Below are 64,206 nucleotides of genomic sequence, written 5' to 3'. Positions count from 1 at the left end.
ATATAGCATATTCAGTTATTGTAAGACTAAGCATCTCATCTTTTATTAAGGTTTGGCAAGATTACCCAGCATGAGGGATAGGTCATAAAAGCCAGAAAAAGTTATAGATAACATCTGTTCACACTATTAGGACTCCCACAAAATCAAACTACAAGGCTGTCACATATATGCCAAGGGCCTAAGTCAGTTCCATGTAAGCTCCTTGGTTGTCAGTTCAGTCTCTGTGAACTCCTGTAAGCTCAGCTTAGTTGATCCCGTGGGTTTTCTTGTGATGTCCTTGACTCCTCTGCTCCTATAATTCTTCCTCCCTCTTTTAAGCAGGATTCCCCAAACATGGCCTAATATTTGTCTGTGAGTCTCTGCATCTGGTTCCATCATTTGCTGGATGAATCCTCTCTGATGACAATTGGCCTAGGCAACAATCTATGAGTATAGCAAAATACCAACAGGCATCATTAAATTGACTTTTTTCCCCAAAAAATATTTGGTTCTATCCTGGGTCTCTGAGCCATCCAGCCTCTGGATCTATGTGTTCCAGGTAGTGTCAGGGATGGGCTCACTCTTGTGACATGGGTCTCAAGCTGGAATAGTAATGGGTTGGCCACTCCCACAGTATCTCTACCTCCCTTATCCTAGCAAATCCTGTAGCTAGGACAGACTGTAGGTCTAAAATTATGAAGCTGTGTTGGTGTCACATTCCTTCCACTGGAAAATTTGCTTGGTCACAGGAGATGTTCAGTTCAGGCTATGTATCATCTCTTGATAGGCATCTTAGTTTGGGTCATGCTTGTAGATTCCTGGGAGTTTCCCCTGTACCAGGTTTATACCTGACCATTAAATGTCCCCCTTCCAGTCATCTTTCAGTACACTCCCCTCCACGCACCTCACCTGATGCCTCACATTTTCATCCCCACCTGACCCCAGTCTACCCACAAAATCTCTTCTATATCCCCTTCCCAGGGTGATCCTAGCATCTTCCCTTTGAGCCCTCTTTGTTACCTAGTCTCTCTGGATCTGTGGATTATAGCATTGTTATTATTTACTTTGTAGTTAATATCCACTTATGAGCGAGTACATACCATATTTGTCAGAAAGTGTTTTAGGTTACCTCACAAGATGATTGTGTCTACTTCCAGCTATTAGCCCATAAATTTCATGATGTCATTTTTTTTAACAGCTGAGTAACACTCTACTTTGTAAATGTGCCACTATCTTTATCCATTCTTTAGTTGAGGGACATCTAGGTTATTTTCAGGTTCTGGCTATTAAGAACAAAACTGCTATGAATATAGTTGAACAGCAAGTGGCCTTTGGTGTGATCATCCTTATGCCCAACAGTGGTACCTGAGTCTTGAGGTATTTTTTTTTCAATTTTCTGAGAAAATGCCATTTTGATTTCTGAAGTGGCTGTACAAATTTGCACTCCTAAAATCAATAAAAGTGTATTTAGAAGTGTCACAATCCCTGATTGCAAGGTTTACTATAAAGCTAGTGATAAAACCATCATAGTATTGGTGTAAAAATAGACAGGGTTGGTCAGTGAAATTGAATCAAAGCCCCAGATGTAAATACACACACCTTGGACACCTGATTTTCTACACAAAAGACTGAATTATGCAATTGAGAAAAGAAAGCATCTTCAACAGATGGTGCTAGTATAACTGGATATTGCCATGTAGGAGAATGCAAATAGATCCATATTTTTCACTCTGCACAAAACTCAGTTCAAAGTGGATTAAAGACCTCAATATAAATCCAGATACACTAGACATGATAGGAGAGAAAGTGGGGAATAGATTTGAATACATTTAAATAGGAAATAACTTTTTGAATAAAACTAAAAGTGCAGAAATTAAAAAATGGGACCTCAGGGAATTGATAAGTTTCTGTAAGGCAAAGAATACCATCAACAGGACAAAATGACATTCTACAGAATGGGAAAAGATCTTCACCAACCTCACATCTGACAGAGAGCTGATTTCCAAATTACTTAATAAACTAGACATCATAAAACAAAATTATCCAATTAAAAATGGGGTATAGATCTAAACAGGGAATTCCCAACAGAAGAATCTCAAATGGTTGAGAAAAACTGAAAGATATGTTCAACGTCTTTATTCATCATAGAAATGCAAATCAAAACAACTCTGAGATTCCACCTTACACCTGTTAGAATGGCTAAGATCAAAAGCACAAGTGACAGATAACACTGGAGAGGATGTGAAGCAAGGAGAACACTAATTTTTAGGCAGTAGGATTTTTTGAGAAAATAGCATGCACATGACAGTTTTTCATTTCTCAAGGCTATGTATGTTGCACCTAAGACTTGATGGGGAAAGAATTTCCTTCTACCTGTGAAATGGTTATTTTTACTATAATATACACAGCTTTCTAAATGTTATTGTGTCAATAGAAGAAACTGCAAGTGATGAAATAAGTATTACCTAAAACCTTGGTTAGTGGTATTAAAAATATTTAACATTTTCTCTAACCATTTGCTAATTATTAGGCACTATGAACAATTTATATTTTCAAACTTTTTCAAAAACATGGAAAGGAGCCAGCATAACCTAAAACATTCCAAGGTATAAAAATTACATTCGCAATAGACAATAGAAGCAAACTCTTAATTCGCATTTAATATATTTGTCATAGTGTCATCTGAATATCCTCAATTTTTATTTTATAATTTAATTTAATTTTACATATCAGCCATGGATTCCCTTGTTATCCCCCCTCCCGAACCCCCACCCCTGCCTTCCCCCCAGCTGACACCCCATTCCCATCTCCTCCAGGGCAAAGCCTCCCCCGCGGACTGGTAGATTCAGTCCAGGCAGGTCCAGTCTGCTCCTCCCAGGCTGAACCAAGTGACCCTGTATAAGCCCCAGGTTTCAAACAGCCAACTCATGCACTGAGTACAGGACCCAGTCCCACTGCTTAGATGCCTCCCAAACAGATCAAGCTAATCAACTGTCTCAATTATCCAGAGGGCCTGATCCAGTTGGGGGCTCCTCAGCTATTGGTTCATAGTTCATGTGTTTCCATCAGTTTGACTATTTGTCCCTGTGCTTTATCTAACCTTGGTCTCAACATTCTTGCTCATACAAACCCTCCTCTTTCTTGCCAATTGGACTCCTGGAGCTCCACATGTGGCCTGCCGGTGGATCTCTGCATCCGGTTCCCTCAGTCATTGGATGAGGTTTCTAGCACGACAATTAGGGTATTTGGCCATCCTATCACCAGAGTAGGTCAGTTCGGGCTTTATCTCGAAAATTGCCTGTAGTCTATTATGGGGGTATCTTTGTGGATTTCTGTGGGCCTGTATAGAACTTTGCTTCTTCCTATTCTCATGTGGTCTTCATTTATCATGGTCTTTTATTCCTTGTTCTCCCTCTCTGTTCTTGATACAGCTGGGATATCCTGCTCCCCTAAGCTCTCTTTCCCTTGAAACTTGCCCTTCATTGCTCCCACTCATGTCCATGTTGTTTATGTAGATCTCATCCATTTCTCTGTCATTGGGCGATCCCTGTGTCTTTCTTGGGGTCATGTTTTCTAGGTAGCCTCCCTGAAGGTGTGAATGGCAGTCTAGTCATCTTTGTTTTACATCTAGTATCCTCCTATGAGTGAGTACACACCATGTTTGTCTTTCTGAGTCTGGGTTACCTCACTCAGGATGATTTTTTCTACATCCATCCATTCGTCTGCAAATCTCATGGTGTCATTGTTTTTTTCTGCTGAGTAGTATTCCATTGTGTATATATACCACATTTTATTTATCCATTCTTCAGTTGAAGGGCATCTAGGTTGTTTCCATGTTCTGGCTATTACTATCAAAGCTGATATGAACATAGCTGAACAAGTGCTCTTATGGTGTGGTTGAGCATTTCTTGGGTATATGCCCAAGAGTGGTATAGCTGGATCTTGGGGGAGATTGATTCCCAATTTTCTAAGAAAGCGCCATATTGATTTCCAAAGTGGTTGTACAAGCTTGCATTCCCACCAGCAGTGGAGGAGAGTTCCCCTAGCTCCACATCCTCTCCAGCATAAGCTGTCTTCAGTGTTTTTGATCTTAGCCATTCTGACAGGTGTAAGGTGGTATCTCAGAGTCGTTTTGGTTTGCATTTGCCTGATAATTAGGGATGTTGAGAAATTCCTTAAATGTCATTCAGCCATTTGAGTTTCCTCTGTTGAGAATTCTCTGTTTAGTTCTATAGCCCATTTCTTAATTGGACTGTTGGGCATTTTGATGTCTAATTTCTTGAGTTCTTTATATATTCTGGATATCAGTTCTCTGTCAGATGTGGGGTTGGTGAAGACCTTTTCCCATTCTGTATGCTGTCGCTTTGCCTTGTTGACCGTATTCTTTGCTCTACAAAAGCTTCTCAGTTTCAAAAGGTCCCATTGATTGATTGTTTCTCTCAGAGTCTGTGCTACTGGTGTTCTATTTAGGAAGTAGTCTCCAATGCCAATGCGTTCAAGACTACTTCCTACTTTCTCTTCTAGCAGGTTCAGAGTAGCTGGATTTATGTTGAGGTCCTTGATCCACTTGGACATAAGTTTTGTGCATGGTGACAGATATGGATCTATTTGCAGCCTTCTACATGTTGATATCTAGTTATGCCAGCACCATTTGTTGAAGATGCTTTCTTTTTTCCATTGTACAGTTTTGGCTTCTTCGTCAAAAATTGTATGTTCATAGGTGTGTGGATTAATGTCAGGGTCTTCAACTCCATTCCATTGGTCCACATGTTGATTTTTATGCCAGTACCAAGCTATTTTTATTACTGTAGTGTGGTGGTATTTTACTTGTACTGAAATGTGATTTTAATTGTATGTTAATAAAGTTACCTGGGGGTCAGAGCTATTAGAGCCATAGCAAGAGCGTGGCGGTGGTGGCGCATGCCTTTAATCCCAGCACTTGGTAGACAGAGCTAGGTAGATCTCTGTTTGTTCAAGGATACAGCCATCATTGGAGACACATGCCTTTAATCTCAATACCAAGCATAGAAGACCTGGAAGTCTCTACAGAGGCAGTCATGTGTTTGGGTTTACAACCAATGAGAAGGCAGAACAGCTAGACTATATAAAGACATACACACAGGAAGTAGGTCCCTTTTAGAGAGCTCTCTTGGCTGAAGAGGATCGCTGAAGCAGGAAGGGTGAGGCTCTTAGCTCTGACCTCTTGGCTTTCTTCTCTGAAATGGCTCTGTGTTTCTTATTTAATAAGATGGTTGGTTACATCTACATTTTGCCCCCAATGTGACAAGAATCCATTAAAAACCGCTTAACTTGGCTTGGCGGCAGGTCCGGTTTCCTGCCAGGGCGGCCGGCTCCCTAGCCCGGGCCCAGATCAGCTTGGCCTCAGGCCAGACTAACCTTGAGCTACTTGCTTAAAGCCAGTGCTACAAACAAATCAGGCCTGACCTGCCGAACAGGGCCCCTGCCTGTAAAGCCAATGCATGTGGTTAGAGCTTAAGGAAGTCAGAGCCAAGCCTTGACTGGGCTCAAGCGGGAACACGTGGCTGGATTCAAGCTCTTAGGCAGAACTTGTGGCTGCTCTCTCTCTCTCTCTCTCTCTCTCTCTCTCTCTCTCTCTCTCTCTCTCTCTCTCTCTCTCGATTCAAACCTCAGATACTAGGTGGTTGTTTTGAAATTACCTTGGATATCTACTGTTCTATGCAGACTTGGTAAGTCACTTAACATATGAGATATTTTAAAGGAAACTATTTAAAAGAGAAATTTTTTCCACATTAAAAAAAATGGGTTTTCTGTGTACATTGGAAGAAAATTGGGCTTTGTTTGCAATTTTAGGCAGTCTGACAATGGAACAGCTATATGAGAAGATTAATGTTGATAGAATTATGCAGTTTATTACTATGCTTATCCTCATTTTACTATTTAAAAAGATAGTCAATATAAGTGCCAGGGTGACAGCTTTAGAAAAACTTGTTAAACCTGTAAAAATTCAGGCAGAAGAAATTAACAGTGAAGTTACTTCAAGATTGGATCATAAGGTTACAGAAAGAAAGCCTGTTTTCACACAGTCACCCTTAATTTGTCCAGTAACCATACAGCAGTTGCCTGATCAAATGACTACACAAAATATTTGAGCTCCAATTGAAATGTTAGATTTATGAAGGTTTAAAGAGGCAATAGTATCTTATGGCATGCATTCCCCATATGTAAAGCAAATGTTAAACTCTTGGTCAACATATAATAGGATTGTACCACAGGACTGGCAGGAGCTGGCACAAGCAGTTCTTGAACCCAGTCAAAGGCTTCAGTGGCTAACTTGGTTCAAGGATGAGGCTAAAAACATAGAAAAACAGTGGAGGGATAAAGGAATACAAGTCTGCCAGGATCAGCTTATTGGAGAAGGTCAATATGCTTCAGCACAAACACAATGTTTATATGATATCCAAACCCTAATTTTATGTCAAACGGCAGCCTTGAATGCATGGGACAGAGTTGAGGGACCAGGAAAAAAAACTGAGTCATTTACAAAGGTTATACAAGGCCCAAAAGAATCTTTCACAGATTTTTTACAAAGACTGGCTTCAGCAGTAAAGAGAATGGTCCCGGATTCAGAAGCTAGTCAGATAGTAATTGAATCTTTGGCCTTTGAGAATGCAAATGCAGCATGCAAAAGAATAATCAGGCCATTAAAGGCAAGATCTGCACCTTTGGAAGATTGGATTAGAGACATGGTTAATGTTGAAGCTCATGAGCATGATGATATGTGGGTAGGAGAGGCAATTTCAAAAGGTTTGAGGAATGTTAGATGTTTTGGATGTGGAAAGCAAGGACATTTGAAAAGGGACTGTAAACAGGTCATTCCTAGAAACAATGTTTCTTCAAGGAACAATGGCAGCAGAATGCCCCTTCCTTCTGGAGTATGCAGAAGGTGTGGTAAGGAAAACACTGGACCAACGAATGTAGATCAACAAGGGACAGACAGGGTAATCCTTTGCCTCAGTCTTCGGGAAACTCCCAGAGGGGCCTCATGCAGGCCCCAATAGCAAATCCAGTTCAAACCTTTCCTTCAGTCGTAGAGAAAACCCCTACTCAGAGCAATTAAATAACCAAATGCCTATTGGAATATATCATGCTGGTCTGGATGATGAAACAGAGAGAATAGAAAATTAAGGGAAAACATAAAGAAATTTTTTTGGCAAACTTCTATTAATGAACAAAGACCAAAATTATCGATAAAAATAAATGATGTTTTGTTGTCTGGTCTGGTAGACACAGGTGCGGACGTTACCATAATTGCACCAGAATTTTGGCATCCAACTTGGCCTCTTCAGGAGGTAAACGTTCAACTATTAGGAATTGGGATATTATCTCAGGTGAAACAGAGTGCAAGATGGCTCGAATGTATAGGTCCAGAAGGACAGAGAGCAAAATTGAAACCATATGTAGCTAACATAGCTATGAACCTGTGGGGTCCAGACTTGTTGCAACAATGGAATACTCAGATTAACATCCCTCCAACCTCAGAAACAAATCATAATCTGGAACATATTTCTGAGAGAAATATTAGAAAGCATTATTCTGAGTGGTCACCAGCCATCCATATTATACATGAACAGGGCACAACAACTGATGATCTTCCAAAGACATCAACAGCTCTACCTTTAAAATGGTTAACAGACAAGCCTGTATGGGTCCAGCAATGGTCTTTAACAACAGAGAAACTACAGGCTTTAGAGGAGCTGGTAGAAGAACAGTTAAATGCTCAGCATATTGAAGAATCAACCCGTCCTTGGAATTCTCCTGTATTTGTTATTAAAAAGAAATCTGGTAAATGGAGAAGGGTAACAGACCTTAGAGCAATTAACAAAGTAATTCAGCCAATGAGCTCTCTACAATCTGGCATTCCTTTGCCTACTCTGTTACCAAAAGGATGGCCTCTCATAGTTATTGATTTAAAAGACTGTTTCTTTTCAATACCCTTATAAGAAAAAGACAGAGAACGATTTGCTTTCACAGTGCCTACTTATAATAATTATCAACCGGTTAAAAGATTTCAATGGACTCCTATTCCTTGTTCTCCCTCTCTGTTGTTGATCCAGCTGGGATCTCCCGCTCCCCCAAGCTCTCTTTCCCTCGACCCTCGCCTTTCATTACCCCCACTCATGTCCAGGCTGTTCATGTAGATCTCATTCCATTTCTCTGTCATTGGGCGATCCCTGTGTCTTTCTTGGGGTCCTGTTTTCCGGGTAGCCTCCCTGGTGATGTGAGTAGCAGACAATTCATCCTTGTTTCATGTCTAGTATCCTGCTATGAGTGAGTACATACCATGTTTGTCTTTCTGAGTCTGGGTTACCTCACTCAGGATGATTTTTTCTAGATCCATCCATTTGTCTGCAAACCTCATGATGCCATTGTTTTTCTCTGCTGAGTAGTATTCCATTGTGTATATGTACCACATTTTGTTTATCCACTCTTCAGTTGAAGGGCATCTGGGTTGTTTCCATGTTCTGGCTATTACAAACAATGCTGATATGAACATAGCTGAACAAGTGCTCTTATGGTGTGGTTGAGCATTTCTTGGGTATATGCCCAAGAGTGGTATAGCTGGATCTTGGGGGAGATTGATTCCCAATTTTCTAAGAAAGCGCCATATTGATTTCCAAAGTGGTTGTACAAGCTTGCATTCCCACCAGCAGTGGAGGAGAGTTCCCCTAGCTCCACATCCTCTCCAGCATAAGCTGTCTTCAGTGTTTTTGATCTTAGCCATTCTGACAGGTGTAAGGTGGTATCTCAGAGTCGTTTTGGTTTGCATTTGCCTGATAATTAGGGATGTTGAGAAATTCCTTAAATGTCATTCAGCCATTTGAGTTTCCTCTGTTGAGAATTCTCTGTTTAGTTCTATAGCCCATTTCTTAATTGGACTGTTGGGCATTTTGATGTCTAATTTCTTGAATTCTTTATATATTCTGGATATCAGTTCTCTGTCAGATGTGGGGTTGGTGAAGACCTTTTCCCATTCTGTATGCTGTCGCTTTGCCTTGTTGACCGTATTCTTTGCTCTACAAAAGCTTCTCAGTTTCAAGAGGTCCCATTGATTGATTGTTTCTCTCAGTGTCTGTGCTATTAGTCTTATATTTAGGAAATGATCTCCTAGGCTAATGCATGCAAGACTACTTCCTGCTTTCTCTTCTATCAGGTTCAGAGTAGCTGGATTTATGTTGAGGTCCTTGATCCACTTGGACTTAAGTTTTGTGCACGGTGATAGATATGGATCTATTTGCAGCCTTCTACATGTTGATATCCAGTTTTGCCAGCACCATTTGTTGAAGATGCTTTCTTTTTTCCATTGTGCACTTTTGGCTTCTTTGTCAAAAATTATATGTTCATAGGTGTGCGGATTAATGTCAGGGTCTTCAATTCGATTCCATTGGTCCACATGTCGGTTTCTATGCCAGTACCAAGCTGTTTTTATTACTGTAGCTCTATAGTAGAGCTTGAAGTCAGGGATCGTGATGCCTCCAGAAGTTGTGTTATTGTACAGGATTCCTTTGGCTATCCTGGGTTTTTTGTTTTTCCATATGAAGTTGAGTATTATTCTTTCCAGGTCTGTGAAGAATTGTGTTGGTATTTTGATGGGGATTGCATTGAATCTGTAGATTGCTTTTGGTAAGATTGCCATTTTTACTATGTTAGTCCTGCCTATCCATGAGCATGGGAGATCTTTCCATTTTCTGACATCTTCTTCAATTTCTTTTTTCAGGGACTTAAAGTTCTTGTCATATAGGTCCTTCACTTGCTTGGTTAGTGTTACCCCAAGGTATTTTATGCCATTTGTGGCTATAGTAAAGGGAGATGTATCTCTGATTTCCTTCTCCACTTCTTTGTCCATTGTATATAGGAGGGCTACTGATTTTTTTGAGTTGATCTTGTATACTGCTATGTTGCTGAAGGTGTTTATAAGCTGTATCAGTTCCTTGGTGGAATCTTTGGGGTCGCTCAAGTATACTATCATGTCATCTGCAAATAGGGAAAGCTTGACTTCTTCCTTTCCAATTTGTATCCCCTTAATCTCCTTATGTTGTCTTATTGCTCTGGCTAGAACTTCAAGTACTATATTGAATAAGTATGGGGAGAGCGGACAGCCTTGCCTCATTCCTGATTTTAGTGGAATTGCTTTGACTTTCTCTCCATTTAATTTGATGTTGGCTGTTGGCTTGCTGTAAATTGCCTTTATTATGTTTAGGTATGTTCCCTGTATTCCTGATCGCTCTAATACCTTTATCATGAAGGGGTGTTGGATTTTGTCAAATGCCTTTTCTGCATCTAGTGAGATGATCATATGGTTTTTTTCTTTGTGTTTGTTTATATGGTGTATTATATTGACGGACTTTCGTATGTTGAACCACCCTTGCATCCCTGGAATGAATCCTACTTGATCATGGTGGATAATTGTTTTGATGTGTTCTTGGAGTCTGTTTGCCAGTATTTTATTGAGTATTTTTGCATCAATGTTCATGAGGGAGATCGGTCTGTAGTTCTCTTTCTTTGTTGTATCCTTGTTTGGTTTAGGAATTAGGGTAATTGTAGCCTCATAGAAGGAGTTTGGTAATGTTCCTTCTGTTTCTATTGTGTGGAACAATTTAGAGAGTATTGGTATTAACTCTTCTTTGAAGATCTGGTAGAATTCTGCGCTGAAACCATCTGGTCCTGGGCTTTTTTTGGTTGGGAGACTTTTAATGACTGTTTCTATTTCGTTAGGGGTTATTGGACTATTTAAATAGTTTATCTGGTCTTGATTTAACTTAGGTATGTGGTACCTATCCAGAAAGTTATCCATTTCTTTTAGGTTTTCCAGTTTTGTCGAATAGAGGTTTTTGAAGTATGACCTGATGATTCTCTGGATTTCCTCAATGTCTGTTGTTATGTCCCCCTTTTCATTTCTGATTTTGTTGATTTGGATGCTCTCTCTCTGTCTTTTGGTTAGTTTGGATAAGGGCTTGTCTATCTTGTTGATTTTCTCAAAGAACCAACTCTTTGTTTCATTAATTTTTTGTATTGTTCTCTTTGTTTCTATTTTATTGATTTCAGCTCTCACTTTGATAATTTCCTGGCGTCTATTTTTCCTGGGAGACTGTGCTTCTTCTTGTTCTAGAGCTTTCAGGTATGCTGTTAAGTCTCTAGTGTGAGATTTCTCCAACTTATTTATGTGGGCATTTAGTGCTATGAATTTCCCTCTTAGTACTGCTTTCATAGTGTCCCATAAATTTGGATATGTGGTGTCTTCATTTTCATTGATCTCTAGGAAGTCTTTAATTTCTTTCTTTATTTCTTCCTTAACCCATTGGTGATTCAGTTGGGTATTATTCAGTTTCCATGAGATTGCAGGTTTTCTGTAGTTTTTGTTGTTTTTGAAATCCAACTTTAGACCATGGTGGTCTGATAGAACACAGGAGGTTATTCCAATTCTTTTGTATCTGTTTAGATTTGTTTTGTGGCCAAGTATGTGGTCAATTTTAGAGAAGGTTCCATGGGGTGCTGAGAAGAAGGTATATTCTTTTTTGTTAGGATGGAATGTTCTGTAGATATCGATTAAGTCCATTTGAGTCATGACATCAGTTAATTCCTTTATTTCTCTGTTAAGTTTCAATTTGGGAGATCTGTCCAGTGGTGAAAGTGGGGTGTTGAGGTCTCCCACTATTAATGTGTGGGGTTTTATATGTGATTTAAGCTTTAGTAATGTTTCTTTTACATATGTGGGTGCCCTTGTGTTTGGGGCATAAATATTCAGAATTGAGACTTCATCTTGGTGGATCTTTCCTGTGATGAGTATGTAATGCCCTTCTTGATCTCTTTTGATTGATTTTAGTTTGAAGTCTATTTTGCTGGATATCAGGATGGCTACACCCGCTTGTTTCTTAAGACCGTTTGATTGGAAAGTCTTTTCCCAGCCTTTTATTTTTAGGTAGTGTCTATCTTCGAATTTGAGATGTGTTTCTTGTATGCAGCAGAAAGATGGGTCCTGCTTTCGTATCCATTCTGTAAGCCTATGTCTTTTTATAGGTGAATTAAGTCCATTGATATTGAGGGAAATTAATGACCAGTGATTGTTCATTCCTGTTAATTTTTGGTGGTGATGTGTGGGTACTTCTATACGTTGGGGTTTACTGCTGTGGCTTTATCTGTTGCCTGTGTTTTCGAGGGTTTATCTGACTTCCTTAGGTTGGAATTTTCCTTCTAGTGCTTTCTGTAGGGCTGGGTTTGTGGACAAGTATTGTTTAAATCTGGCTTTGTCATGGAATGTCTTGTTCACTCCATCTATGGTGATTGAAAGTTTTGCTGGGTATATTAGTCTAGGCTGACATCCATGGTCTCTTAGTGTCTGCATTACATCTGTCCAGGTTCTTCTGGCTTTCAAAGTCTCCATTGAGAAATCGGGTGTTATTCTGATGGGTTTGCCTTTATATGTCACTTGGCCTTTTTCCTTTGCTGCTCTTAATATTCTTTCTTTATTCTGTACGTTTAGTTGTTTAACTATTATGTGGCGAGGGGACTTTTTTTGGGGGTCTAGTCTGTTTGGTGTTCTATAAGCTTCTTGTATCTTCATAGGCATTTCCTTCTTTAAGTTGGGAAAGTTTTCTTCTATGATCTTGTTGAATATATTTTCTGTGCCCTTGAGTTGGTATTCTTCTCCTTCTTCGACCCCTATTATTCTTAGGTTTGGTCTTTTCATGGTGTCCCAAATTTCTTGGACATTTTGGTTCATGACTTTGTTGGCTTTAGTGTTTTCTTTGACTGATGAATGTATTTCTTCTACTGTATCTTCAACGCTAGAGATCCTCTCTTCCATCTCTTGCATTCTGTTGATTATACTTGCATCTGAAGTTCCCAATCGTTTTCTCAGATTTTCTATTTCCAGCATTCCCTCCGTTTGTGTCTTCTTCATTTTTTCTATTTCCCTTTTCAGGTCTTGGACTGTTTCCTTCATTTGTTTCATTGATTTTTCTTGATTCTCTCAGTATTTTATTGTTTTCTTCCAGGACTTTATTGATTTCTTCTAATTTGTTTGCCCTTTCCTCTAGTTGTTTACAGCGTTCTTCACATTTTTTTGTCTTTTCCTCTACACAAGCCTCTAGCTTCTTCATGATGTCATTCATAAGGCTGTTTTCTTCTGCTTCTTCCAATTTCTGATGTTCAGGTCTAGGTGTTGGAGGAGGGCTAGGGCCTGGTGATGCTGTATTGCTATTCATTTTGTTGTATATGTTTCTGCCTTGACGTCTGCCCATCTCCTTGTGGTTCGTTCTTGGCCTTATCAGCACACTTGGTTCAGCCAGACCAGTGTTCCAAAAGGGAAGTCCGGAGCAAGATGGGAGCTGGGGGCTGGCCTCTAAGTCTCAGGAAGAGGCTTGGGGCTCAGGCGGATGGGCGTGGGGGCAGGGCGTGGAGACTGCAGGGCCTGCCAGGGGTCTTGGAGAAGGGGATCCTTCCCGGTGGGGCTAGCAGGGAACCTACCCGGTGGCCAGAACCTGGGGCCAAGTTGGGTAGGTCTTCCCTGGAGTGGCTGGTGCCCAGGGATGGGGTCTGGGGCAAGGAAGGGTACTCACCAGTTTTCCAAAAGGGAAGTCCGGAGCAAGATGGGAGCTGGGGGCCGGCCTCTAAGTCTCAGGAAGAGGCTTGGGGCTCAGGCAGATGGGCGTGGGGGCAGGGCGTGGAGACTGCAGGGTCTGCCAGGGGTCTTGGAGAAGGGGATCCTTCCCGGTGGGGCTAGCAGGGAACCTGCCCGGTGGCCAGACCCTGGGGCCAAGTTGGGCAGGTCTTCCCTGGAGTGGCTGGTGCCCAGGGATGGGGTCTGGGGCAAGGAAGGGTACTCACCAGTTTTCCAAAAGGGAAGTCCGGAGCAAGATGGGAGCTGGGGGCAGGCCTCTAAGTCTCAGGAAGAGGCTTGGGGCTCAGGCGGATGGGCGTGGGGGCAGGGCGTGGAGACTGCAGGGTCTGCCAGGGGTCTTGGAGAAGGGGATCCTTCCTGGTGGGGCTAGCAGGGAACCTGCCTGGTGGCCAGAACCTGGGGCCAAGTTGGGCAGGTCTTCCCTGGAGTGGCTGGTGCCCAGGGATGGGGTCTGGGGCCAGGCAACACATTCTTACATCCAAATTTTGAAGTCAAGGTATCTTTAAAATATACATTTTGGCATAACTCAACAGTTTTTACAATCAAATATTTTTCTGCAGTTAAAAGTCCCAAAGACAACACAATCCAGATTCTCTGTGTAATATCCATTTTTACGTGGCTTATTTTTTATACTACCTTTACTGTCTCTTTAAAGACTTTATTTTTTAAAACTATGTATTTGTTTCTATAACTCTATATATCATCTTTTTTGTCTCTTTCAAGCCTAGGTATCTTTTACACACATTGTAAACTATTACATCTGAATCTGTCTTATTGGGAATCTATTGCCTTAAACTGCAACAGCTGTGGCTGCTGGCTCCACCCACCTCAGCTTCCTATCATGGCTACGTTTACCACCAGCTCTGGGAGCTATTGTGGGTCTATGATTTTATCCAAGCAGCGTGTAGTCCAGAAACCTCTTTTTTTTTTGTTTTGTACCTGCAAAGGCTAAATCCACCATGCAGCTTATTGTGTCACTTGCAGAGGCCTCATTCCTGCCATATGGCAGGTCCAGCGTACAAGCTAGGAACCCACCAGTAGCTCAAACCAGCAGCTGCTGCTCATTTGAGAGAGACAATTAGGAAGCTGTTTTTAGCTCCGTTTTAGAATCTTTTTTCTGTTTTTAGGTGGAAACTCTTGCCCCACGTTGGGCGCCATTTGTAGCTTGAGTTTTCCTGCCTGGCCCACAGTCAGAACAAATCTCTCTCACCTGCCAGTCCCACAGCCTCTCAAACCCGACCAAGTAAACACAGAGACTTATATTGGTTTCAAACTGTATGGCCGTGGCAGGCTTCTTGCTAACTGTTCTTACAGCTTAAATTAATCCATTTCCATAAATCTATACCTTGCCACATGGCTCGTGGCTTACCAGCATCTTCACATGCTGTTTCTCATCGTGGCGGCTGGCAGTGTCTCCCTCACTCAGCCTTCCACTTCCCAGCTTTATTCTCCTCCTTGTCCTGCCTACACTTCCTGCCTAGCCAATGGCCAATCAGTGTTTTATTTATTGACTAATTAGCAACACATTTGCCATACAGAACATCCCACAGCAAACATCCCCAAAATTAGTCTTGGGGAAAGTTTTTTGTTGTTGTCTTTTAGGAGAATGAAGGTTAAGGAATCTGAAGAACCCTGGACAAATGGACAACTGAAGAAAAGGGACAAATCATCTATCCCAGGAAACAGAGTGAAACGGCGTATGGGTATATATTATCTAAAAAATTTTATGTCTTCCTAAATGTTTGTTTCTGCTTTTCTGTAAAGATTTAACACTATTGGTCTTCTAATAGTTCCAGTTCAATTAAAATTTAAAGCTGACTTTGGAGTTGGAGAATGGCTCTCTCCTTCTTTAAACTCAAGCATGTTGTTAAAAGGAAAATGCGAACTCACTGTATCATGCCAGAATAAAAGAGCCATCATCTGCTATGGGACAGGAGAAAAGCCAAATTAATTAAGGGACTATTCTATTACTAATCTCAACTCTTTGATTCTATTATGATTCTTTAAACTTTTCTTAAAGTATAAATTTTATATCAAAATTTACAAGATTAATATATAGATATGTAGATATATATATACATTTTAAACTTTGTTAAGCTGTGAATGATCATATAGAGTACTAATTCTAGAAAAAAGGCTTCAATTAGCTGCATATATATGTCTTTGTGTTCGAGTCTCTTATCAGTTTTCTACAGGAAATCACGGCCAGGCCTAACCTCAACTGAAGTCTCCAGGAAGAAGATGGGGCCCCACAACAACAACCATTCCACGTGGACAATAATAATATCACTCAGCTAACAAACATCATCTACAGATCAGCTTTGAACTACAAGGTGCTCAGAGCAATTTTGAGATGACTAGCTGAAATGATCCAGTTTCAAATACTACTTGAATAAGAACTTGAGATAAACCCTGAACTTTGACATTACACACAGACTGGATAATGAAGGATATAGTTACCTTTCCTAGAATTTGACAATTAACCTAAAATTTTTCTTTCAGGATAAAGATACCTTCGCCCATACCCAGCAGGAAGCAATTTTAAGAATATGACACCCACATTCCCAAAGAGGTGGTGTGGGGCGGGTGGTTTTTTGGTCTTTTTAATGGGTTTTGTATCTGGGATAATTTTCATTGTTTAGAGAGTTTGGTTACAAGTTGTTGTTACGGATTAGGAAAAAGGCTAAGCAAAGGAGATTAGATTTAAGGTTCTTGTTTAAAAAAAAGAGAGGAAGAAAGAAAAGAAAAAGACAATTACTAGTTTTAAATACTTTACATTGGATTGAATTGTTTTATATTGTATACAAATTATATATATTGAAATTGATATTGTTAGAAAATGCTATATGTATATTTCTAATTGTACTTATACTGTTCATTTAACAATGCAATTTTCTGATCCTTGAATGTTATTACCTACTATTAGGATATAAAGAAATGAAAGTTAGTAGTTAGACATTACAATAGAACTTGTAGTCATTAAATATGTTTTAAAAATTGAGCAGATATATTTTAGACAGCTCATCTTCAAACCCTTCAGAGATATACAGAATATGGTATTTAAAATGTTTTAATAACTTAGAAAATTTTCTTTTTTGAGACATGTCGGCTCCTGGTAGTACCAATCTACTTCAGAGAAATTATGGGCATTGAAGAAACTGCATATGGAGTTAACTTTCGTTGTGGCAAAAGTTAGCCACTGGACAACAAAGTATTCTCGAATCAACAGGACAAAATGGACAGACAGGACATGAAACAAAGGACTACTGATTCTTTCCAAAACAAGTGTGGTTATAGCTTTATCAAAAGGCATCTTCTGAGGCCAGGACAATATGGCACCATCCCTGAAGTGGCCTTTGCAGTTCAGAAAAGGTACAGTGCCCTTTTCTTCGAAGGCAGCTGAACAGGCTGTGGGCCGATGGCTTCTGATGTGCAATGGAACAGCAGCTGAAACAGTTATTCTTGAAGAGTAACTAAGCTCACACCTCTCAATAGTAGACTGACATTTGATAGAGGGATGTGGAGAAGAACTGGATGCTGAGATGAAGCCATATATACACAGCCAAGAAGAATGGACAGCTGAATTAAAAAACCATGAACAATTTCCAGAATTTAAAATCCTGAATCATGACATGACACTAGTGGATGATACATGGACTGCTCTGACCCAATGTGAGGTTGAACTGTTGACCTTGTGTACATCCTACTTCACAAATGAGTCTGTCAGATACACTAAGCCTATAGGCCGAAGATGATGCCCCAGCACTGCGGAGAAACCTCAGGTGACTGTCCAGGCAGCTGGCTGTTTCTGTCAACTCACAAATTTTTTGGAAGTTGCTTGCATGCACTTTCTGTTTTTATTTTTGTTGGCTAATATTATTTCCTTCTTGGGTCTCTGAGGGAGTTGAAGATTAGTTAGTTATAGTTGAAGGTTAGTTAGTTATAGTTGAAGATTAATTAGGATATAAAGTGAATTAGATACACTTTGGACTTACCAAAATAGGATAGATAATGAAATTATTTTCTCTGAATTTGTCAAATACAAATGGACTAGACACTGTTTAGACATTTATTGCTTGTATGTATTTATATAGTTATTGTACTTTTGTATATAGTTTTTCTTTTGTTAGTTATAACCTTTTCCTTTTTTTTCTTTTTATTAAAATAGAAAAGGGGAAATGTGGTATTTTACATGTACTGAAATGTGATTTTAATTGTATGTTAATAAATAAAGTTGCCTGGGGGTTAGAGCTATTAGAGCCATAGCAAGAGCATGGCGGTGGTGGTGCACACCTTTAAACCCAGCACTTGGTAGACAGAGCTAGGTAGATCTTTGTGTGTTCAAGGATACAGCCAACATTGGAGACACATGCCTTTAATCTCAATACCAAGCATAGAAGACCTGGAAGACTCTACAGAGGCAGTCATGTGTTTGGGTTTACAACCAATGAGAAGGCAGAACAGCTAGACTATATAAAGACATACACACAGGAAGTAGGTCCCTTTCAGAGAGCTCTCTTGGCTGAAGAGGATCACTGAAGCAGGTAGGGTGAGGCTCTTAGCTCTGACCTCTTGGCTTTCTTCTCTGAATTGGTTCTGTGTTTCTTATTTAATAAGATGGTTGGTTACATCTACACTGTAGCTCTATAGTAGAGCTTGAGGTCAGGGATCATGATGCCTCCAGAGGTTGTTTCATTGTACAGAATTCCTTTGGGTATCCTGGGCTTTTGTTTTTCCATATGAAGTTGAGTATTATTCTTTCCAGTTCTGTGAAGAATTGTGTTGGTATTTTGATGGGGATTGCATTGAATCTGTAGATTGCTTTTGGTAAGATTGCCATTTTTACTATGCTAATCCTGCCTATCCATGAGCATGGGAGATCTTTCCATTTTCTGACATCTTCTTCAATTTCTTTTTTCAGGGACTTAAAGTTCTTGTCATATAGTCCTTCACTTGCTTGGTAAGTGTTACCCCAAGGTATTTTATATCATTAGTGGTTATTTTAAAGGATGATGTATCTCTGATTTCCTTCTCAGCATGTTTGTCAATTGTACATAGGGGGGCTACTGATCTTTTTGAGTTGATTTTGTGTCCTGCTACGTTGCTGAAGGTGTTTATAAGTTGTATCAGTTCCTTTGTTGAATATTTGGGGTCTTTCAAGTATACTATCATGCCATCTGCAAATAGGGAAATCTCGATTTCTTCCTTTCCAATTTGTATCCCCTTAATCTCCTTATGTTGTCTTATTGCTCTGGCTAGAATTTCAAGTACTATATTGAATAAGTATGGGGAGAGCGGACAGCCTTGCCTCATTCCTGATTTTAGTGGAATCGCTTTGAGTTTCTCTCCATTTAATTTGATGTTGGCTGTTGGCTTGATGTAAATTGCCTTTATTATGTTTAGTTATGTGCCCTGTATTCCTGATCTCTCCAAGACCTTTATCATGAAGGGGTGTTGGATTTTGTCAAATGCCTTTTCTGCATCTAGTGAGATGATACTGTGGTTTTTTTCTTTGAGTTTGTTTATATGGTGTATTACATTGACAGACTTTTGTATGTTGAAACACACTTTGTATCCCTGGGATGAAGCCTACTTGATCATGGTGGATAATTGTTTTGATGTGTTCTTGGAGTCTGTTTGCCAGTATTTTATCGAGTATTTTTGCATCAATGTTCATGAGGGAGATCGGTCTGTAGTTCTCTTTCTTTTGTTGTGTCCTTGTTTGGTTTAGGAATCAGGGTAATTGTAGCCCTCACAGAAAGAGTTTGGTAATGTTCCTTCTGTTTCTATTGTGTGGAACAATTTAGAGAGTATTGGTATTAACTCTTCTTTGAAGATCTGGTAGAATTCTGCGCTGAAACCATCTGGTCCTGGGCTTTTTTTTGGTTGGGGAGACTTTCAATGACCGATTCTATTTCCTTAGGGGTTATTTGACTATTTAAATAGTTTATCTGGTCTTGATTTAATTTAGGTATGTGTTACCTATCCAGAAAATTATCCATTTCTTTTAGATTTTCCAGTTTTGTGGAGTAGAGGTTTTTGAAGTATGACCTGATGATTCTCTGGATTTCCTCAATGTCTGTTTTATGTCTCACTTTTCATTTCTGATTTGGTTTGATTTGGATGCTCTCTCTCTCTCTGTCTTTTGGTTAGTTTGGATAACAGCTTGTCTATCTTGTTGATTTTCTCAAAGAATCAACTCTTTGTTTCCTTAATGTTTTGTATTGTTCTCTTTATTTCTTATTTTATTGATTTCAACTCTTGCTTTGATAATTTCCTGGCATCTATTCTTCCTGGGAGACTTTGCTTCTTCTTATTCTAGAGCTTTCAGGTGTGCTCTTAAGTCACTAGTGTGAGATTTCTCCAACTTCTTTATGTGGGCATTTAGTGTTATTAATTTTCCTCTTAGCACTGCTTTCATAGTGTTCCATAAGTTTGGGTATGTGGTGTCTTCATTTTAGTTGATCTCTAGGAAGTCTTTAATTTCTTTATTTCTTCCTTAATCCATTGGTGATTCAGTTGAGCATTACTCAGTTTCTATGAGATTATAGGCTTTCTGTAGTTTTTGTTGTTGAAGTCTAACTTTAAACCACGGTGGTCTGATAGAATGCAGGAGGTTATTCCAATTGTTTGGTATCTGTTGAGATTTGCTTTTGTGGCCAAGTATGTGGTCGATTTTAGAGAAGGTTCCATGGGGTGCTGAGAAGAAGGTATATTGTTTTTTGTTAGGATGGAATGTTCTGTAGATATCAATTAAGTCCATTTGAATCATAACATCAGTTAAATCCTTTATTTCTCTGTTTAGTTTTGATTTGAGAGATCTGTCCAGTGGTGAAAGTGGGGTGGTTAAGGTCTCCCACTATTAATGTGTGGGATTTTATATGTGGTTTAAGCTTTAGCAGTGTTTCTTTTACATATGTGTGTGCCCTTGTGTTTGGGGCATAAATGTTCAGAATTGAAACTTCATCTTGGTGGATCTTTCCTGTAATGAGTATGTAATGCCCTTCTTGATCTATTTTGATTGATTTTAGTTTGAAGTCTATTTCGCTGGATATTAGGATGGCTACACCTGCTTGTTTTTTTTAAGACCGTTTGATTAGAAAGTCTTTTCCCAGCCTTTTATTCTTAGGTATTGTCTATCTTTGAATTTGAGGTATGTTTCTTGTATGCAGCAGAAAGATGGGTCCTGCTTTCCTATCCATTCTGTAAGCCTGTGTCTTTTTATAGGTAAATTAAATCCATTGATATTAAGGGATATTAATGACCAGTGATTGTTCATTCCTGTTATTTTTTGGTGGTAGTGTGTGTTTACTTCTCTTCTTTGGGATTTACTGCTGTGGCTTTATCTATTGCCTGTGTTTTCAAGGGTGTATCTGACTTCCTTAGGTTGGAATTTTCCTTCTAGTGCTTTCTGTAGTGCTGGGTTTGTGGATAGGTATTGTTTAAATCTGGTTTTGTCATGGAATGTCTTGTTCACTCCATCTATGATGTTTGAAAATTTTGCTGCATATATTAGTCTAGGCTGGCATCCATGGTGTCTTAGTTTCTGCATTATATCTGTCCTGGTCCTTCTGGTTTGCAAAGTCTCCATTGAGAAATCAGGTGTTACTATGATGGGTTTGCTTTTATAAGTCACTTGGTCTTTTTCCTTTGCTGTTCTTAATATTCTTTCTTTATTCTATATGTTTAGTTGTTTAATTATTATGTGGCGAGGGGACTTTTTTGGGGGTCTAGTCTGTTTGGTGTTCTATAGGCTTCTTGTATCTTCATAGGCATTTCCTTCTTTAAGTTGGGAAAGTTTTTGTCTATGATCTTGTTGAATATATTTTCTGTGCCTTTGAGTTGGTATTCTTCTCCTTCTTCTATCCCTATTATATGTAGGTTTGGTCTTTTCATGGTGTCCCAAATTTCTTGGACATTTTGGTTCATGACTTTGTTGGCTTTAGTGTTTTCTTTGACTGATGAATCTATTTCTTCTACTGTATCTTCAATGCCAGAGATCCTCTCTTCTATCTCTTGCATTCTGTTGGTTATACTTGCATCTGAAGTTCCTGATCATTTACTCAGATTTTCTATTTCCAGCATTCCCTCTGTTTATGTCTTCTTAATTTTTTCTACTTCTTTTTTCAGGTCTTGGACTGTTTCCTTCATCTGTTTCATTGCTTTTTCATGATTTTTCTTTCAGGGCTTTATTGTTTTCTTCCAGGACTTTATTGTTTTCTTCTGCTTTATTTGTCCTTTTCGCTAGTTTTTATAGCACACTTCCCATTTTTTGTTTGTCTTTTTCCTCAATTTCATTTGTGATTCCTTTTATATAAGCCTCTACCTTCTCCATGGTGTTATTCATAAGGCTGGTTTCTTCTGCTTCTTCCATTTTTTGATGTTCAGGTCTAGATGTTGGAGGAGGGCTAGGTTCTGATGATGCTGTATTGCTCTTCATTTTGTTGTATGTACTTCTGCCTGGACATCTGCCCATCTCCTTGTGGATTCGTTCTTTGTCTTACCAGTGCACTTGGTCCAAACAGAGCTGACAGATTCAGGAAGTCTCTCTCCTTTGTCCAGATGGGCAATCTGGGGCCAGATGGGAGCTAGGGGCTGGTCTCTAAGCCTCAGGAAGTGGCTTGGGTCTCAGACAGATGGGCATGGGGGCAGGGCCTTTAGATTGCAGGGTCTGCCGGGGGTCTTGGAGAAGGGGAACCTTCCCTGTGGGGGTGGAGTGGATCCTGCCCAATGGCCAGAACCTGGGGCCAAGTTGTGCAGGTCTTCCCTGGAGTGGCTGGTGCCCAGGGATGGGATCTAGGCTGAGCCCAGGCACTCACCTCCTGTCCAGATGTGAGGTCCAGGGGCAGGATGGGAGCTGGGGGTGGTCTCTAAGTCTCAAGATGTGACTGGGGTCTAGGGCAGATGGGCTCTTGTTCAGATGGGAGATCTGGGTCATGATGGGAGCTGGGGGCTGGTCTCTAAGTCTCAGGAAGTGGCTGGCATCTCCGAATATCCTCAATTTTTATTGCTATTGTTCTATACAGCATTCTATCAAAATGGGATATGTACTTACAATATTCACTGTGTTCTCTAATCATAAATATTTGGAATTTCAATGAAAACTTTCTGTGTCTAAATTCTATACCCATCTCCATATTTCTCACATTCAATTCTTATGTACACAGGTCTGGAGATTAAATGAACTCTGGGTTTACAATGTTCTCTCTCCTTATTCAAAAGTCAAACCCTGTCTCAAAAAACAAACAAGCAAACAAAAAAAGACAGAAATGTGACAACTTTTGTGAGGCAGTGAAATCTTTCTGTGTTGGCATACTGGCCATTCAGACACAAAATGATCAAATTATCAACAGGCTTAATATTCTTCTAATATTCACAATATATGTAATATTCATACCCCATCATGTTAATATATTGTACTAATGCATCAAAAACGGTCTAGCCAAATACACCTTTCTTGTTGCCATGTATGACAATTTAAGTGTATTTGCACTATAGAATTTAATTGTGATTTTGAATGGTTATAAACTTTATGCATGCTTAAGCAATGAAATTTTTATATTTGTCTGACATATTCAAGACATTTTCAGTAACTATCAAGAAAACAGTAATAGACTGTGAAATAATATTTAGGTTTCCACAGAAAAATAAATACATTGAAGTACATAATCAATAGAAACACATATTTATTATTCTCAGTTCTGTAGTCTGTGCAATGCACTTCCATAAAACCAGCATTTCCACGTACATTAATGTCTTTCTATCAGGCACAAGCTAGTACCCAAATATTCATGTTCTCATGTGGCTTTGTGGACACATACTCTCCACTCACTTCATTTCTTGCTTCAGTAGTGTCAAGGACAGCAGAATGGGCATGAACCAATTACCACACACAGTCTATATGTTAAAAATATTAATGAATTTTTCTGTTTCAATATATGAAAATTTTAGGGTACAGTATCTGCCTTATTTTCTAAATTCTGTAATATTTGACTGAATGCTTTCACCAAAATTTTATTTACTTTAAATTATGGTATATTTTTATTTATAATTTCATTTTATCATGAGATTAAACTTTTTTAGTTCCAATAAAGATCTCTTTAAAACTACATAGTAATGGGAGAAATTAGCCAATTCAGTGAATTTTAAGGCATGCATATACTTCTCATGTTGTAAATTTAATTCTCTTGGCAGTGGGTACAATCAAAATGGTATAATGGAAAAAAGAAACCATTTTCAATAAATGGTACCAGTGTAACTGAATGTCAACATGTAGAAGATTGCAAATAGATCCATATTTATCACCACGCACAAAACTCAAGTCCAAGTGGATCAAAGACCTCAACTAACTCCACATACACTTAACCTGATAGAAGAGAAAGTAGGAGATAGCCTTGAACACATTGGCACAGGAGACCTTTTCCTAAATATAATACCAATAGCACAGACACTGCAAGCAACAATTAATAAATAGACCTCCTGAAACTGAGAAGCTTCTGTAAGGAATAAGACACTGTAAATAAGAAAAACAACATCCTACAGAATGGGAAAAGAGCTTCACCAACCCCACATCTGACAGAGGGCTGATCTCCAAAATATACAAAGAATTCAAGAAACTAGACATCAAAATATCAAACAATCCAATTAAAAAATTGGCTACAGAGCTCAATAGAGAATTCTCAACAGAAGAATCCCAAATGGTAGAAAGACATTTAAGGAATTTCTCAACATCTTTAGTCATCAGGGAAATGCAAATCAAAATGACACTGAGATACTATCTTGCACCTGTCAGGATGGCTAAGATAAAAAACACTGATGACAGCTTATGTTGGAGAGGATGTGGAACAAGGGGAACACTCCACTGTTGGTGGGAGTGCAGACTTGTACAGCCACTTTTGAAATCAGTATGGTGCTTTCTCAGAAAATTGGTTGATGTGATGGTATGTGCCTGGTATTATTGTAGCTTGTTATGCATTATTTGATTGATGCTTTTGTCTGAGAAGAGCAGAGGTGGTGGTGGATCTGGGAGAGAAGGGAGGTGGTGGGGAGATACTGTGGTCGGGAAATACAGCTGGGTTATAATATATGAGAGAAGAATAAAAACAAAAATTAATGAAAAGAAAGTTCAGCTACCTTTTACTTTTCTTGGGTCATGTGACACAGTTACATAACCTCAGGTCGAGATCATCAGGATGATAGAAATAAAATAGACAAGGAGGCAGCTTTGGAAGAAGGAAATCTAGGTGCTACTTGTGATGTCATTTCACTATGTTTTATCTTTTCATGTTATCTCCATTTCAGCACGCTAACACTAGTAACTAAGCTTTTAAATAACTAAACTATTAGAAAGGAATAACATCAGCCTATACACAATCTTAGTCTTCACTACACATGCTGATTTCAGTGTGATGACAAAAATAAACTTTGTTTTATTTTAATAATTCATATGACTCATGAATTTCCTTAAAAATATTTTATGTACAAAATAGTGTTTGGTTATCTCAGTCCATATGTTTCCAATGAATCTTAGTTGCAACAAATGCAGTAATATGAAGAAAAAACCCATGTGAGTAGACATGTCCTCAAATATGTCCAAATTGTTTTCCAGTTTTGTTGCTATGAGAAATTAGCTGACAGAACCAAATTAAGCATATGTGTGTCTACTTATTTTAATAGCTGGAAGATATAGTCTGTCTTTGTTAGAAAGTCATGTGACAGGATCATGAAGCAAATGGTCACATCACTTTTCAGGGCAGAAAATAGAAAGATATGATTGCTGCTACATAGCTCATGTACTCCTTTACATTCAGTCTACGAATGCAACCAATGGCATGTTCTCACCTACTGTGGCAGGTCTCTGGAGGATTTACAGCTGGTAAGGAAAATAATCAAAGTGAGGGAGGAATAACACCCAGATAAGCCCTGCTTTGATATTGGTGCTGGGCCAAAACTTCTGGAGTCTGACCTGAGCTTTTATCTTTTTCCCATACTTAAGCATATCACAATATTGGAAAAAAAAGTTTTTAGATAACAATGAACACAGTACCATGAGTACAACAAAGTGTCAGATATGCTTACAGTGAAGCTCTTTACAAACTACATATGGCTCCATCTCTTAAATGGTTTCTTGTATTTTATGTCCTAGAAGTAATCTTCATGATTTTAAGTGGAAAAAGTCTGGAATAAACCAATATAATATTCTGAGTGGTATGGACAGAACCTGGCACAAAAGTTAACAAAGGAGTACCAGGTTGTAAACCTCGTATTTCCCCAGCATGCAAGAAAAGATGAATGTCTTCTCCATTTGGAGAGATCAGTTGTGTGTTTGACTTTCCCTGGCTTCATTAGTACTTATCTGTGTGTACTAAGACTTTAATCCCCTCTACAATTTGTGTCATTCAACACAAAATAATTCACCAAAATTAGATATCCTTCATAGATATTTTCAGAGTTTTTTTCATATTTATGCCAACTCCCACCAAGCTGACAATCAAGATTAACCATCAAAGTGACTTTGGTTTCTAACAAACTTCTCTTTGTTTAAATATGTGGATTTTGAAATGCATTGTCCAATGTTGTGCTCTCTAGTCCTCAGGAGATGACACGTCTCCAGTATCTGAAGTACACACTGCAATGAGGCATTCTAAGGTCCTCGAGATTTTGCAGCCTTGTACATAACAGTCTTCTGTCCAGTTTGTTAGCACTACCTCCAACTGAGGTCTGAAGCCACACTTGTTCCAATATCTTCTGATAATCCATGCGTTTTCTGTAGTAATTACTTCCCTAGGGGCAGGATACTTTCCCCCTGGGTATTGAGAATTAGTTTAAAGATTGTCTGGATTTCTGAAACATTTTCCTTCAGCAAATCATTGTACTGTGAATTACCTGTTTTCCAGTTTTACAAAGCTAGGTTCAACATTATTATTAACACTTCAGTGTGTTAAAGAAGAAACTATTTTTTGTTCATTCACATACATAAGATAACATTACACTTTAAACAAAAAACAGGGGGTAATAGAATAATAACAAGTTTAATAGCAGTTCAGTGTTTTCTGAAAAGACATGATTTTCCAAAATGATGGCCATACTTTCACAGTTACACTTTTTTTTATAGAAAGTGAGAAGTTTATGAGAATTTACATGAAATCACACCAAAGCCAGCACAAAGCAAGTGGTTAGATTCTGGAGGTCTGTGTACAACTAACCAAAAGATGATAAAATAAATATGATGACGTGAGGAAAAAAAGGAGTCTGTGCTTTAACAGAAAGCAATAGACATGTGAAGAGTCAGGAAATAAGGTATTTGAAGTAGTTATCCAAATATATTTGTCTTGTTGCAATACATTTAAAACATTCAACTTTCTAAGAATAACTAAAGCCTAACTGACTGCTGAATAAGCCTTGGATGTATGTTGCATATACATATTCTCTACTAATGCTCTATGTTCTATTAATTTGATCTTTATTATGTAACAAAATCTTTTTTAATCATATTCATTTTGTCCATCAGTATGTATCAATTGTGTGTAGATTCATGCTGAGATTAGATTTCAATATCTCATGAGTCTCTCAGCAATACTATAGGTAATATTTATAGAAGTAGGCCCTCATTAAATTTGTAACTTATTTATTTCGCTAGAGTAGGTAGTCATTGAACTTAGGGAAACCTTTTGTCTATATGTTCCCAGTATTGGAGTAACTTATATGTGCCAACATACTTGTCTAGAAGATCTTGAACCTAAACTCTCAAGCTTGTAAGGTAAGCAATGCATAAATTGAGCCATCTTCTTAGGTCCCAACAGTATCCATTATTGTTTAAGCCTTTAGCTGTTAAGAACTGAGGTTATACCAATATTTTGTGTGGGACAGTTCTAGCATGAACAGATATGCTGTGATATTGGAAAGTTATAACAAGTCTTATAAATAGCTTTTTATAAGCTTCAGAACAAGGTGACTGCCATCTAAGCATGAACCTAGGGTGAAACTGTTTTAAAAAATGGCATTTTTAGGTGGTGGTAGCACACACCAACACTCAAGAGGCATAGCAGGCAGATCTCTGTGAGACCAAGGCAAGCCTGGACTACAGAGCATGTTTTAAGACAGCCAGGGTTATACACAGAGAATCCCCATCTAAAAAATTAAAATGAAATAAAATACAAATAACAAATTATAAGTGTAAAAGCCTACAAATTGGCATTAATCTTTTTTGGGCCTTTAGGATATTATTGCAGATAGTTTTATACATTGCTAAATTCTATTGGGCCAATCTTAGTGATCTTCCAAATTAGGCTTTAGAATTTGTGTTTGTTCTTCTTATGGAGTCATACTTTCATTTTCCATGAACTATTATTATCTAATTTTGTATTTAATGAATTCTATATCAAATCTTTGATCATTTAGTATTTACACTTTTAAAAACTTTTTTTTATCATCATCAATATTTCCTCATCTGTTCAATAAAACTTACTCATCAGCTTTGAGTTTTTATTTTAATATATGGAAAAGCAGATGTTTACCTGAAGATTATGTTCCCTTTAGTGGACCATGTTTTCTTCTTCTCCCAAATATGAAAGGGACATGGCATTCTCAAATTAGAAGGTCCTGTTTATTTTTGAGTCAAAATTTTGTTGCCACTGCTTGTTTATAACATAAGTAAAATTTTGATAATGTTGTGATCTCTATTGGTTATCACCAACTGGATCATTCCAATTTCTTTTTCCTTGAATCCATTTGTAATTTTTCTTGCTTTATTCAAACTTATACATTTGCTGTGCTGTGCAAACCCACAATCTATAAATAGGAAAAAAAGAAACTAGACCCCAGTCTCCTTCCCTATACAAGAAAATGACTAAAAATTGATCAATATTGGCTTTTTATGAAGGCTGGAAGAGGGAGAGTCAGTATTTTTGAAGGCTGTGACCTCAAGAGCTTCAAACACAGACCAGTGAAAAGCCACATATCCAACAGCTTATCAGCAGCACAAATTAAACTTAGAGAGTTAAAAAAGAGTTGCAGGAGAGTAAATGTCATCAAAATATATTGTATAAACTATTAAATAATTAATAAAAATGTACCCAAAGTAGGACAGACAGGTTTTAGTAGTCTCATAATCGTGGAAATTTGACATAATCTGAATGTAATTTGATTGACTTCTTGGTACCCTAATAGTGCTTTGAATCTAGGTGGGAGAGAGGGGGGGACAAAAGTATTTATATCATGAATTGGATAAAGAAGAGAATATGTCAGAAAAAATGGGATTCCATAATCCAACTGTCAAAATAAGTACACTGAATAACTTAACTTGCTATAAAGTACACCACATACAGACAGTTCCAAACTGAAGCTCAGCCATTCATGATGCCAGTACTTTTAGTGACCCTCAAATCCAATCTATAGTAATTCTTGGAAATATAAATAAATGGAATACATGAAATAAGTTTCATATTCTTTCTTCTGTTATTTAAATTACACATTCTAGCCAATAACTGAATGCAGAAGGATAAAATGTTTGATCATTCACAGAAATTCTGATAACACAAGACCTCAGAAGAGTTGGCATATGTGAAATCTAATTTGGTAAAGCCACACACCAAGAAATGCTAGAAGTATAGTGACCTGACCAGAAAGTAGATAACACAACACACCTTCTGAGGGACTACATTTGTGGAAACCTGTGATTGCACAACATTGGTATGGTACATTGGATAAATTCTTAAAGATTAAAAAATATTTATATTTTATGTTGCTTTTGTTTTTTGTATTTTTTTTGTATGTTACCTTTAAATATTCCATGCCACAAAAATTCCTGATTTTCTACAAGGCTTGTTAAGAACAAGAAATGCCTACGATTATCACATATCTACTACACCAGGTGAACTGTGATGGCACAGGATGTTGGCAGAAGGAATCAGAAAAAAATTAAGGATATTTTGTTCTCCCTAAAATGTCACATTGCTGCCATAAACATGCCACACTCAAACACTTTTATGACAAACAACAATCACAGGAACATTTTTTCAGTGCTTTAATACAAATGACTTTTACATAATTGGTAAATACTCTCATTATAAAAATGCAGTATTATCTTAAGAAATGTTCCTATGAAGCAAGGAAGAAATATGAAAGTCCTCTCTTCACAGGAATTGGGCATTCCATCATGATGCTAGAAATATGAGCAGACCATTGAAAGAAAACTTTACTCAGTCTGTAAGATATGAACGCATAGCACTGCTCTGGATTGTGCTTCTTAGGGATGTCACTCGACACAACGCAGTGGGAACCACCACTATCAAGTGTATCCTTGTAGAATAAAAGTAGACAATATGTATCATTCATATTCCAGTCTGAAAAAATGTGACTCTAAAATGGCATGCAAGGTTCCATCTAAACACCATGAACAGGGAAGTGATTAGCAGTAAAATAACATAAATTTGCTTTTTTCCTAGGTAATGAGGAACGGTAAATTGAACAGAAGAATGGTGGTCTTCCTATGTATAGCCATACTATATATTCTTTACACTGAAAATCAATAAAAAATAATTAAAAGAAAAATACTTACTTCTTGTCTACATTCTTAATGAAATGTTCAGTTTTCACATGGCTTTGCCCTGCATAAATAGAAGAAAAAAGAATAATTTCTATATCTGTACCCAATGTTTCCTTGTCTTAATCTCCAAAAGCAACTGGAATCAGTCAAACTGAAGAAAACAAAGAAAAGCTTTAGAACAAAGAACAAAGATATCAGGGGGTGGAGAGATGGCTCAGTGGTATAGAGCACCAACTGCTCTTCCAGAGGTTTTGAGTTCAACTCCCAGCAACCACATGGTGGCTCACAAACACTTGTAATGAGATCTGGTGCCCTCTTCTGGCCTGCAAGGACACATGCAGACAGAATACTGTATACATAATAGATAAATAAATCTTTTAAAAAAAGAACAAAGGTATCAAAGAGATAATCTTTATAATGTCAGTAAGATGGGACCTTTTGGTAAAATTGGAACCAGCAGAGTTACATGGAAAACCGTTTTGTCAAGTATTCCTATACACATACAAGTGTCTGTTTTTATTACTGTAGTCACTAAGAAGTGCATTAATATTTTGCAAATACTTTTCTTCTTAGTTTGCTGTTCTGTGGAGACGTTCACATTCCTCAGTCTGATGATCTGTTCTCAGGTCTAGGTGCAGGCAGCAACTGGTAATTTAGTTGCAAGATCATCCTTCCTTCCACATTCCAGGTGATTAGATCGTATCACTGGACATGAAGGACCTAGACCAGAATCTTCTTGAGCATATTAGCTCATAAACTTAAATCATCACTCTACTTCCTTGATCGCCATGTGAACTACCTGAAGCAGAGCATATTACACATTCCAAAGCAAGTTTCAGGTAGAAGCATAATAAATAACTTATCCGAGACAAAGCTTAGTATAGACTTACAGGTATTATGTTCATGAAGGCCTATAATATGCAATGTAATTGGTATCTAAACATCCATAGAACATTCACATTCTCTGTCTGTCTGTCTCTGCCTCCTCTCTCTCACAGAAACCTGCATTACCAGTTACTGCACAAAATCTCCCAAACTAGCAAAATTAGGTAGAGAACCATTCATTATTCTAAAGCCAGAAATACCCATCAGTATCTCAATATCAAAGTAGACACTAAGTTTCCTATTACAGTTCTATTCATGACCTTGACCTCACTTTCCATGGATAGATATCTTGGGTTAGGACATTAATATGTCTGCAATACTGGTTTACCCTGGGAGTGTGCTTTTTCAACCATATAGCATACCTTTGGCTTTGGGTTCCTTTGTTTATTTGTTTCCTTTGTATAATTATCCCAACCCCAGGAGAGTTGCAAGCTACTTCAAAGTAGCATTCTAACTGGTTGTATTTCAAGAGCTTTTCAAATCTGCAAAACACTTATTGCTTAAAATTGTGTCATCTATATAATAAATCCTTTTCATAGGATATTCAAGCAAAGTAACACCCCATAACTATAGTGAGGTTACAAAGATAACCTAGGTGAAGCATTCTGAAAGTCTGTTGTCATCTGTTTCAGCAAGTGTCAGGTGACTCTAGACATTCAAAACTAAGGGGATGGTAACTGTGAATGTAAACATGTTTTAATAAGAGCATGGAAAGGTTTCATCCATTTTATCACTTGCTTTCTCCAAAGATCAAATTTTTTACAAAGCATGGGTAAGCAGTGCTAATGTATTATATGCTCTGTAATCCTCAGAATTTCCTCTCCTACCTATTTTATTTACATATGCTGGAGCTCTTCCCTAAGGTCCATACGTTTCTCTAACCATAATGAACTCTGAGTTGGACTTAATCAAATCAGACCTATGGAGGGCCAAATATGAACATGGCTTTATTCTCCTGATTCACCTGCTATCTCCCTGTGTCTGGGTGTCATTGGGTTGGTGTGGTGGCTGTTGCTATAATTTTTAACACTCTATTAACCACACCCTGCCTAGACAAAATATCCCTGCCCCTAGCATAACCTTTTGTTGGAGGGAAATGTACCCCTTTTACACTGAAGAGATAATTTCCCAATTCTAGGAGAGGCTTGATCACTTTCCTCTGTATTATTTATCACAGATACCTTATGGGAATTATGCCTCAGGCTTTACATCCTTCCAGAAGCTTCTTAGCACACAGTTTGTGTTTTTGTCATTTTTTTCATTAGGAAGTCTAGCTTAATGACAATTTTTGCAATATTTGTTTGAAAGTAACCCAGCCATAAATCACCCTCTGTTTTAAATGCTTACTATTCCTTCTAGGTTGCTCTCTCACCTTACAAATTCTCTTTACATTGTTGTCCAAAAAGCTGAGATAAACCAAAGCCTTTCCTAATTTATAAAGATCTTGCTCCAATGGAGAGGTGAACAAAGTCACTAAAGCAAAGTTCCATACCAGTCTCAACATCCCTGCTGGATTAACCTTTCATTAAATCCTCTGAGAACATAGTTCTAAATTACCCAGTGAACTGGTTACACACAGAAAATTCCTTATTCCTAGTTACCTACATGGCACCTGTACCTCTTATATACTCTACTAACCCCTGCTATTTGTGAGGATTTCAGAAGAAGATAACCAAGTATTCCTACAGACTTAGAAGGGTCAGTCCATCAGGAATTAATTTCCCTGAAACTGTTTCAGGTTGTTCAGTCTTTTCCTTAAGGAAGAATGAGAAGTTATCACCCAGTCTTTGTGCCACCAAAGTAATTAGACTGTTCTCATCCATTCCATGGACCACAATCTCAAAACCCCTGCTGCAATAGGCTCTTTTGTTGCTTGTTAAAAAGTCTTCCTTAATACAAGGCACATACCTCAACATAATAAAGGCAATTTGTGTTAGGCCAAAACCAACATGAAGTTAAAATAAGAGAAACTCAAAGCAATCCCAATAAAATAAAAAAACAAGCCAAGGCATCCATTCTCTACCTACTAATTAAATATACTACTTGGAGTCTTTGGTAGAGCAACAAGCCCATAAAAATCACAGGGACATATATTAGAAAGAAAGAAGTAAAAATACCTTCATTTGCTAATGGGATATAGTTTATATAAATGACCCCAAATCTTTCACCTGCCAGGTAATGGATACAAAATTCACTCACAGAAACTAGTAGCATTCTTATATAGAAAAGGCAAACAAACTGAGAAAGAACATTTTCTGAAACAAGGCAATGTTTCCAGAGTTGGGACAGGGACATCAACCCAGCCACAAAAGCTTTGAACTATAACCTATCCAGTCTGCAAAGTGTACTGTGGCAATGGAGGCACAGAACTTTGGGAATGGCCAACCAAATATGGGTTAAATTTGAGGCATGCATGATACTGCCTGGATGACCTGAAACTGGAGGCTGAATAGCCTAGATATCTATGAGAGAAAAAAAATCAATAAAATGATTCCTAATAATATCACTATATGCTCATAGATAGGTGCTAAGCCAAATCATTATGAAAGAGGTGCCTGCCTGAAGATGATGAGAGCAAATGCAGAGACCCACAGCCAAACATTAGGCAGAGAGGGCCCCAATTGGAGATTTCTATCAGGTCCCACTCCTTTGAGCTTGGAGAACCCTGTGGTAGAGGGGGAGGAAGAAATGGAGGAGCAAGAAGGGTTTAGGATAGCAGGAGATTACTGCCCACAGACCTCAACTAATTATAGCTCATAGAGGCTCACAGAGACTGAAGCAGCAATCATAGAGATGAAAAGATCTGTGCTATGTTGTCTTTATGCATGTTATGGTTATTAACTTGATGTTTTTGTGGGATCCCTAACAGTGGAAGTGGGGGTGTCTTTGACTCTTTCACCTTTACTTGGAACCCTTTTCTTCCTATTGGATTGTCTCATCAGCCTTGATACGAGGGTTTGTACCTACTCTTATTGTACCTTGTATTTACATGTTTGGTGGTTATTCCTGGGAGGCCTGCTGTTTTGTAAAGGGAAAGGGAAGAAAATTTGATCAGAGGGAGAGCAGAAGTTGGGGGTAGATAGGGAAGAGTGAAGGGGGCAGAAACATGGTCAGGATGTTTTGAAAACAAAACTAAACAAAAAAAAAAAGAAATTTGAGATACATTATCATTCACAATAGTCTCAAATTACACAAAATTCCTTGAAATCATTTTAACCAATCAAGTGAAAGTCTTGATGATAAGGACTCCATCTCTTTGAAGAATTTGAAGAAGATATCAGAAGATGAAAAGGTCTCCCATGTTCATTGATGCATAAGATTAGCATAGTAAAATTGGTATTTCCTACCAAAAGTTATCTATAGATTCAAAGCAATTCCCCTCAAAATTCCAACACAATTCCTCACCTATCTTGAAAGGAGAATTTTCAGCTTTTTTTAGAAACACAAAAAAAACTCAGGATAACAAAACTAATTCTCAATGATAAAATAACCAAAAGAGTTATCACCAATCCAGATGTCAGGTTGTACTACAAAGCTATAGTAATAAAAGCATGATATTGGCCCAAAAACAAACATGTTGATCAATGGAATCTGAGTTCCCAAATATAAATCCATATGAAGATGATCTAAGTGAAGTCATCAAATATCTGTGAAGACAGAGCCCCAGCTGAACATCTCTTGTCTCCAAACACATCCTCCAGTCTGGGGATTGGTAACAGAAATAGAGTTATCGGCCAAAGGTGTTGGATGGAAACCCCCAAAATACCAAGCTGTTGACAAGACTATAAGTTGCTCTCCACCAAAGCCCCACTGATTAGGATAAAACCTACAAAACTCAATGAATATGTAGTATTGCAGTTGGTGCCTACATAAAGTCTTCCTTCCTACATGCTAGAATTTTTAGTACAGGAAAGCACTTGACATGCTACCAAAGAAGAAAAGTAAACACTAATATAGCTTCAAACCCTTTGATCTGAATGCTGTCCTACCTACAAGATGGCTAGAGTAATGGCATAAAAAACTTGCGGGAGTAATGAGCCAATATATGATTAGCCTGAAGGCCCATACCAGACACCATTTTGGTGATTGAGAAGACAAGACTAGATAGCCAGTGAACCTTGGGTAAAATAAATGTGAATGTTCTAAAAAATATTAATAAGATGATTTATAATGACATTCTGCTATACCAATATATCATTGCCTTGCTCAGCATGATCAGAGAAGCTTCTTCTTGTGGCAAATGGAAAGAAATACAGACTTACAATTAGACAACATGCAGAGAGTGAGAGAGACTTTTTAACACTCAGCCCTAAATGGGATGTCTTTATCATATCCCTCACCTCAGGCTCAGAGAAATTTGCAGAAGAGGGAGAAGAAAGGGTTTAAGAGCCAGAAAGGATAGAGGACACACACAAAAAAATTGAGACCTCTAAATCAACATAATCAAATCTCACATGAACTCACAGAAACTGAGTAATCATGAACAGGGATTTCACAGGTCTGCACTAGATGGGGTCCTAGAGCTGAAAGAAAAAACGGACACATACCACCATGCCTAATCCAAACAGAATCTCCAAATGATAATCATTTGGAAATGAAAATTTAGTTCCCTCCAAGGGAGTCTCACCAGTGAAACAAATTATTCTTAAATGTGAAATGCTTGTCCAGAAGGAGATAGACAACAGAAACCAAACTCAAGGGCATCTTTGGAGGTTCCTTTTTCTCACAATGGCATGTCACGCATTTCCAAACTTTGTTTAAATTTTATCTTATTGGATATTATTTTTATTTTACTTTAACTATACATTTTTATTCTCTTTTAACATACTTTTCCTCTGGATGTATAGTATAGCTTCCCATTTAGTATTTTTGTGTGATTCCTGAGTTTGAAAATGAGTGGTTTCTGATTTCTCTGCCTTCTCTTGGGATCCTTTCCTTCTGTTTGCTCATTTTATACAATTCAGATGTGTTACTTTTTATTTTATCTTATTTATATTATATTATTATGCCTTAAAAGCCTAATTGTTGTCTAATGTGGGACAGAAGGAATCTAGATCTGGCTGAAGAGGAGGTGAAGAGGAACTGGGAGATCTAGGAACAGGAGAAACCATGATTGAAAAATACATGTTGTGGGGGGAAAAAGCTCTTAAGTAAAACAAAGAAAAAAAAAGAACAATATCAAAAGTGTAAAAGGAAAGAAACCCAGCTGCATTCTAATTTGAATATTTGGTCATGGAGACTTTATTTAAAAAATTGGAGTCAATTTCAAGTAGCACACTATTCAAATACAAGAATAAATAATGGGAAAAAGTAATATTGCACACATATGAATGTCTGATCACAAACTGTCTATCCATGGATAGTGAGATAAAGGTAATGAATAGAACTGTAATATGAAAGTTAGTGTCTGCTTTGATATTGAGATACTGATGGGTATTTCTGGTTTTAGAGTGATGAATGGTTCTCTATTTAATATCTGCTAGTTTGGGAAATTTTGTGCACTAACTGTTAATGCAGGTGTGTGTATGAGAGAGGATGGAAGACATGAAACAGAAAGACAGAGAGTGTAAATGTTCTCTGGGTGTCTAGACACCAAATAAGTTGCATATTTTAGGCATTCATGAACATAATACCTGTAAGTCTATACTAAACTCTGTCTAGGATAAGTTGATTTTTATGTTGCCACCTGAAACTTGCTTTGGAATGTCTAATGGAATCTGTTTCAAGTAGTTCACATGCAGATCAAAGAAGTAGTTTGATGAATTAGACTTATGAGCTAATATGCTCAAGAGGAATCTGGTCTGGGTCCTTCATGTCCACTGATATGATGTAATCATCTGGAATGTGGAAGGTGGAAGAAAGAATGATCCTGAAACTAAATTACCAGTAGTTTCTTACACCTAGACATGAGAACAAACAATCAGAGCCTGAGGAATGAGAATGCTTAAGACTTCTCCACAGAACAGCAAGCTGAGAAGAAAAGTATTGGAGAAATCAATGCACTTCTTAGTGACTACAGTAATAAAAAGAGGCACATGTATGTGTACAGGCATATTTGACAAATGGTTTTCTATGTAATTCTGCCTGTTACAATTTTACCCAAAGCTCCCATCTTATTCACATGATAAATCTGTTCTCTTTGGTATTTTTATTTTGTCCCAAGTCTTTCCTTTGTGTTCTTCAGTTTGACTGTTCCCACATGCTTTTGGAGATTAAGAGAAGAAAACATGGGATGGAGATAAAGACGTTTTTCTTTTTTCTTCTATTGATGCAGTGCATGGTCATATGAAAATTGAATATTTCATTAAGAATAGAGATAAGAAGTAAGTACTTATTTTTGGGGGGAACGTTTTCCAAAAGTAACCAGAAATACAATAGCAACATCATGTTATAAAGATGGTATTTCACAGCACTTAAATATTAGCTCTTAATTCCTTCTGCCACCTATCTCAAGATGTTCCCTAAGGCATGATGATGAGAGGATTTGTTTAGACATCCTGTTTAGGTCAGAGCACTTAGTCTGGAATTCTCAGGAATTTAAACCATTATCTGTAGCAGGAATCTTAGAGAGTCTTATTAATAAAATCAAACCTGAGCCAGGTATTGGGGTGAACTGGAAGATCACAGAACCAGAACAAGCCACAGCTACCTCACCTCACCGGATCCTCAGCTGGTCTTGTTTTCCCAGACTGGAGGCCTCAGAGTTCTCATCCAGAATGGGTTTCAGCTGAGCTGTGCTGCTCAAAACCTAAAAGCTTAACCAGCCAAATGCTTAACCAGCCAAATGCTTCTAGTTTCTGGTCCTCACGCCTTATATACCTTTCTGCTTTCTACCACCACTCCCTGGGATTAAAGCTCGACTTCTGGGATGCTTTCTGGGATTGAAGGCATGAGTCACCATGCTTGGCTGTATCCTTGAACACATGGATTTCTGCCTCTGGAATGCTAGCATTAAAGGCATGAGCTACCACTGCCTAAATTCTATGTTTAATATTGTGGCTGTCCTGCTCTCTGACCCCAGATAAGTTTATTAGGGTGCACAATATTTTGGGGAACACAATACCACCACAATTATCCATTTCTCCCTTGGCTTCTTTCTATTACATAAATAAGCTTCTATGACTAAAGTTGAGTTTATCCTATGTCTCTGGACATAAATGTATATATTTAGAAAGAAATTTGATAGTATGATCATGTGGCAAACCAACAACAGAGTACTATAATATGGGCCCTTACACATCTTCAGCCATGAGATTTTGAACATCATTATAATATAAGGCATGAAATATATTCCCATTGTTCAGGCCTCAAATTAAATCAAATGTCACTTAGCTAGCTCCTAGCATCATTATTTTTATTATCCCTTATTATGGGATAGAACCTCACATAGAACATGATTAAATTATCTTTTTGTATCTTTCTTTGCTGTCCTAGATCAATATGAAGGTTTTTCCCTATTAAATCTTTTTTTGTTTATACTCTCAACTTGGTAATATTTTTAATGTAACAATAACATAGATTTTGTAATGGAAAACTGACAGCAAATGAAATAATGCATAGAGCTCAGTGCAAATTGACAGATACCACACAATTCAATAATAAATAATTAAAGAAATAGAATTACATGTGTAGAAATGACATCATAATATCCGATTGAACTGAATGAAGTCCAGGTCTTGTGTTTGAATTTTATAATACAGATTATTTTCTACATTTTTCCATAAGAGCATACTTCATATTTTGATATAGTATTTGGATAGTAGAAAGGAGCCTTGTGTTCTTATGGGCATATCTATACTAGGAATTAAGTTAGTTAAATTTAATGGATATTTTCATGTTTAGAATGTGCTTTCCTGACCTTATGAAAAGAATTTATCTGTGGTTTGAACAAAATAATGTACCTTTTTGGAGCAAAGATGCAAAGAAGCAGCCCTGCACTTGAGGCCAAGATACAGAAAATCTCCACAGCTACTGTAGCCTTGCCCTTGGTGCTTTGGTAGACAGGAAGGAAGGTGATCCAGACACTGCAGAACACCATCATGCTGAATGTCAGGAACTTGGCTTCATTGAATGTGTCAGGCAGATTTCTGGCCAGGAAAGCTACAGTGAAGCTTGCCAAGGCAAGGGAGCCCAAGTATCCCAGGACACAGTGGAAGGCAATAACTGAACCTTTGTTGCAGACAATCAAAATATGGCCATGTTCAGTGTGTACATCAGTATCAATAAAAGGAGGAGAAGTTCCCATCCAGATTCCACAGATAATCAGTTGGAATACAGTGCAGATGGGAATGATGATGTTAGGTGCACCTGATGCCAGGAACCATCTCATCTTTCTATCTGGAACAGTGACCTTGAATGCCAGTACTACAGTAATTGTCTTAGCCAAGACAGAAGATACTGCCATAGTGAAGAAAATTGCAAATGAGGTCTGCTGCAAGATACATGTGGCCATATGGGGATGGCCAATATAGAGCAAGGGACAGAGAAAACAAAATATGAGGGAGATGAGTAGGACATAGCTGAGAACTTGGTTATTGGCCTTGACTATGGGAGTATCTTGATGCTTCAAAAAGATAGCAAGTACAACAGCTGTAAGAGAAGAGAAACACAGAGCCAAGCCAGCCAGAGACATTCCCAAGGGATCTTCATAAGTCAGAAAGGTCACAACTTTTTTGAGGCAGTGAGTTTGTTTTGGGTTGGCATACTGATTATCTGGACACTTCATACAATCATCCATGTCTAGAACAGAAAGGGATGCATTTTCAGATTTAATTTTTTCCTAGTATTCATGAAACATGATATCTATATTAATGAACTAGTAAGTCATAGCTAAATTTTATTTACCTCTTGTGGTATATTGAAATTAAATGTTTGTTGCATAGGATTTGATTCTAATTTTCCATTGCCTTTCAACTTAATTGAAAGGTTTTGTTTACATTCATCTTACTTACACAAGAACATTTTAGAATTCTTCAAAAAAAAATAATATGCTTTTACATAATGTTAAGGTGGCCACAGTAACCTACCTTGGATTGAGTCATTCATGAAAAAGCAGTTGTCACATTTAGTTTTGCATGCTATATCAAACAAGAACTTAGAATTAGCTTCTTCACTGAATATAATAATCTGTCTATCTATCAGGTGTAGCTGAAGATTTCCTGTGTCCTGCCTGGTTGGCAGCAACTCAGACCCAAGTAAAAGCATAGAGGCTTAAATTAATTAAAATGGCTTGGCCAATAGCTCAGGTCTACCACTAACTAGCTGTTACACTTAAACTCAGCCCGTTTTCATTAACCTGTAGGTTGCTAAGTGTTTCATGGCTTTTACCTGTGGGCCATTAATTACATGCTGCTCCCTGGACGGTGGGCTGGCATCTTCTGACTCAGCCTTCCTCTTCCCGGATTTCCCCTTGTATACTTATCCTGCCTATACTTCCTGCCTGCTACTACCCAATCAGTGTTTTATTAAACCAAAGACCTCAACCTAAATCCAGTTACTCTGAACCTGATAGAAGAGAAAGTAGGAAGTAGTCTTGAACACATTGACATAGGAGATCACTTCCTAAATATAATATCAGTAGCACAGACACTGAGAGAAACAATCAATTAATGGGACCTCTTGAAACTGAGAAGCTTTTGTAGAGCAAATATATGGTCAACAGGGCAAAGCGACAGCCTACAGAATGGGAAAAGGTCTTCACCAAATCGCACATCTGACAGAGGGCTGATATCCAGAATATATAAAGAACTCAAGAAATTAGACATCAAAATGCCCAACAGTCCAATTAAGAAATGGGCTATAGAACTAAACAGAGGATTCTCAACAGAGGAAGCTCAAATGGCTGAAAGACATTTAAGGAATTTCTCAACATCCCTAATTATCAGGGAAATGCAAATCAAAACAACTCTGAGATACCACCTTATACCTGTCAGAATGGCTAAGATCAAAAACACTGAAGACAGCTTATGCTGGAGAGAATGTGAAGCTAAGGGAACTCTCCTCCACTGTTGGTGGGAATGCAAGCTTGTACAACCACTTTGGAAATCAATATGACACTTTCTTAGAAAATTGGGAATCCATCTCCCCCAAGATCCAGCTATACCACTGTTGGGCATATACCCAAGGAATGCTCAATCACACCACAAGGGCACTTGCTCAACTATGTTCATATCAGCATTGTTTGAAATGGCCAGAACCTGGAAACAACCTAGATGTCCTTCAACTAAAGAATGGATAAATAACATATACACAATGGAGTACTACTCAGCAGAGAAAAACAATGACATCATGAGGTTTGCAGGCAAATGGATAGATCTAGAAAAAATCATCCTGAATGAGGTAACCCAGACTCAGAAATACAAACATGGTATGCACTCACTCATAGGTGGATACTAGATGTAAAACAAAGATGACTAGATTGCTACTCACAACTCTAGAGAAGCTACCTAGAAAACAGGACCCCAAGAAAGACACAGGGATGGCCCAATGACAGAGAAATGGATGAGATCTACATGAACAACCTGGACGTGAGTGGGGGTAATGAAGTGCAAGGTTCGAGGGAATGAGAGCTTAGGGGAGCCGGAGATCCCAGCTGGATCAAGAACAGAGAGGTAGAACAAGGAATAAGAGACCATGAGAAATGAAGACCACATGAGAATAGGAAGACACAAAGTACTAGAGAGGTCCACAGAAATCCACAAAGATACCTCCACAATAGAATACTGGCAATGGTCAGGAGACAGCCCGAACTGACCTACTCTGGTGATAGGATGGCCAAACACCCTAATTGTGCTAGAAACCTCATCCAATGACTGAGGGAACCAGATGCAGAGATCCATGGCCAGGCCCCAGGTAGAGCTCCAGCAGTCCAATTGGCAAGAAAGAGGAGGGTTTGTGTAAGCGAGAATTGTTGAGACCAAGATTGGAAAAAATACAGGGACAAATAGCCAAACGAATGGAAACACATGAACTATGAACCAATAGCTGAGTAGCCCCCAACTGGATCAGGCCCTCTGGATAAGTGAGACAGTTGATTAGCTTGATCGGTTTGGGAGGCACCTAGGCAGTGGGATCCGGACCTGTCCTCAGTTCATGAGCTGGCTGTTTAGAACCTGGGGCTTATACAGGGACACTTGGCTCAGCCTGGGAGGAGGGGACTGAACCTGCCTGGACTGAATCTCTCAGGTTGAACTCAATCACCAGGGGGGTCTTGCCCTGGAGGAAATGGGAATGGGATGTGGTCTGGGTGGAAGGTGGGGCAAGGCGGGGCGGAGGGCGGGAAGGGGGAGAACAAGGGAATCCATGGCTGATATGTAAAATTAAATTAAATTATAAAACAAAATAAAGGATTATCCCACTGCAATTAGCAGCAAGTTAGGTCCCACATAAAAGTGTCCTCATGTGACTCCTTTTACATAGAAACTTTACCCATTCCATATCTTAGAAGGAACCTATATCCACCACATTATTAAACCGTTACAATTCCTAACAATGTTCAAAATATCTGCTTACACACATATTAGTAGAGTCATCTCCCCTCAACAAGGAACTTATCTTTGAGATAGAGACCACAGAGAAAAATCACAACCAGTGAAAATGTTGAGTTGTGAATCTCAATCTAATGGATAAATCTATAGTAATACCCCTCAATTAAGTCTCAGGAAAAATTTCAGTAGAGGAGGACAGAAAGATTGTAAGAAGTAGGGGATCAGAGAGGTTGATGTAAGTAGGTGTCTCATAGAAATGTCACAAGCTACAGACATAAAGTCTCACAAATACGGCTACCTAAACATGTGTTGAAAAAGGACAATAATAATAGAGATGGCAAAGTAGATGGGGAAAAGACAATCAGCCTTCAACCCTACTCAGAGAACTAAAGGCACCTAAGGAATACTGAGCATGGAACAAAATGTCTTTTCCAGATTGTGGCACAGCAACTGATTATCTTTGGATAACAAAATGCTTAATCCTGAATACAGACAAGTAATATTTTACTACTGCAGAGTTTGTATTTAGAAGTATATATGTATATTCATAAAATATATGCACATGCCAACGTTTAGTGAGAAAAGTGGCCATGAATTTGAAAGAGAGCAAGAAGGGATATATATAGGAGGATTTGGAGGAAGATGGAGGAGGGTAAATTACGCAATTGTGTTATATAATCAAAAATAAGAAAAAAGAAAAGAAGCAAAAATAAAGTAGCCTGAACTGATAATGCTTAAGTAAGCACAAACAACATGAACAAATTTCCACCTAAATTCTCTACATCTCAAAAATATCACATTTAGTTTTACGTTTCATTGTTTGGTCTTTGGTTGGGAACATTATCTGCAAATTTTACTAATTTTTATAGGATTTGATAGTTTAGTGTTCCCAAGGTTTCAGTATTTACTGTGAAAACATTCAAATCTAAATAACATTCCATCCTTCAAGGGCATAATTTTGAAGGATAGTACTGGATGAGACTGAGAACTTCCTTCCATTTGAATTTTTGTAAATAATACCACATAATATCCACTTTTCTTTCAATTGATTTTTTCCAAAGATCAAACAAAAAAGTGATGATACCATTTCAGTGCTGAGTCTATCCATCAGAAAGTTTACATTCTGTTTCAATTGTTCAATCCTCTCTGATTTTGCTAAGCAATGTCATCTAACCTGGTGAGTAGAAGTATTTATATGCTTCAATTTTTAGCATTTATTTTAAATTATGTATAAGAATTATGTATTTATATGTCTTTATTGAAAATATATTCTTCTCTGATGTAATATGCTCTGACCACTGCTTAACCTTTCCTCCACTCCTCTCATGCTTTTATAAGTAGAAGCAAGGGAAATTTAATAAAACTGAGTATAGTTTCCTTGCATTCAACAAACACAAAAGTCAATAAATTTGACTTTTGAATTTGATATATATTTGATAGTATCATTTGCATCACTACAATCTTTATGCATTATTCCATTCAAGTGATTGAATAATTTTCTTGCATTAGTCACTGACTTTTATAGTCAAATATGTTTATAATTTTAGTGTAATGTTTTAAAACCTTGTACTATTTCTTAACAAAACTCATGTTCAAATCATATAGGATTAATTGTATTTACAGTCTAGTCTGGCTCTAAATGAAACTGCCAGTTGATTATTAGCTATTTCTCATCACTACAACAGTAATTAATTCCATCCTTCAGAACCTGATCTACTATGAAAAACATAGCTTTTTTTCTTTTTTAAATATTATTATTCATTCTACTAAAAAAACACAGATGTCCCTCTCATCCCTCCTCCCACAACCCCCACCTTCCCACCCACCCCCGACCTACCCCTCATTCCTTCCTCCAATTGGTAATTTCTCCAAATATTTTGTCAAAGTTTCTGTACATCAATGTAGATTTTATCAGCTACTTAATTCAAAAACTATCGTGCATTACTTGTGATGAATATTATAAGAAAATCTTTAATTAAAAGTTCAAAGTGATGGCATCCAAACTAACCTGTGAAATAGAGTAGGACTGCAAATACAAACTATAAATGACAGCATTGACCTACTATAGCACACAATACAATAATGAGCATTTCTAAAAAATTGTAGATTATCACTCAACATCCCGTCATTGTTAGAAACCCTGGGCAGTACTGGGAACACAGTATGCATAGCATATAGTTCTCACAAAAACTGAGAAGTAGTTACAACTTATTAAGAATTCTGAATACTGTGATGAAGATGAGTTGCAGTAATAATCTTTATTAATCTAATGTAATATCCAAGAAAAAATATTATGTTCATGGGTTCTAGACTGGTCAGAAAAAAATGTAGTTAAAAGATAGAGAGTGTAGTATTTCAAATAGCAATGTTACTGATGCTTTCAAATTCATAATGAAATTTGTATTTTCCTTTCCCCAAAAACCTTTTTGAGAACTATGCAAATATGGGAGAAAATAAATAATATGTTGATTATTTTGACAAACCATATCCTTACTTGTCATGTTGGAAATTTCGTTTTCTGGACAGGGGTTACAATCAAAACAGCAGACAGCCTTTCCCTCCTGAGGGGATTTTCTGTGTCCAGGGCTGCAGGGCTCACTGCATATGGAGGGTGGAGTCTGAGGAAAATAAAATACATTTTAGACACAAAGAGTTTAATATTAGTTGCAAAAGCTACAGTGATTCACAACATGGGACCACTGAAAATCCTATTAAACACATGTATAATATTCTAAAGTAAAATTTCATTGTCTTTAAGATAAATATTATGAATTTATGGTGATTTACATATTGGAAAACATGCAAGCAATTGTAGAGATACAGGGGAGAAAGAGAGAGAGAGAGAGAGAGAGAGAGAGAGAGAGAGAGAGAGAGAGAGAGAGAGAGAGAGAGAACTATAGAAGAATGGAAGTGAGTCAAAATGAGTAAAGCTCAAAACCTTTTATCCCAATGATGAAGCATGCTATCTTAGAATATTTGTGCTACATGTAGATCATTTGAGTTAAGATCGAATTACCTGTCTAAAATCAGTGGCCCACTCTATCATTTCATCAGATATGTACAATTGTTGATCATTTGGAGAATGTCCAGAAAAATTTCCTATTTTCACTTTGAGTCCAAAGCGTTGGTTAAAATCTGTGATATAGAAAATGTCATACTCTGTATCCTTTTTTGTCTTCTGGTTCATATTCACTAGGTCTCCAGCAGGATTTACAAATTGTATGTTCTTCAGAAAAGAGAACATCTAAAACACATTTGTCATTTTAGTTTCAACTATACCTACACAGTAGGACAGAAAATATGAATTATATAATTCCAGTATTATTCATTTGCCTCTCCTAAAATGTAACTTTATTAGAAGTAGTCAGTAGTAAATAAAAGAAATTACATATAGACATAAAGTTTCACTACAGTTTAAGTTTAAAATTTTATCACTGGAGTTGATACTCTAAATCACACATATCTAAGTTATATGCTTATACAGTAAAGATGCATTCTGTATTTTTTCCAGCAACACTGTTATTTGAGCAAAATCTAGGGAATTGGGTTCCTCAAAATAGTTCAAAACTTGGCAGTACTACTTCTATTATTTGAAATCTATTTGTAAAAATGACTAGCAGCTTTTAGGTCATATGAAAGGCATATTCTTGTTGCCATTAAAGAATTTCATGAAAAATATTTTTCTTCCAAATGTTAAAATGATTAGTTCATTTTCATGCTTGAACTATTCTGGACAAAATTTCTTTTTTTTTTTTTTTTTTTTTTTTCACGTCAAGGTCTCGTTTATTGACTGGGTATTGAGGCTTATAAGCAGGGCTTCAGGCAGGGAGGGGGAGCAGAGGAAGCAAAAGGAGAGAAGAATGGAAAATTCCTAAGGAAGGGTGAGGTCGCTTTGGTCCCAGGCCCCTGCAGCTGGCTGATTAGCACGTACTCCAGGAAGTTGTACAGCCTGCGGTTAGGCCAGGAACCTGTTTTTGCAAGGTTTGATAAAGTAAGGAAGGTCACACAAAATTCAAGACACAACTGTCCGGAGTCGGTCTCCAACAGTTCCCCCCCTTTTCTCAAAAATGGACCAAGTCCATTGTGATCAGGTTGGCTAGGGTCCGAGAGAGTCCCTGTCTTAGGCTACACAGGGGGCTTCCCACACTCGGCAGCGTGCCATGTTGAGCCGGTCTCGACAACCTCTGTACGCTGTTGTCTCCGGCATGGGCCCTGTACTATTCCCATCATTGGGTACCCTCTAGCAGGACTGTGGGGACGTTAGGGCCTTAGGACACTGAATCTGAGTCCTTGATGGGGCTCCTGGCCGGCCTCCTCAGAATCTACACTGTGATAATGAATCGAGACGTGTCGTGGTAAGGCCAAATTAATCTGATTTTTGATAAACAGAGTCAACTGCTGAAAGGCCCAGGGACCAAAGGTAAACTCCCTTTTTCTTTGGGCTAGCCTTTCCCTTAATTTTTCCATCGATTTCCTGACAATACCAGTATGGTCGGCATAAAAGCAGTATTTTTCCTTCAAGGCTGCACATAATCCCCCCTCCTTTAAAAATAGTAAATCCAGACCTCTTATGTTTTGTAACACAACCTCAGAGAGCGAGGTTAAAGATTTCTCCAAAGCAGAAATGGATCTTTCTATGGCCTCTAGGTCAGTAGTCATAGCCATTTGTAACTGCATAAGGTGGTTGCTCTGCACGAGGGCAGTAGTTCCTGTACCAATTCCTGCAGTGATGCCCCCAATACCTAACAAGAGGGCAATAGTCATAGACACAGGTTCTCGAGTGTATCTGTCTCTCTGCTCAAAGAATTCCATATCAGAGACTAATTGGACAAGAACATAGGAGCCTGGAATGATGACAGTCTGGGTTATGGATAGTCTCTGTTGTTTTTCAAATAGATTTAAAAGTGCACTCAGGTAAAGTTTATCCTTCTCAGATCTTTGATGACATTGATGACTGGACTAGCTATAGCTTTCTCAGCTTAGTAATTGATTGAAGACTATGGGTCTGAAAGTTCCAAATAAGTTCGTAAGTTTTAACTCCTGTTTCTAGTTTATATCTATCTCAACAGGTTTCCACTTGGCTGACAGATACATCCTAGCATCATTTGCTGGTGACAACCTACTGCAAATGACTGTGAGCCCTGAACTTGCTGAAAGCTGATATGGACCAATTCAGCCGATATGCATACCATCTCTTCAGCTGGTCAATAGAACGTTCCCTCTTGTCTTTGACTAACATTCTGGCTTTCCAGGGCCTTGACAACAACGTCCCAATGTCAGCAGGAAGTAATTACAGAAGAGAAAACATCGCCCTTGTTTCCCGTCCCCCCAGAATGTTAGATCAAAAGGGAATTTCTTGTCATAGGGAACCTGAGATAAAGTTCCAAGTTCCTTGAGGATAAGGAACTCTGTCAGCCATCATAAGGTTTTTGGCCCTTGTGCTTCTGCTAATTACTGTTGGCTCTTATATCACTGATGTCTTAACTAAATGATGATTTATGTCTGGGTACCACTAAATTGAGGATGCTAGAATTCCAATATCCACCTCTGAACCCATGACACACTTGCAGATGGCAAAAACTGAATAAAGGGAAGCTCGCTTTGCCATTGATAATGGGAAAACTCTTATGTTCTTGTCCAATTAGTCTCTTTTTTTTTTTTTAAGATTTATTTATTTACATGTATAGTGTTCTGCCTGCATGTATCCCTTCAGGCCAGAAGAGGGAGCCAGATCTCATTACAGATGGTTGTGAGCCACCATTTGGTTGCTGGGAATTGAACTCAGGACCTCTGGAAGAACAGCCAGTGCTCTTAACCTCTGAGCCATCTCTCCAGCTCAAAACTTCTTCACTTAGATTGTAAAATGTTGGCTTATGTGCCAAGTATCAGCTGTATCATAATTCATGACACTAAAATGATCTTCATCCCATGCCATGATAGAGTCCAGAAATATATGCATCTGGGAGAAAGGTTTGTAATTTGCATGGATTTAGAAAACTATGGATCCTTAAAAAAAAAGGCATCTCAATTGCATACATGCCCTTCAATGCAAGAATAATTACCTGCCAGGAGTCAAATATCAGTCTTTCTCAGCATTCTCTGACCATATGTCTACTTGTTGCAGAAGCATCTCATGGAGTGAGTAGGCTACAGCATACACAGCATTGTATAAGTTATAACTTGAATCACTCATGGACATTCCAAACTGGTGCCCATATAACCATTTCAACAAAGTTTTGGTAGAACAATTTTTCAGATTCTTACAATGAGATAATGACAAAGAACAATTAAAATAAGTCCACCATAGTGTAGCAAATGAAATTTCATTACTGTAGTTTGATGGGTTCACTGTCTGCATAAATTGTTTAAAACCAGACATCTCAGAAATCTGATGTGAAAAAGTGAGAGTACCATGGAAGGAGTCAAGCAAAAAATCTCTTATAATTGTGATCCTATCCAATTGTGATATACTGACCCAGATTCTCCTAATTTCTAAAGCTTTCCATAGCATAAAGTGCATTTGCAGAATAGAGTCTTTGTCTCCATAAACAATCACAACTTTTGCTGATGATGTTAAGATCTGGTTATGATATATATGAAACGTTTTAAAGTATGAAAATTCACCTTTTGTGATAGCACTCACAAATGCTAAACAAACAACATTCCTTTGCATCTCCTCTCTCAATTCAGAAAGAAATTGAATTCCATGATCTTCATCTGAAATGATCACTCCTACCCAGTTCCATCTGAAGTGAACCATTAGGGACACCATGGCTAGTGGTAGAGATGTGTCCTTGGGAGATATCTGATGGAGATAAGGAAATTGCTCATGGACACTCAGGAGAGGTTGAAAATGACCATAGTAGAGCTGAAGAACAAATAACATGAGCAGAGTATGAAGAAGATGGAATAAATAATGCTTGGTCTAACACCTAAATGTGCTCAGCAAATACTGGGGTTGTTAGAAATTGTGAATTTTTCACCTCATTATTAAAATCATATCCAATTTTTTCTGGTTATCAAAAAACTGCAGATAAACTAAGTTTTCTGTTAAAATGTTTTACATTTCTACTCTCTTTCATGCCTACTTGCAATAAAGTTGTTACATTTTCTTCAGAAAGTGTCTGAGCATTTATTACTAATGGAACAGAATAGCTATAAATTCATTCTCTATTTTTTAACTTTTTGAAACTCAAAAAGTCAGCTTGAAAGAGACAGTATTTCATTAAGAGCAGCCCACACCAACTTACATGTGGAGTTCTGGACATTTACAGGAATGGTCCAAGAATTTCAAAAAGTACCGCTGTGGGTCCTGTAAGTACAATTAAATATTTTTTCTGATCTTTACAATAGTAGGTAAGAAATTTTTCACTTCTTTTTGCAGATAAACCATATATCCTCTCATTTTCAACCAGGTTACATTTGATGTTAACTAGCAGAAAAATGTTTGGTAAAATATGAGGGTTCCCATTGATTTCTTCCATGACAAAATAAAGAGAGAAAATCAAGTGGATGTTCTTACGTGTCAACCTGAAAACAGAGCACATTAATCATAAGAGATTAGGTTCTGAACATAATTTTAAATCACACTCAATATGAGACCAATACTGAATCCTTGTTTTTTTTTTTTTTACCTATTGCTATGGTGACAAAAGTCCTATTACTGTGGTGTATGTGGATGTGAGACCTGTGGGAGAATATGAGGAATATTAAACAAGTTTTTTTGAGCATGAATATCATACCAATGAGATTGATTCTGTTAATTTGAAGTTTCCTGCACTTCCATCCTGTTTTCTGTAAACTTTGCGAAATGTATGCATGCCATTCAAGGACTAGAAAAGATTGTCCTGGCTACCATTGAATCTGCTCATGCTTTCATTGTATACTTCTAACATTTAACATATGTGGAAAATAAATGGGTATAATGTGTTATCTAGAATGCTGTAATTTATACAGAGATAGCAGTGAACACAGATATGATGTTGTTAAGGGGATGAAGAGCAGTTAGCCAAATCTATCTACGTCAATAGCTCTGAAAAGGCTTAGGGATTTATAGGTAATGTAAATAGCATAATATTCTTATATTCCTTCTTCCCCTTCACATACTTTCTCATTTTTATTTTGTATTTGGGGATGTGCAATATTGAGTGATATAAGATTGGATATAACTATTCCTGCTTCCAGTGAGGAATGAGCTCCCTTCTCTTCACATGAGCCCTTGTGTTGTACAGAGGCCTTTCAACCCATATACTTAGCTTGGTATTACACACCTGGCTCTGAGTTCAAGTTGCATCATCTTTGTCCTGAAATGTCCCGTGTTATATGTTTCCTTTAGATACTCTCTTTTTCTTTAAGGTATTTTAATTGTATATAAATGTTTTGATATAGTTTTCTACAGTTTGATCTTATTTAACAATAACATTACATGTCATTGTGTTGTTTATGTGTTTCAGGTCTCGCTTCATCCATGTTTTTGGTATTGCTTTGTGACTAAGTACCTATTCAAGTCACTAGACATAACTTATGTGATTCTGGTATGTACTTAATCAAACCATTTATGTTTTCTATAATTTTCTAATGCTCATGTTTGAGTCAGATTTTTTGGCAGAGTCTTATTCTTTTAATTCTTACTATGATCTCTTTCAAAATTCTTGAAATTGTGCCACATTGTCTAGACCCTTGTCATTGTATACTGGAGGTGGATACGCATTGCTGAAATTGAGTTCCACTGGGACTATCACTCAGGTCTCACAATGTACTACATAGCTGTAGTAATAAAGATATTGATCAACAGAATGGAATTGGAGTCTCAGACTAAAGTCCACACACATATGGAGATCTACATTTTGTTAATGGAGCCAGAAATACATGGCAGCAAAGAAAAAACATCTTCAACAAATGGTGCTGGCCAACTGGATGGCTACATGGAGAAGAAGACAAATTTATCCATATCTATCACCTGTCACAAAACTCAACTCCAATTTGATATAAGATGTCAACATAAGACAAGGTGTGCTATATCTCTTAAAAAGAAAATTGGTGGAATAGTCTTGAATTCATTGTGATGGCAAATTTTTTTCTGAAAAGAACACTAATAGGAGAGGTACCAAAACAATAATAAGTAAGTGCGAACTCATGATAGTGAAAAATTTTGTATGCCAAAGTATCCTATCATTGAGATAGTGTGGCAGGCTAGAGAATAGGAAAAGATCCTTACTCATCATGATACTGTAAATCAAATAAACTTTGAATTTTTCTTCAATTATATTCAGAATGGCCAACATCAATCCAATAATAGTTCATGCAACAAGAATGCATACTAATGGGAAGACTCATCAGTTGCTGCTGGAAATACAAACTTGTACAGTACTATGAAGATGAGTGCAGTAGTTATTTAGGAAGCTTGGTATATGTCTACTTCAAGATTCAGATGTCCAAGCTGTCTTAGTTAAGGTTTCTAATGCTGCAATGAAACACCATGATCAAAACTCAAGTTAGGGAGGAAAGAGTATTTGCTTTACACTTCTATATCCCTGTTCATGATAGAAGTAAGTCAGGACAGGAACTCAGTCAGAGCAAGAACCTGGAGAAAGAAGCTGTTGAAGAGGTCATGGAGGGGTGCTGGTTAGTGGCCTGCTTCTCATGGTTTGCTCAGCCTGCTTTCTTAGAGACACCACAACCACAAGCCCAGGGCAGGGATAGGATAACACACAGTGGGCTGGTCCATCTCCCATCAATCACTATTTAAGAAAATGTCCCACAGACATGCCCACAGCCATATTGTAGAGATAGTACCTTAACTGAGTTTACCTCTTCTCAGATGACTTTAGCTTGTGTCTAGTTTACATAAATCTTCAGTATAACACTCTTGGTCATATGCCCAAAGGATTCTGAGTACTGCTATAGAGACATTTTCTTACCCATGTTCATTGTAGGGAAATTTAAAATAGTATAAGCTTCCTAAAATATATACATTTATGAAGGCAATCTAAATTAAGGTGAGACAACACCGCAACCACACAGACAGGTCTTGTCACCAAAGGAAGCTTCCAGTACAATGAATGGATTATGTTTTTTCAATAGCTAGCCAAAGGGGCACCACAGGGACCCTCAAAAAGCACAGGCTGTTACCAAGGCTATAGGCTCCTCTGTATAAACTGATGATGAGGCCCTATGGCTGAAGATGCCACCTACACAGTGGAGTGAAGATGAAGAAATCAAGCTAGTGCCTACCTAGAGCATTTATGCTTGCTAACTACTGCTCAGGAGAGTAACCAAATAATAAATGATTTGGTTTAGGTCCATTCCAAGAGACCAAATACATGTCTGACACTGCACTGCTTGCCAATAACCTGACAATAGAAGGACAGGGACCTAGGGGAAAACCAAAGATTACTGTTCTAATAAAGGAAAAAAAAGCCATAAAATCACTCCTAACATCATTCTGTTATACTCATAGATCTGTTTCTTGCTCAGACATCATTAGAAAAGTTTCTTCCTCCAGTATGTGTATAGAATATCAGCATTGTTTGTAATAGCCAGAACCTGGAAACAACCTAGATGCCCTTCAACTGAAGAATGGATAAATAAAATGTGGTACATATACACAATGGAATACTACTCAGCAGAGAAAAACAATGACATCATGAGGTTTGCAGGCAAATGGATGGATCTAGAAAAAATCATCCTGAGTGAGGTAACCCAGACTCAGAAATACAAACATGGTATGTACTCACTCATAGGAGGATACTAGATATAAAACAAAGATGACTAGACTGCTACTCACAACTCTAGAGAAGCTACCTAGAAAACAGGACCTTAAGAAAGACACAGGGATGTCCCAATGACAGAGAAATGGATGAGATCTACATGAACAACCTGGACGTGAGTGGGGGTAATGAAGTGCAAGGTTCGAGGGAATGAGAGCTTAGGGGAGCCGGAGATCCCAGCTGGATCAAGAACAGAGAGGGAGAACAAGAAATAAGAGACCATGATAAAGGAAGACATCATGAGAATAGGAAGAAGCAAAGTGCTGGAGAGGTCCCCAGAAATTCACAAATATACCTCCACAGTAGACTACTGGCAATGGGTGAGAAAAAGCATGAACTGACCTTCTCTGGTGATAGGATGGCCAAACACCCTAATTGTCATGCTAGAAATCTCATCCAATGACTGAGGGAACCAGATGCAGAGATCCATGGCCAGGCCCCAGGTGGAGCTCCAGCAGTCCAATTGGCGAGAAAGAGAGGGTTTGTATGAGCGAGAATTGTTGAGACCAAGATTGGAAAAAGCACAGGGACAAATAGCCGAACGAATGGAAACACATGAACTATGAACCAATAGCTGAGGAGCCCCCAACTGGATCAGGCCCTCTGGATAAGTGAGACAAGTTGATTAGCTTGATCTTTTTGGGAGGCATCCAGGCAGTGGGATCTGGACCTGTCCTCAGTGCATGAGCTGGCTGTTTGGAACCTGGGTCTTATATAGGGACACTTGGCTCAGCCTGGGAGGAGGGGACTGGACTTGCCTGGACTGAATCTCCCAGGTTGAACTCAATCACCAGGGGAGTATTTGCCCTGGAGGAGATGGGAATGGGGGGTGGGCTGGCGTGGAGGTGTGGGGGTTGTGTGAGAGGGGGCAGGACAAGGGAATCTGTGGCTGATATGTAAAATTAAATTAAATTATAAAATAAAATTAAAAATAAAGAAATACCAAGAAGCACAGCTGGTCAATGTGCAAGAGTTAGAGACCTTGTACCATTTCTAAATGTGGTGTCACCATCAAATCCACACCCACAGGCTTTAAGAAACCCAATGGCAGTAGACATGTAATGATTTTAAGAACCAGAGTAGATGGAAAACATAAAGGAAACAAGGTGTTCTATGCACAGGACAGATGCACATGAGAACTCCCAGAGGCTGTGGCAACATACACAGGACCTATACAGGACTGTGCCAGATGGAAACCATGGGACTGGGCTGTGCCCTCTGTATGGCAAGACAGGTGTATAGCTTGTTCTTCATGTAGGGCCCCTGGCAATGGGATTAGCTCCCATTCCTGATGCATGAACAGGTTTTTGGAGTCCACTACCTAAGAAGGGACACCTCTTGCAGCCTTGAGACAGGGGGAGAGGTTTGGACTTGCCTCTACTGGATGTGGCTCCTCATTGAAGACCCTGCCTTATTGTGTGGGATACTGGGGGATGGGTTGTGAGGGGGAGGGCAAGGGGAGGGAAGAGGGGGATCTTTGATTCATGTGTAAAATGAATGAAAAAATTTTCTGAATAAAAAAATTACTTAAAAAAAGATTTTACTAGTGGACACATAGGCAGAATGTCTCTTCATAATACCAATATTTATTTCCACACAAGAATCTCATATGAGATGATTAATATATACTTAGTTTTGCTGACAGTCCTTCAGCATGCCTATATTTCAGATAATCATATTTTATTCACAATGGTCTGATACTATATTTTTATTCAATTATACAAGATACAATGTAGGTACATTAATAATCCCAATTTTTACTTCTGTAAATTCATTTGCTTTATCAACAGTGATATCATGTTTCTAATCATGGTAGAATCATCGAAATATTGTTGAGAAAATAGTGTTGACTAGCCATAAAATATACACTGCTCTTTTGTCACAATACAGGAACAGAAATGTACACTAATTTGGGAACATGTTTGCTAGGTAATAAAAAGACTTAATATGAATTTAGATACAGCAATCCCAGTCTGTAATGAATATCCATGTATATGAATGAATTTAATGAAATTATCAGGACCATATTTGTATATGTGACACATTTATGCCTCCATGAGTCAGTTTCTATACTATTCGATTATTCGCATTGATAAAAATGCAAACAATGGAGCCTAGAAGGCAAATATTCCTTTCCATTTACTTTATTACTCATAAATTAGGAGAAATTAAAACATTTCTCTGGACCTCTCTTATCATGTGTTATGTAAATATATAAGTATAAATGCAAAAAACAATACTGCGATTTCAACTGTCAGAAGTTTAGATCAAAATTCCTCATCATCTTCAATTAAGAGATCACATAACTGAAGTATACTGATTCATCATCTGGTGAATTTTGAAAGTGAATGAAATGAATTAAAAACATCTTCTCCTTAACTTTCAGGGCACAGCTTGCCTGTTATGTGAAGATAATCATAGGCTTATGCGAGACATCACATAGGTGTTGGTGAAGTTTTTTTGTTCAAATTCTACTCAAATTGTCATTTGTTCTTCTTCATTTATATCTGATCATTTGGGTGTCTGGGTCATCTATTCCATGTTCCATATAACCATAAATATTGCTTTTATAATTATTATATGATTATTTGCCCTTCTTTTCACATTCTCCTTCAAACCTAAGGAGATTTTTGGTAAGCAAATGAATGATCCACACATAGGATATTGCTTAAGATCTATTGCAGTTTTTCATTTTTTCTGAGACTTCTCTATTATATAATACAGTCATACACTTCCTCATCTGTTTTGAATTTCATATTAGGATATGTTATCAAAAACTGAATATAACCTTTATCTAAAATTGATAACTTCTCTGTGATGATTATCACACATATACAATGCCACATCTTAAAATATGTTTTACCCAAGCATTTAGAATGTTATTTTTGACATTTTCCCTATCAAACTCGAAGAGACATTGTAAGAATTTCTTCAGCTGAAGACTAACCTCATTGATAAAGGAAAATTGTGGCCAAACATATAAATCAAAGTTTTTATAGAGCACTCATGCTCACAATAAATGAAATCATTTTATATAGTTAGGGAAGGAGGAGAATGAGATTTAAATGTGGATTAAATGTAAGAGATGAAAGCATACACATAAAAAATGAGACTTAACTATTTGAACTCAATAAATGGCCTTCACCTGGGCAAATTTGGACGAATTTATAACCTTAGTACTCCTCTCTCAACTGTTAGCAGGCACCACAGGCAACACCTTTATTCTAGCACTTTGAAAGGGAAATGGGAATTCATTGCTTGCAGGGGCACCCTCTATTCTAACAAATGGACAATTTGTCTACTGGAGTGCTCTAAATGGATGCCACATGTGTTTCTAACCAAGAACTTTGAGAAAAATCCTGACATTGTTTATTCAACAAAAATGTGACTGTGCATGTGAGATGGAATGTAAAGGAAAGCATGGCATAAAATTCTCCTAATGAATAGACATTGTACTTCCACACCTGATCTCAGTTGCAGGAGTCATTGAATACAACAGTTGTAAAATTATGACTGTTAGATAATTTGAACAAAATATAAGTCCCTTTTTATTATATCTAGCTAAAAGTCAAGGCAGATATACCAAGTTCCCCTGTGCAGGAATTGGGCATTCTATGATGTTAACAAAAAAATAAAAGCACTAGAAGACAAAAGAAAGACCACTTTATTGTAGCCTCTATGAAACAAACTAAAAGCAGTGCTTAGAACTATGTTTGTGAGGGACATTCCATGACACCATTTGGGAACTGTCGTATTAAAAGATTGTCTCTAGAAGCAAAGTTGACAGCATGGATCATTCATTCTGCCTGGAATCTGTAACTTGAAAAATACAAACAAGCTAACACTTAACACTTCAGAAATAGGAAGACAATCTTCAGCAAACATGAAATAAATTTTGATTATATCCTAGAGAGGGGAGGGAAACACAGAGAGAAAATACACAGAATATTGATCTACCTCTCAGCAGCCGAGAATGTATTATCTACCATGATAAACAAAAATCTAAAAATGACAGAGGCACTTACTGCTTATCTAGATTCCCACTGAAATAATCATTTTTCATGATTCCATGCTCCGTATAAATGGAAAAGAAACAATCAACCTCTGTATCTCCTCCTGGGTTATTCTCTTCTTTCATTCTGAAAAAGCACACAGGGTCAGTCAAACTGCAGAAAAGGAAGGGAGGCTTCAGGACCAGGAAGACGAAGATCAAAGACAACATCTTTGTAATGTAGCTGAGATGAAAGCCTGAGCAAAGTGCAGCATGGAGAGTCATGGAGAAACCCGCATATCAATTATGCATGAACACATCCATGTGTCTATTTTTATTATTAAAGTTACTCCTAAGGAATATATGTCCTTCTTTCAGTACTTTTCTTTTCAGTCTACTGTTGACCCTGGAGAGTTCTTAAGCACTCTCTGACCCCGGGCTTTGCATCTGAGTCCTAAGTCTAGGTGAAAATTAAGGGATAATAATTTCATTTATGATTATTCTTCCTTTCCATATCCCTTATGATTAGAACCTTGTTATTGGACATGATTCCTCTTTGGCAAATTTCCTAACAGGCCAAGTTTACCAAACCAATTCTCTTATTACCATTTGTAATAGTTGACTTGGATTACATTAGACATTACATATGAGTTTTGTGTCAAGAACAGTTCTTCCTAGACAGACCTATTACAGACAGAAAGGAAATTTGACCAGAAATGTTCATGATAAAAAGTAGTATCTTTGCTGTCTTTTGAATGAATATGTTCTATGCTTGCTTGAATATTGTTTTGTCAATCTGTCTGTTTGTGATGGTTCTGCATGGCAAAGAACAATGTCATTCAGTCAATGCAGTAGACTACAACTGAGAAAATACTTTCATCAACTAAATGTAAGATAGAACAACAATAACCAGATTTTTTAAAGCTCTCAAGAAGATGCATATCAATAAAACAATTAACTCAAAAAATATGGGCTACAGGCTTAAACAGGAAACTCCAAAGGATGAAACTCAAATGGCTGAGAAACTCTTTTAAAAAAGTACAACATCATTAGCAACAATGTAAATAGAAATCCAATCTACACTGAGATTTCACCTTACACCTGTCAAAATGGCAAAGATCCACAACACCTGTGAAGCAGAGCTGGCAAGAATGTGAATTAAGGCCGGGCAATGGTGGCACACGCCTTTAATCCCAGCACTTGGGAGGCAGAGCTAGGTGGATTCCGTGAGTTTGAGGGCAGCCTGTGCTACCGAGTGAGTTCCAGGAAAGGCACAAAGCTACATAGAGAGACCCTGTCTCGAAAAACCAAAAAAAAAATGTGAAGTAAGAACACTGTAACATTGCTGGTAGGAGTGCTAAATCATAGAGCCACTATGAAAATCAATGTGGCAGTTTGTCTGGTAGATGGCAATCAATCTACCTCAAGATATAACTGAACAATGCTTGTGCATGTATACAAAGGATGCTTCATCCTACTACTGATTCACTTTTCCTTGTTACACCATTAGTAATACTCAGATTTTAAAAATACAGCATAGTCCACAGAAGACTACATAAAGAAAATGTGATACATTTGCACAATGGAGTATTACTCAGCTGATAAAATAGTGATGTCATGAAATTTGCAGGCAAATGGATGTAATTAGAAAAATAAATCATGCCAAGTTAGGTAATGTAGAATCAGAAAGAGAAATATGTCATATATTTGTTTATATGTGGATATTAGCTGTAAAATCATTGATAACAAAGCTACAAATGATGAAACCACAACGATCATGTATAGGATGAGGGACAGGAGTGAATAGTTAGATCTCATTAGGAAAGTTATATTGAACAGACAGGTATGGATAGCTAAGGGTGGAGGGCTAGAATGGGAGGATCAAGTGGGGAAAGGAAGAGGAGAGGAGGTTTTGGGAGAGAATATGGGGAGAAATATCTAAAATCAAAGGCCATTTGAAGAGTAGTGTAGAACCCTATTATAGTTGAAACTTCCTCAAATCTACATATACATGAAGGCATTTTAATGAAATTGCTACTACTACAGTACACAGAGTCCCAACTGCCCATCTCTTTTCACCAAATGAAACATAGTACCTAGATTGGGTTACATCTAATAGAGTTGTTGGTCAACTCTACCACAGGGATCCAGAAACAAATCAAATCAAATCAAAACAAAACAAGGTTGCTCTCCACATACTGACAGGAAGGTCATTGCTAAAAGCAACACCAACACAACTCATTGAAGATGGAGACATCAAGCCATTTCCTACATAGTGTCTTTTCTCCCATTTTCCAGTGTATTTGGTATGTGAACTAATCTGAAAGATCTCAAAAGTGAAATGTAAACATCAAGCCAGCCAAAAACCTTATACATACAATGCTGTACTGCCTGAAAGACATGCTGGGGCAACAGAAACAAAAGGCTAGTGGGAGTAACCAACCTATAACTGATTTGACTTAAGGCACACCCCACAAGATAGAACCTATACCATTCAGGGCTTGCATTATTAAGACCTTGAGACTAGATAACCCAGAGACATAACATAAAATTAAGTAATACAGGTTTATGAAAAGAAAAAAAATTAATGATAAGATGTTCCTAATGATAATCTGTTGTACTTAAAATCAGCACATTCTTCAACTGTCATCAGACTAGCTTCAGCTGCAGCAGATGGGAACAGATATAGAGATCCACAGTCAGACACTACACAGAAGGTGAGAGTTCTTGAAACAACCAGCACTTAATAAATCTCTCCCTTCAGAGCTCAGGGCACCTCACAGAATGGAGGCAAAAAGAATGAACGAGCTAGAATGGTTGGAGGGCAAGAAAACAAGGCCCTCTAGAGCAACAAGTCCAAAGCTCATAGGAACTCAGAGACTTTGATAACACTCACAGGGCCTGCATGGATCAGCACCAGGTCCCCTGCATCTGTGTTATGGCTCCCAGTTTAGTGTCTTCATGTGAATCCTGTATGGATGAATGAGTGGGTCTCTGATTCTTGTGCCTTCTCTTAAGCTTTTTTCCTTTTCATGGTTTTGTATTTTCCAACATCAATGTGTTAGTTTTGTTTTAACTTATATTTTATTTTATTTTATATTCTTAAAGGGAATAGTGGATGAATGAATGAATGAAAGAATGCATGAAACATACTCACTAGGGTAAAAGGTAGCAACTAAAGTGTCACTTATAACTGCAGGGAGAGGAAAACTCAGTTTTATCCAATTGAGTGGTGTTGGGAATATCAACCTCACCAGGACACACATTTTCCTGTTCAAGAATAATTGACTAACATACAATGGACTACATAGGGATTATTTGTAAGCTTTTATTTGCTTATAGTTTGGTGTTTTTTGTTTGTTTGCTTGGTTTTCTTTTCTTGTTTGTTTATTTGGGGGTGTGTTTTTATTTTGTTTTCTAGGTTTTGAGGGAGTTTGTTGTTATATTGCGCATTTGCTTTTTTAGAAAGAACTTTAAGTTAGATAGGAGGGATACAAAGAGAAGAAGGAAGGACTTGAGGGAGGAGTAGAATATATGATCAAAATATACGTACATTTAAAGCATTGTTTTAAATAATAAAAAAATATAATGTAACTAATAAGGTTCATATCATCCAACACCTCCTAGATCCCTCATGTCACTACAAATTTAACTTTCTCTTTATATTTTTCCAAAATATTAAAAAACAAAAGTTAAATTAAAAATTAAAATATAAACCTCCAAATGAAGCTTGAAAATCAAGGCAAAGAAACAAACAAGAAAAAAGAAGTGCCAAAATCAAACAAGAAATCCACAAAACAAAGCATGAACATAATTTTGTGCTGGCAAACTACTCATGGGCATAGGGCCTACCTTAAAGTGTGGTTAATATACCCATTGACATTCCATTGGTGAACAATAATTTTTAAAAATATATCTATTTTTCATGTGGACTTCAGTTTCCTCTTCTTCCCCTCATACTCCCTTATGTGCGCCCATCCACTCCTTCTTCATTTATATTCAGAAAACGAGAGGCTTCTCATGGATATAAAAAAAAGGTATATCAAGTTACAGTAAGACTAAGCATCTTGGCTTGTATTAAGGCTGGGCAAGGTGACACAGCATGAGGAATAGGGTCACAAAATTCCCAAAAAATAATTAGAAACAACCCCTGCTCACATTCTTAGGACTCCCACAAAACAACAAAGCTATACAACTGCAACATCTATGTATACAAAGGGCCTAAGTCAGTTCCATGCAGGCTCCCGGATTGTCAGTTCAGACTGTGTGAGCTCCTGTGAGCCCAGATTAGTTGACATTGTGGGTTTTCTTGTGATGACCTTGACAACTCTGGCTCCTGTAATCCTTCCTCCCTCTCTTCAGCAGGATTCCCCAAGTTCTACACAATGTTTGGTTCTGGGTCTCTGCATCTCTTTCCTTCAGTTGCTGGATGAAATCTTTCTAATGACAATTGGCCGAGGTACCAATCTATGCGTATATCAAAATATCAATAGGAATCATTATATTGACTTTTTTTCTCCAAATATGTTTGGTTCTATAATAGGTCTCTGGGCCATCCAGGTTCTGGATCAGGTGACACAGGCAGTGTCAAGGTGGGCTTACTCTCATGGCTTGGGTTTCAGACTGGACAGATCATTGGTTGGCCACTACCATAATCTCTCCACCACCCTTACCCCAGCAAATACCATAGGCAGGGCAGAGTGTAGGTCAAAAGTTATGAGGCTCAGTTAGTGTCACACCCTCCAGTGGAAGCCATGCCTGGTCACAGGAACTGTACAATTCAGGATACCCATCATCTTTTACTAGCCATCTTAGCTTGGATCTTGGGAGTTTCCCTTGTTCAAGGATTATACCTGACCATTAATGAACTATTTCCAGTCATCTCTTTCAGTATTATTCCCTCCCACCAGCCTCACCGGATCCCTCATGTTCTCATCCCCACCTGATCTCACTCTACCCACAAATTTCTCTTCTTTTTCCCCTTTCTAGTGAGAACACAACATCCTCTCTTGAGCCCTCCTTTTTACCAAGCTTTTTGGGGTATGTGGATCATACCATTTTTTCTTTTCTTTTTTTTAAAATTTTTATTTTATTTTATAATTTAATTTTACATATCAGCCACGGATTCCCTTGTTCTCCCCCCTCCCGACCCCCGCCTTCCCCTCAGCCCATCCCCCCATTCCTATCTCCTCCAGGGCAAAGACTCCCATGGGGATTGAGTTCAACATGGTAGATTCAGTCTAGGCAGGTCCAGTCCCCCTCCTCCCAGGCTGAGCCAAGTGTCCCTGTACAAGCCCCAGGTTCCAAAGAGCCAGCTCATTCACTGAGGACAGTTTCTGGTCCCACTGCATGGATGCCTCCCAAACAGATCAAGCTAATCAACTGTCTCACTTATCCAGAGGGCCTGATCCAGTTGGGGGCTACTCAGCTATTGGTTCATAGTTCATGTGTTTCCATTTGTTTGGCTATTTGTCCCTGTGCTTTTTCCAATCTTAGTCTCATGAATTCTCGCTCAAACAAACCGTTCTCTTTCTTGGACTGCTGGAGCTCCACCTGGGGCCTGGCCATGTATCTCTGCATCTGGTTCCCTCAGTCATTGGATGAGGTTTCTAGCATGACAATTAGGGTGTTTGGCCATCCTATCACCAGAGTAGGTCAGTTCGGGCTGTCTCTCGGCCATTGCAAGTAGTTTATTGTGAAGGTGTCTTTGTGGATTTCTGTGGACCTCTCTAGCAATTTGCTTTTTCCTATTCTCATGTGGTCTTCATTTATCATGGTCTCTTATTTCTTGATCTCCTTTTCTGTTCTTGATCTGGCTGGGATATCCTGCTCCCCTAAGCTCTCTTTCCCTCGACATTTGCCCTTCATTGCCCCCACTCACATCCAGGTTGTTCATGTAGATCTTATCCATTTCTCTGTCATTGGGCGATCCCTGTGTCTTTCTTGGGGTCCTGTATTCTAGGTAGCCTCCGTGGAGTTGTGAGTAGCAGTCTAGTCATCTTTGTTTTGCATCTAGAATCCACCTATGAGTGAGTGCATACCATGTTTGTATTTCTGAATCTGGGTTACCTCATTCAGGATGATTTTTTCTAGATCCATCCATTTTCCTGCAAACCTCATGATGTCATTGTTTTTCTCTGCTGAGTAGTACTCCATTGTGTATATGTACCACATTTTATTTATCCATTCTTCAGTTGAAGGGCATCTAGGTTGTTTCCAGGTTCTGGATATTACAAACAATGCTGATATGAACATAGCTGAACAAGTGCCTTTGTGGTATGATTGAGCATTCCTTGAATATATGCCCAAGAGTGGTAAGACTGGGTCTTAGGGGAGATTGATTCCCAATTTTCTAAGAAAGCACCATATTGACTTCCAACGTGGTTGTACAAGCTTGCATTCCCACCAGCAGTGGAGTTGAGTTCCCCTAGCTCCACATCCACTCCAGCATAAGGTGTCTTCAGTGTTTTTGATCTTAGCCATTCTGACAGGTGTAAGGTGGTATCTCAGAGTCATTTTTATTTGCATTTCCCTGATAATTAGGGATGTTGAGAAATTCCTTAAATGTCTTTCAGCCATTTGAGCTTCCTCTGTTGAGAATCCTCTGTTTAGTTCTATAGCCCATTTCTTAATTGGACTGTTGGGCATTTTGATGTTTAATTTCATGAGTTCTTTATATATTCTGGATATCAGCCCTCTGTCAGATGTGGGGTTTGGTGAAGACCTTTTCCCTTTGTGTAGGCTGTTGCTTTTCCCTGTTGACCATATATTTGCTCTACAAAAGCTTCTCAGTTTCAAGAGGTCCCATTGATTGATTGTTTCTCTCAGTGTCTGTGATACTGATATTATATTTAGGAAGTGTTCTCCTGTGCCAATGTGTTCAAGACTAC

At 38.1% G+C, this 64,206-nt stretch overlaps 1 pseudogene; it reads right to left on the bottom strand.

The window, feature by feature from the left end:
* Nucleotides 1–38,889: 38,889 nt before the first annotated feature.
* Nucleotides 38,890–57,550, bottom strand: LOC128093937 (vomeronasal type-2 receptor 116-like; annotated as a pseudogene).
* Nucleotides 57,551–64,206: the final 6,656 nt, after the last annotated feature.

Source organism: Peromyscus californicus, unplaced genomic scaffold, assembly GCF_007827085.1.
Source record: "Peromyscus californicus insignis strain IS unplaced genomic scaffold, ASM782708v3 Scaffold_4__1_contigs__length_199733344, whole genome shotgun sequence".
NCBI classification, from domain to species: domain Eukaryota; kingdom Metazoa; phylum Chordata; class Mammalia; order Rodentia; family Cricetidae; genus Peromyscus; species Peromyscus californicus.
The sequence above is the reverse complement of the archived record's forward strand: the minus strand, read 5'-3'. Positions and strand labels throughout refer to the sequence as shown.